The following is a 72,089-nucleotide window of genomic DNA, read 5'->3' as shown; positions in this document are numbered from 1 at the left end:
TACATAGGCTCCTAATTAAGCAGTACCATCATACTGTTCTCATATCCGCCCTTTGCGTTGCTTCATCTTTCTTTCTAAAGTCTTCCAGCTCAAATTTCTAAGAATCTTGCACTCCTCAATTTAGAGTCATAGAGTCAGAGCACAGAAAAAGTCCCTTAAGCCTGTCCAGTTCATCCTGAGCTATTATTCTCCCTAATGTTATGTACCCATGACACGTGACAGTGGTGTACTTGTCACGTGACAGGTGTTGAAGCTATACTGGACTTGAGGTAATGGTCTTGTGATGGTGGAGTGATGTCATTTTCCCGCCAGTAGAGGTCACGTGACAGGTTTTTTTTACAGGGTATAAAAGGAGGACCCCTCCCTGTGAGGAAGGGCAGTTCATGGCTGGATTTGCCATGTTGGCTTCATGCCACTGCGTGATTTAATGTTATGACGCAGTTTAGTTGAAAGATGGAGTTTTATTTAATGCCTAAAGTTTAAAAGGTCATTGCCAGCAGTTTCTTTATAATACTGCTAGTTGAGAATCAGTGGAGAGTGAAGATCGGAGTTCGGGAGTTAAAGGATCGAGGAGAATCAATTTCGACGGTGAAACAGGTTCGACCTTGTTTGATCTTTATTCGGAAGGAATTCGTTGACTGTTCTCATGTTAATCCCTGTGAATAGCAGAATTGGGATTGGGAACAGTTTTGTAAAGGAAAGGTCAGTGCCTTTAAACTGTTGCATTTCATCTTCATAAAATTCTTCGTGGGAAAAGTAGTTCGACTGGGAATTGCAACGACACGACATGAAAAAGAATTTAAATCATCTTAAAAAGTCTCTCCCTTAAATGGACTGTGAGCATTTTGAACTTTTGCAATACTACTTTGAAGAACTGTTTTTGCAACATCGCTTTAAGAACTGTTTAAGCTTCATTGCTTTAAGAACTGTTTAAGCTGCCGCACAGCAGCTTATTTCCAGTTACGTGAGTGGTTTGTTTACTTTTGGGGGTTTGTTTTTCAGTGTTTAATAAACGTGTTATTTGTTATAAAGACCCCTGCCTCACTCATATATTTATTGTTGCTGGATCCGTAACACTAATCCTACTGATCTGTACACAAACATATCTCTCCATACCCCTGCCATCCATGTACCTATCTAAATTTTTCACCAATGTTGAAATCAAACCTAAGTTCACCATTTCTACTGGCAGCATGTTCTCCATTCTCACCACCTTCTGAGTGAAGAAGTTCACCCTCTTGACCACCTTAACCTGTTCACTTTCGCCATTAACCAATGACCTCTAGCTCTAATCTCACCCACACTCAGTGGAAGAAGCCTGTTTGAATTTATCCTGTCTATATCCTTCACCATTTTTCATACATCTATCTTATAGAATAAAATCCTAACCTGTTCAACCTTTCCCTATAAGTCAGATCCTCAAGTCTGTCAACATTCTTGTAAATTTTCTCTACACTCTTTCAATCTTATTAGTATCTTTCCTGTAGGAAGATGATCAGACCTGCACACAATAGTCTAAATTCGGTCTCACCAACATCCTATACAACTTCAATAGAACAACCCGACTCTTGCACCAAATGTTTTGATTTATGGAGGCCAATATGCCAAAAGTTTCCTATACAATCCTGTCTACTGCTGGGGGACTGGGAATCGAACTGTAGAGACGTAGAAAGGAGTGGTTGGCTCACAAATACAGAAAGCCTGTCGTCAGTGTGAGAGGGAGGATAGGCAGGTGATAGAGAAGGGATGCGCTCAGACTAATGGCTTGAGATGTGTCTATTTCAATGAAAGAAGCATGAACAATGCGAATGAGCTTAGAGCGTAGATCAGTACTTGGAGCTATGATGTTGTGGTCGTTACAGAGACTTGGATGGCTCAGGGACAGGAATGGTTACTTAGAGTGCCAGGCTTTAGATGTTTCAGGAAGGACAAGGATGGAGGCAAAAGAGGTGGGGGCATTGTGCCACTGATCGAAGATAGTGTCACGGCTGCAGAAAAGGAGGAAGTCATGGAGGAATTGACTACTGAGTCTCTGTGGGTGGAAGTTGAAAACAGGAAGGGGTCAATAACTCTACTGGGTGTTTTTTTATAGCTTACCCAATAGTGAGAGGGACATCGAGGAGCAGAAAAAGAGAGATTCTGGAATGGTGCAATTATAACAGGGTTGTTGTGATGGGAGATTTTAAATTCCCCAATATTAATTGGCATCTTCTCTGAGCAACGGGTATAGATAGGGTGGAGTTTGTTAGGTGTGTTCAGGAAAGTTTCCTGGCACAATATATTGATAACCCTACAAGAGGAGAGGCTGTACTTGATCTGGTTTTGGGAAATCAACCTGGTCAGGTGTCAGGTCTCTCAGTGGGAGAGCATTTTGGAGATAGTGATCACAACTTTATCTCCTTTACCATAGCATTGGAGAGGGATAGCAACAGACAAGTTAGGAGAGTGTTTAATTGGTGTAAGGGAAATATGAAGCTATCAGGTAGGAACTTGGAAGCATAAATTGGGAACAGATGTTCTCAGGGAAATGTACAGCAGAAATGTGACAAATGTTCAGGGTGTTCTGCATAGGTACATTCCAAATAGATAGGGGAGGGAACCGTGGTGCACAAAGGCTGTTATAGATCTAGTCAAGAAGAAAAGAAGAGCTTACGGAAGGTTCAAAAAACTGGGTAATGATAGAAATCTAGAAGATTATAAGGCTAGCAGGAAGGAGCTTAAGAAAGAAATTAGAAGAGCCAGAAGGGACAATGAGAAGGCCTTGGTGAGCAGGATTAAGGAAAACCCCAAGGCATTCTACAAGTAGGTGAAGAGCAAGAGGATAAGATGTGAGTGAATAAGACCAATCAAGTGTGACAGTGGGAAAGTATGTATGGAACTGGAGGAAATAGCAGAGGTACTTAATGAGTACTTTGCTTCAGTATTCACTATGGAAAATGATCTTGGTGATTGTAGTGATGACTTACAGTGGACTGAAAAGCTTGAGCATGTAGATATTAAGGAAGAGGATGCACTAGAGCTTTTGGAAAGCATCAATTTGGATAAGTCACTGGGACCAGATGAGATGTACCCCAGGTTACTATGGGAAATGAAGGAAGAGATTTCTGAGTCTCTGGCGATGATCTTTGCATCATCAATGGAGACAGGAGAGATTCCAGACAAGTGGAGGGTTCTGGATGTTTTTCCATTATTCAAGAAAGGGAGTAGAGATAGCCCAGGAAATTATAGGCCAGTGAATCTTATTTCAGTGGTTGGTAAGTTGATGGAGAAAATCCTGAGAGGCAGGATTTATGAACATTTGGAGAGGCATAATTAGATTAGGAATAGTCAGCATGGCTTTGTCAAAGGCTGGTCGTCCCTTATGAGCCTGATTGAAATTTTTGAGGATGTGACTAAACACACTGATGAAGGTAGAGCAATAGATGTAGTGTATATGGATTTTCAGGAAGGCATTTGATAAGGTACCCCCATGCAAGGCTTATTGAGAAAGTAAGGAGGCATGGGATCCAAGGGGACATTGCTTTGTGGATCCAGAACCGGTTTGCCCACAGAAGACAAAGAGTGGTTGTAGATGGGTCATATTCTGCATGGAGGTCAGTCACCAGTGGTGTGCCTTAGGGATTTGTTCTGGGACACCTACTCTTTGTGATTTTTATAAATGACCTGGATGAAGAAGTGGAGGGATGGATTAGCAAATTTGCTGATGACACAAAGTTTGGAAGTGTCGTGGATAATGTGGAGGGCTGACAGCGGTTACAGCGGGACATTGATAGGGTGCAAAACTAGGCTGAGAAATGGCAGATGGAGTTCAACCCAGATAAGTGTGAGGTGGTTCATTTTGGTAGATTCAAATATAATGACAGAATACAGTATAGTATTAATTGTAAGACTCTTGGCAGAGTGGAGGATCAGAATCATCTTGGGGTCTGAGTCTTTCGGACACTCAAAGCTGCTGTGTAGGTTGACTCTGGTTAAGAAAGCATACGGTGCATTGGCCTTCATCAATTGTGGGATTGAGTTCAAGGGCCGAGAGGTAATGTTGCAGCTATATAGGACCCTGGTCAGACCCCACTTGAAGTACTGTGCTCAGTTCTAGTCACCTCACTACTGGAAGGATGTGGAAACTATTTAAATGGTACAGAGGAGAATTACAAGGATGTTGCCTGGATTGGGGAGCATGCCTTATGAGAATGGGTTGAGTGAACTTCGCCTTTTCTCCTTGGAGCGATGGAGGATGAGGTGACCTGATAGAGGTGTATTTGATGATGAGAGGTATTGATCCTATGGATAATCAAAGGCTTTTTTCCAGGGCTGAAAGGGCACAGTTTTTAAATTCTTGTAAGTAGATACAGAGGAGATGTCAGGGGTAAGTTTTTTTCACAGAGAGTAGTGAGTGCGTGGACTGGGTTGCCAGTGATGATGGTGGAGGCAGATATGATAGGGTGTTTTAAGAGACTCCTGGATAGGTGCTTAGAAAAATAGAGGGCTATGATTAACCCGAGGTAATTTCTAAAGGAAGTAACTGTTCAGCACAGCATTGTGGGCCAAAGGGCTTGAGGGCCTGTATTATGCTGTAGGTTTTGTTTCTTCTTGTGATGCCGCTTTCAATGAATTATGGGCCTGTACTCTCAGATTCCTCTGTTCTACCAAACTCCTCAGTGCTCCAATGCTCATCATGAAACTCCTTTCCTGGTTTGTGCTTCCAAGGAGCAACACCTCACACTTGTCTGCAGTAAATTTCATCTGCCATTTTTCAAGCTGTTTCAGATTCCTCTGCAAGCTTTGATAGTCTTCCTAACTGCCTACTACACCCCCAATCTTGCTGATCCCCTTTCAAACATTGTCATCCAAATCCCTGATATTGATGACAAACAACAACAGACCCAGCACCAGTCCCTGTGACACACCGTTATTCACAGTCCTCCAGTCAGAAAGGCAACTATCTACTACCACTCTGTGAAGTCAATGTCTATTCCAATTTAATACCTCATCCTGAATGCCGGACGACTCAACCTTCTGACCAATCTTCCATACAGAACCTTGTCAAAGGCCTTACTAAAATCCATGTAAACGATATCCACTGCCTTGCCTTCATGAACTTTCCAGGCAACTTCCTCAAAAAATACTATAAGATTGGTTATATACAACCTACCATGTTGACTATCCTTTAATCAGTCCTCGTCTATTCAAATACTTATGTAGCTAAACTCTTAGAATACCACCCAATAGCATAGCTACTGCTGATAATCGTCTCACTGACCTATAATTTTGCAACTTATTTTTAGACCCTTTCTTAAACAATGGAACATTAGCTATCCTCCAATCCTCTGACACCTTATCCAGCCTTTATGGCCTTTTAACAATTCCTAATCTTACCTTAACATACTGTGCCTTAGTGCTAATTTCTCTCATAATCTTTCCACATCTCCATTTCTCCTTTAAGTTATCCCTTCGATTCTTTGTTCTCTACCTAAACAATACACAAGGAGCACAAAGAGCATAGTTACTAGAGAAAGAATATTATTCAAGAACATAACAAAAACCTGTGGTAGATGTTGTGTCCAATTGACAAAAATATCAAGACAAGGGTCAATTACAAACAAGCCGACAAGACGATATTCCAACTACTAAATAACATTAAGAAAACCCCTTTAATTTTGCTTGCCATTTTGTTTATTGTGCTATACAAATGAAGTCATTCTGTTTATAATAATGCAGGAAATACCTGAGACAGACCACATGTGTGGAGAAGGAAATGGTTAGCATTTCTAGGTAGTGATTCTTTAATAGAACTGGAAAAGTATGAAATATACATGTTTTAAGTTGAGGAGCTGGTGAGAACAAAGGGGATATTTATGAAAGACTAGAGAACAAAATTGCCTTGCTGGCAGAAGTACTACAAAAAGAGATTGATGAATATTTGTTTGTCACTGCTGCTCTGACTGAAGAGAGAGAAACAAACAAGAACACTAGAACTAAGAATAAAAGAACTGTGAGATATGCACTCATTGGCCACTTTATTAGGTACACCTATATATTATGCAAATATCTAATCAGTCAATCATGGTCAAAAGATTTAGTTGTTGTTCAGATCAAACATCATAATGGAGAAGAAATGCAATCTAAATGACTTTGATCATGGAATGATTTTCTGTGCCAGATGAGGTGGTTTGAGTATCTCAAAAACGACTTATTTCCTGGGATTTGCATGTACATCAGTCTCCAAAATTCACAATGTTGTGAAATACAAAATAAATCACCCAATGAGTGGTAGTTCTGTGGGTGAAAGTGTCTTGTTAATGAGGGATGTCGGAGGAGAATGGTCAGATTGGTTCATCTGACAGGAAAGTAGCAGTAATTTTATTAACCATGTGTTACAAAAATAGTGTGCAGAAAAGCATCTCTGAAAGCATACCACATTGAACCTTGAAGTGGATGGACTAAGGCAGGTTCCACTCCTGTACCTAACAAAGTGCCTAATAAAAAATTGCTGGAAATACTCAACAGATCAGGTGGCATCAGTGGAGAGTGAATAACTGAGTTAATGACCCTACATCAAAAATGGCCAGCTCTGATATAGCTGTTGTTTCATTCAATACTGAATTCCAACATGTACAAATGTGTACAGATGTGGAGATGAGACATTGCTCCTCAATCTCATGTCGGGTTTCGTTGAAACAATGTAGGAGGTCAAGGACAAAAGCAGTTTAGGATTTAATCTGACAGGCAACTTCATCCAACCTGAATCAGAACTAATGGAATCTCACAGGCATAGCAGTCTTTATTTCTCTCTCTATTGCCCTCATTCATCTCCTTGTCTTTACGTTCCTGCAGACAGATCAGCTGTAGATGATAAGCAATCATCACCCTCTCCAAGATAGCACCTCCTCTATCTGAATCTTCTCGTTGTCTACCCAATCCTCTCTCTGCACCGTTACCTTACTTTTTTCACTTTTCCTGCTTTTCAGAAAAAAATCATTGATGTGAAATATGAGCTCTGTTTCTCTCCCCACAGGTGCTGCCACACTTGCCCCCTTTGCTATTTTTGTTTATATTTCCATTGTCCATCATGTGCTTTGTTTGCTTTATTTCTTGTCCATGTGGATAATCTACAGGATCTGTACAGATGTCTTCTCTGATAGACATCTTGCACAAGTGTACCTTGGCTACAGTGTAGAAAGCTACTGGATCCATTCCCATCTTCATTTCAGAGCCAGTGTCACAGTTAGCATCATACAGTACAGACACAGGTCCATCATTTCTATGCCACACTAATACACATTTATATTAATTCAATTTACGCGCATCATTTCGTGCTTCATCCTGGCATGTCTGCACCCTTCCTTATTGCCTGGCCCACTCCCAAACACACCACTTTCCCTGTTTCAACCTCTGCCTGATCACTGTTGTGCATTCATTGATTCATTAACTCTTTGCTCTGTCTACTGTGTTCACTGGGTTTTCACCCACTCAGGTCCGCTCGTTCTCTCCCCTCCCACTCCCTTTCAGGTCAGTCTGAACACCTCTCTGCCAATCTGCACCCAGTTTGCCAGATCCACTCCCAATTAGCTGGATACCTCTATGCTTGTCCCCGCTGCCTGATGCCTCTGCACTCCTGTAACTTATTCTCGCTTAGCCTTGCCTTCTTAGATTTTCCATGTTTCACCTAAATAGGTGCATGAAGTTGTCACCTGCACATCTTCACATTCCTCGCTCCACACCTGAACAACCCACTCTCCCTGCTTTAACCAGTGGCCTATCACTGTTGCACATTACTTGGTCAGCCGTCCCTTTGCTCTGTCCACCCCTTTTCCTGGTTCAGCAAGGCCAGCAGCCTTTCAAATCCGCATCCACCATAACGTTTTCCTTCCAGGTTCCCTTGTCCTATGGTTTTTTTTTCCTTTCAGCTCCATTCTAGTGTATTAATGGAAGCAGCCTTTCTGGAAAATAATGTCAGACAACTTCCCTGGTCAATTTGCAATGAACAGAAGGAACTTGTCGAACAATATTTTCTAGCTTTAAGGCTAGGAGATCCTGGATCAGTAAAGCTCATCAATGTTCTTCAAAATAAAAATTTTCTTTTCAGGTCACCATTGTCCGCCAATCACCATTTTGTTCTCAGTGAAGTCTAACTGTATATGCAGGTTGTATCGTATCAATAATCCAATCTCATTCTCCAATGTTGCACTGAGTAAGCAGAGGCATGCTTATGTCTGAGAATCCAAACACACATGTGCATTCCTCCTCCACTTTCCATGCACTAATAGTCTAACATGTTTAGGAAAGCACAGAGCAATATCTGCACCAGATTCTTTATTACGTGTAGCAGGGGTGGCCAGCCTTTTACATTCCATGTGTCAATTTTTCACGCACGAGTTCAGATACGCCATACAATTCTTGTACCCCCATTCAATTCTTGTAAAAATATGTTAATATAGACATATTTAGCATTTTTACATGATATATTGATTTAACATAAAAACAAGATAAACATTACTTACCTTAATGAGACTTAACAAATAATTTTGTCTTCTTCTGATTTCTTCCTTTTTCTTAATCACATATTCTTTCTGTAGCTCAGACCCAGGCACTAGCTTCAGTTTTCCTTCTATTTCAGTCTGATGTTGTGTTTTATACTGTCTATTAAGATCATGTCTCCTATTATGTGAGAAAGTGTTTTCACAAACAATGGACAGTGGAACCACTATAAATAAGAACTCATTTTCCCACTGTTCATTGAATTCACGCTTACTATCACTTTCTGCTTTTCTTTTGCTCATTTTCTTTTGCACTGTGATCGATAACTGAATGTAAAAACAAGGCTTAATTTTTGAAAAAGTACAAAACTGCAAATGTTCACAAAGGACAAACAAAGCACAACTCCGTAGCGCACGAGTGTCAATTGTAAACTGACTGGCAAAAACCTGCGACGCACCGCTGGTGCAGATGCCTGGTGCCTCAGGATCAAACAAGTATCAAACGTGTTTTGAACAGTTATAGAACGACTGCAAAACAAAGGTCCTTTCCTAGTTTGACTCATTGAACATTTTTTTTATTAAAAACAGATTAATATGAAAGAAGATAACATTTGCCAAAAGATGTGCACGAAATAATAAAATCGCTAAAAATATTTGCTAAGTTTTAGATTTATTCTCAGTAAAACCCTTTTCTAGCTCTAAGCTACTTGAATTCCTGTTATAATTTTTTTTCCACAAATCAGTTTTTGGTTAATACTTTTTGCATGAGTATGCTTACTTTTTTATTATTATCACTGGAGTGCAATGCGCCGCTTCTAATCATCCAATGTGCCATAGGTTGGCCATCCCTGACATGTAGGTTTCAGATTCATCCAATCTTTGATAAAATATATACGTGGATGGAACTGCATTATTCTCTTCACTGGTCAACATAGGTTGCATTGTGTACAGCAACTAGTGGTGTATAATGAAAGGTTTTACTTTCAGCGGATGGTTAAATATATTATTCTCAAATATGACATTAATTTTCATATATTGTAATAAATGAGAAAACAGAAAGAATGCCTCCTGAAATAACTGTGTAATTTATTTGCATATGTAAAATAAAGCAGCCAATCACAATTGTTTTACAATGAGTTACTTTCACACACATCATACTGCTACTTCTCTATTCATTGTCATATGTCTAATATATAGAGGTCCAGTGTAAAAAGTGTTTTTTAAACATAATATCAAAAAATTATGGTGTACCCACCATGCCCAATGAAAAGGGGCCTCCCAAACCTTTGATTCAATAAAAGCTGTTGTTGGTGGTGTTTCAATCTACCTCCCTCAATCTGCCTCTAAGAAATTCCGTTTCCTGCTTTGTGATAAATGTAATGATCAGCAAATCTGAAATCTACAGCAAAACAAAATCCATCCAGACTTAATACTTTTTCCAACATAAAGGATTACAATCTCTTTCACATTCCCTATCAGGCCAGAAGAAAAAGCTTTTCTTATAGACTGATAGTCTCCCACTGAATTATCTCTCTGTCACACTCATATTCTGTTCTAAATTATCAATCCTGTGCCGATCTTGTTCCTTCCACAACAGCTAACTATTATGCAGAACAATGAATGTAGAAAATCATTAGAGACACTTTACAGTGGCAGAAACAGCCGAAAATCGATGCTGAGCTGAAGGAGGAGTAACTAGGAGAATGTGGCTTAAAGCTTTGTCAAAGACTTTAGGTTTTAGTGCTGTACTTAAAAGAGACAGGAAAATACAAAAGGCTTAGGAAGGAAATTAACAGCATGTGGGACAGACAAATGGAAATATGGCCACTTCAGTGAGCAATTAGAATCATTTGTGTGAGGACAAGACCATTAATGATGGAATAATGGAGGAAGGAGAATGATGACGTGGGAACTGATTGATTGTCAGCTGTTGAGGTGGGGTCTGTTCAGGAGTGGGGATTGGGTGTTATGAGGAGTGACTGTAAATGTGGCTGCTAACTCTGTGGACATGAGTGTCGGGTGCCATTGACAGAGGCAATACCTTTCAGAATGTGGGGGTACAAAGGATTGTGACAGCTCGAGATGGGAGAAAGATCAGGATACTGAATGGTCATAAGAAGGGAGAAGTATCATGGGATCAGGGAGGGGTATGGTGGTTAGCAGCAGATTGGGAGCTGCTGGGACCTGGGGCAGTCAATTGTAGGGTGGGCTTGGGAGGTTGCAGACAGGTGTGAAACACTAGTGCAATATAGGGGTGTAGAATAAAGAATAAAAAGAAGTCTTTCCTTCATCTGTCTGGTATCCCAGTCTGATTCAGCACAAAAAAAAATTACAGTCTGCTCTGCACAGAATCAGACCAATGCATGATCAAACACAACTATCTTTTCGCAATATGGTCCAGGTGCCCCTGATGATGATATAGAAAAAGATTGGCACAAATAATCCATAATTAGGGCCCATCACCACCAGGGACATGCCCTCTTCTCATTGTTATTATCAGGGAGGAGGGTCAGAAGCCTGAAGACCCACACTCAATGTCTTAGGAACAGCCTCTTCCTCTATGCCACTAAATTTCTGAACAGTCCATGAACCCATGAACATTGCCTCACTTGTCCTCTTTTGCACTATTTATTTATTTGATACATTATTGTAAATAGTTTTTAATATTGTCACCATACTGCTGCCTCAAAAACAATAAATACTTCAGCTTACAGTAGTGACAATAAGCCTGATTCTGAATCTGATTTAGACATCTCTTGTGCTTATAATGACTTGTGCCGGTGCAAGCTTTGATATTATCAACCAAACTTTCATTGAAGTAAAATAGCTCAAAAATAGTCCAAATCACATTTTATTCTTGGATAGAAATTATCTTCTGTAGCCTGAAGCCAGAAACAAATAATGTCATGTGATTAAGTATCTCGGAAAATAGCGAAACAAATAAAAAATCAAGCAGCATTAATATGGCTTCTATGCAAATATTCCTTTTCCTATTTTCCATCCCACATTGTATTCTATATTATGACTTATTGAGTCTTTAATTTGCTTACTTTAGACAATAAACTGCAATGTTGGAGCTCCATTCTTGCTGGTGGTAATGAAACAGATTCTGGAAATGTTTATCAATAATGCATATTACACATCTAGAGAATCCTGACTTTGAGGGCTCCTTGAGTGAGCACCCTACCTACCTTAATTGATGATGATGGTTTTTTACATGCTCTTCCACAGACTAATTTCTGTTATCATCACATATTATCAGGACATATCTGAATTTAGGAACAGTTTAACAAACGGTGTTTCTCATGCAGAGGTCAACAAGGTATTTTCTGAAAGAAGAAACTTCATATTACCACCGTGTTGTGTTACCTAATCTTCCTTCATACCAGGAATATAGAACTCGCAGAAATTGTGCATACATGTCCATTGCAGCTGGCTAGGCTTTGAACTAAGGGGTTCTCATTTGAGTCAATGAAATGATATATTATAAAAGACAGAAGATAGAATAGTACAGCACAGATGCAATCCCTCCAGCCCATGATGTTGTACTGAGATAATTAAGTTAGAGACCTAAAGAACCAAATAATTTCTGCCTGCAGATGGTCTCTATTCCACTATACACCACTTATCCTAGATTCTCTTTAGTACTTCTGTCATATCTGCCTTCTCCACCACAACAGGCAATAACCATTCTGTGTAAAAATACTTCTCCTGCGTATCACCATTGAACTACCCTCTCACCTTAAATGCATGCCCTCTAGTATGAGGCATTCTGACCCAGTTCTCTACTCTATCTATGCCTCTCATAATTTTATAAACTTTTATCAATTCTCAACTCAGCCTCCACTGCTCCAGAGAAAACAATCCTGGTAAACCCCTTCTATACCCTCTATAAAGCCCCCATTTCCTTCATATAATAGTCTGCCAAAAGTTAATGCACTATTCCAGATGTGGTCTAACCAAAGTTTTATAAGGCTGCAATATAAATTCCTGAAGCTTGAACTCAATACTTCAACTAATAAAGGCAAGCTTGCCATACACTTTCTTTGGGGGTCTTTTCCAGTACTGTCATGTTCTATAACCAATGTTAATGTCATTTGAGGAACTTTGCAGATACAGACAATAATCTTACCACTTGAGATATGAGGATTCTGGTGCCCGATTCAGCCACAGGGATATGGTGAGCACCAGGATATTAGTCACCTGATTATGAGGCAACTGTCCTCCTGAAGTACAAGTAGGTCTGGTCACGAGTCAGAAGATCACTTGCTAAGCTGTTCAGAGGGATAGAACCTTCAGGAAGAGAGTTCCTGAATAATAGTTCATACTGCCAATAGGGTCACTAGCTAGGTAGGTTTGGAGTGATGATGATGTACTGATTGAAGACTCAGAAACATAGCATTTATTTCTACATATAACTTTGTGCTTAACATGCTGAAAGATCACAGCATAATTTCCATTCCAATGGTTACATTTTAATACAATCCAGGGCCACTATGAGTAGAAGTCAATGTCAATTTGTGTAGTATTGTCCAGACACAACATTCTGCCTTATGGAACTGAATGGACATCCAACAATAAATTTCCTTACAACTGGCAGAAGGTAAAAGTCTCACCTTATCATGTCAAGGCTGGAGTGGATACAAAGGTCCCTACATGATATTTTAAGCAACTACAGCCTATCACCTTCTGTACTTGATAGAGGCATGCACTTAACCTTGGTTGTCCTACCATGAAACTCAACAAACTATATATTTAAAAGATCATGTAAAGCAGCAGTATAAAGATTGGATTAGAAACCAGTTCAGAAATAGAAACTTATGCTGTATTGAATCATCACAAACTAAGAACATAAGGCAGCATATCCACTTGAGGTTAGTGCCAGGCCAACAATTGTTCTTAACCAACAAAAATAAACAGCCCTGACAATGGAGCAAGATGCTAGCTAATTAGATGTTCTAAAGGCTGAGAATACAACAAAGCAATAAAATCAGACCATGGTGCTAATCAGCAGATGGGCAAAGGAAAAATGCTGCGCATATTGTCAACGTAAACATGCCGTGGATCACACTGAAATAGCTAATGCTGAAGCTGGAACTGAGAGTTCAATCCTATCTTCTTCAATTACTGTATAAACAGCTTAATTATACAAAGCAACAACGTGTAGCATCTTCAGGGATGCTTAATGAATGTGTACCAAGCCAGAGAATGGAACGTTGGGGGCGGGTAATTAAAAGTTTCATCCTGTGATCTTTATCAGGAGGTAGTGATGGAGTTCTGGACCATAAAATATAGAATCAGAATTAGGTCTTTCTGCACATCTAGTCAGCTCTGCAATTTGATCGTAGCTGAGTTATTATCCCTCTCAACCCCATTCGCCTGGCTTCTCCCAGTAACCTTTGACACTCTTATTAATCAAGAATCTATCAACCTCCATTTTAAATATACCCAATGACTTGGCCTCCATAGCCATCTGTAGCAATAAATTCCATAGATTCACCATGCTTGGGCAAAAGAGATTCTTTCTCATCTCTCTTCTAAAGGGATTCTGATTCTGAGGCTGTGTCCTCACCTCCTGGGATCCTCCGTTATCGGAACATCCTCCCACATCCACTCTATCTATGCCTTTCAATATCTGATGTTTCAATGAGACTCTCCTCTCATTCTCCTAAACTTCAGTGAATATTCACGTAGAGCCATTAAGTGCTCCTCAAATATTTACACCTTTATGCCCAGGAGCATTAGTACCAGGTGATTGGACTGTCAAGCTCAGGTAATTGAAAGCAATGTTGGCAAAAGGCAAAGCAAATTGACTCAGGAGACACCAAGACCAGAACGACTAGCAATACCAACCTTCTACCTGCAGTCTACCACTGATTCCATCCTTAAGTCTATTCATGCTAAACTTGTAGGAAGGGAAAATAAATTCTCCACCTCAAAGAAATGGAATGATATGAATGGTGCTCTAGGATGCCTATCAAACAGACTAGCAATTAAGGCTTATTAAAAATCCTCTTTAAAATTTTAGCATGGTACCAGCAAATCTGTATTAGCAATGACCATTTGCTTAGGCACCAAGGTCTTCCTTAGACACAGAACAGGAGCTATGACTAGTCAACCACACCCTACTGTTTTGCCTAATATGACTATCATGAACTTCTAACTCAAAACTGCATTTTCTTCTCACAGCCCTTGGGCAATTAAGAAGAAATGTGTTGAAATGCAAGCCTGCAGTAATTTTCCCAGAAGTCCTTTGTCATAATTAGCTGAGGAGCATGGTTATGTTCAGGATTACTTAATGAGAAGGACTGAAATGAACTCTGGTATTGTTTTTTACCAAACCCTTCCCAACACTACTCCCTGTTAAAAGATTAAATAAAGCAAAAATCTTGATACAGTAATTTCAGTAAATGTCATACCAGACTGTGCTGCGGTATAAGCAGCCCTGTGGAAATAACTTCCTGACATTATTCCTGAATATCAGTAAATTGTGCAGGTACCCTGCTCAGAAGAAGAGAGAAGTCTGATGGAAAGGAACCTAATTGGAAGGAATTGCTCAACATCTTTTTTACCTCTGTTCTTGACATTGTGAAACAGTGGACCTAAAGCTACATTAAAGAAGGATGAACATCCTTTTCTTACACTTGTGTGGTCCTCATGAGTCATTTCGCGTAGTGATATTGTAAGCAAGATTCATTCCATGTGTATAAGCAGAGGAAAACACAATATGCAGGAATAATCAGACATTATGAGATTATTTTACATCATTCTAGTGACCTGCTACATAATTCAATCCTGAAACCAAGACTTCTTTAATGTAATATCTCTAATAAGTAAAAGAAATAAAATTCCTGAGCCCTGAGCCTGATAATGAATATTTTAATAAGTAATGTCCATCCCCAAATGATTTTTCATTTCCCCAAGCTCTATGTTTAAAATGTTGAATTGTATTTGAAGTTTCAATTACAGATGCAATTCATTATTTTGTACAATCAGTAATTAACTGTACTTGTTACATTTTAACTTGATACAAATATTATTAAAGGCACAAAAGAAGAGCTAATTTTCTGGTATTATATAATCACAATATTCAATATTATTCTGTAGAATAGAAACAGTATTTCTCAATTGCTTCCTAATCTATAACAGAAGCCAGCTTTACGGGGCCAGACTTGTTAAGCCATTAATAACAAGCATACAATGGTATTTCAGTGTCTACGTCCTCCATTTTTAAAGATTAATTAAAATATGTTACATTACTCTTCTCACTTCTAAAGACAGGATGTGCACCTAATCAACTGTTCTTCCTTTTTGGTCTAATTAACAGCTCCTAACAGCAAGCACCTTAATCACAAGTTTCTACACTGGACAAGAAAGCAATGATGCTGTCAGTTTACCTGAAAGGAGACATTTATAATTTGCAGTATCTTTGTCACTGAGATGTGAAAAGGCCCACTGTCTTGTTTATTTAAAATAGTGGCATTAGAATTTGTCAAAAGAAGCTAAAATTCCATCTAAAGTATTTCAGAGGCTCTGATTTCATAGGGAGCATTTTGCTAAATATTATCATTGTTATAAAGTGCTGTACCAATCATAAATATTTGAAGTTGGTACACCAACATGGAAAGAAAATGGCGATATGCATACATGGGTCATCATTAAGAAGCAATACATTTTTTAGGAACCACAGAGGCCAATTAATTATGAATTGCATAAATATGCAGAACTTTATAGCTTCAATTAAAGCAATAAATGTCATGATATAATGATGAGATTTTGATTAATCCCCATATTCAATTAGAGGGTAAATAACACATTGTCATAGGATTGTTTGCAAATAAATTTGTCTGGAAATGAAATGCAAGGAATCTGAATGAGATTCAGATTGCTTTACAAAATCAAAGTAGGACTTGGTCATATGACCTCCAGAGCTGATCTACTATTAGGTATGATCATGGATGATCCTGGTCCTCGAATTCACATTGCAACCAAATCCCTAATGTCCTGATCACCTTAGTATTCCAAAATCAATCATTTGTAGCCTTGCATTTGCATTAGAGCCAAACTCGAAAGTAAAAAATTCTAAGGATTTATAATCACCAGTGTAAAGAAATATCTTCTCATTGCCATCCTAAAAGCCATATTCTAAGACCATGGATTGATCTCTTGACTGAGAGAAGTCTTTGGGAACCTCAGTTGTGGTTAATGATGAAGCAAATATCTCCACAAGACCCTCTGCAATTTTTTCTCTAGCTTCCCACAAAGTACGAGGATGAACTTGGTCTGGACCTGGGGATTTATCCACATGTAAGACGGCAGATACCTCCTCTATGATAATGAGTATGGCCTCCAAAACATCACCACTTGTATCTCTTATCTTTTGATCAACAGTGATTTTCTCCTGAACAATACATTACTGTGAAAACACAGAGGAGAAATATTTATTAAAAACTCCATCTATCTCCTGCAGCTCGCGACATAGAAGGCCTTTCTGATCTTTAGGGGAATCTATTCTTTCCCTAGTTATCCTTTGAATATAACTATTAAACCTCTTGGGATCTTTCTTAACCTTTCTTTGCCCTTTTGATATTCCCACTGAAGTGTATTCTCAATTACTTTTTATAGTCATCAAGGGATTCACTCATCCCCAACCTGCTAAACCCAATGTATCTTTCCTTCTTTCCCTTGACCAGAGCCTCAATACCTCTTATCTGGCAAGAACCTCAAACATGCCAGGTATACCTTTCACCCTAACATGAAGATGCTGCTGCAGGACTCGTCATACCATATTCTTAAAAATCTCAAATTTGCCAGTTGTTCCTTTCACTTTCTGGGTCATTGGAGCTACGAGGCAGCCAACCGCTGTCCCACTGTGCCAAATCTCCACAATGGTATGCAAGCCGTGATCCACAATAGATATCTCAGCAAAGATCAGTCAAGTCCGATCACTGCCCTTGCACTCTTTTCTGCAATGTTTCTTGCCACAATAATGCACCTCACCTTCAAAAAAAAACTTTCATAGAAAGATGGTTACCAGCAAACAAGGTATCAAAGTAAAATTTCTCTTCCCTGGATCATTGCCAGAAGTGAAAGCTAGGTAGTGCTAGTGTAACAAATGTTATACACTAATTAAAATAAGCATTTATTGCCTTTCAGCTTGATTAACAATAGAGTATGATTGTCATGGATTGGAGTTTGTTAAGCAGTACAGTAGATAATTGCAATGTTCTTTTGCTGGCTTCTGACACTGCTAAGGATGACAGGCCAAATTCTGAATTATGTTTGCCTGACAACTCACAGTAAAGCTATGATCAGTACGTAGCTGCTGGCATTTGTAAACACAAATGCAATATTCAACGTAAAACGGTTTTAATCTCCCATGTCTCCTGCATCCACTTTGCCACATCCAGCAGCCAACATGGGCCTGATTCTGTCATCCACAAAGCCAATCTACAGTGAATGCCAATAAACAGAACACTTGAAGAACTCAAGGAACCAAACAGCATCTGTGAAAGAAAAGGTGTAAATCAAAGTTTTAGGTCAAGATCTGGCATTTGGCATATATACATAATCAGTCTATGTATATAGTATAAGATAATCTTATGAAAATACAGTCACACTCAGCTGCATCATCCATAGAGCGAATTTGGCAATGTGAAGGCAGCTGCAGGGATTTTGCAAATCACTGGAATTTCCCATGGACACAGTCCCCAACTCTGTGAGCCACGACTCTCAATGTGAACCACTCAGTGGAACTGGATGCTGTTGTGACTAAGGGAACTGCTGTGTGAAATGTGCATTGGAGTTGAAAGCAGTTCAGGGAACCAGAGCATTATACTAGCAAAAGATAGCCCAGAGGCCAGAACCACTTGTTTAACTTGTAAGCATAGGATGCACACTGTGAAGCAGCTTTTATATGACTACAAACTATGAGAGGCAATATAGAACTGTGATGTTCACAACACTGAGATTAACTGAGAAAGCAGGAAGTTAGCAAGTAAGCAGGAAGCAGAGAGGATGCAAATGCAGGGTAGAGATTCAGTGTCCTAAATTCACAGATGCTTCAAATGTATATTGAGGGTTCACAGTCAAGAAATACCCTAGTAAAGAACTTGGAGTGACAGTTTACATAACTGATAAATGGCCAATGAGATCCAAGTTTAAATAAATGCTGATTAATGGTACAAAAGGGCACAAGATGCACTCTTCTTCTGGGCCAAATTAGTAATCAGGCAGAGTCAACTGGATCACTATCCTGTATTAGTGAAGTTAAATTGAGTATATATTATAAATGGGGGAATCTTGCAGGTTGTGCCAATTATAAGGAAGGCAAAGGCAATGTTAGCATTCATTTCAAGAGGACCAGAATATAAAAGCAAAGATGTAATGCTGAGGGTTTATAAGATATTGGTCAGACTACCCTTGGAGCTTTTTTGGGCCCCTTATCTAAGAAACAGTGTGCTGGCAATGGAGATGGCCCAGAGGCGGTTCACAAGAATGATACCAGGAATGAAATGGTTAATATAGCCTTTGATGGCTGGGGGCCTGTACTCACTGATATTTTGAAGAATGAGTGGAGGATCTCATTGAAACTATAGAATATTGAATGACCTAGAGAGAATGAACCTGGAGGTGATGAAAGGACCAGAGGGCACAGCCTCAGAATGCAAGGACATAACTATAGAGCAGAGATGGGGAGGAATTTATTTAACCAGTGGGTGATGAACCTGTGGAATCCATTGCCACAAATAGCTGTGGAGGCCAAGTCTTTGAATATATTTAAAGCGGTGGTTGATTGGTTCTTAATTAAGAAGGATGTAAAGGTTTAAGGGGAGAAGACAGGAGAATAGAGCAGAGAGGGATAATGAACTAATAGCTGCACTTACCCAATGGGCTGATGGCCTGACTTTGCTTATTTCTTATTATCTTATGTTATTGCAGAATGATCCACTCTACCAAAGTGAAGTCTCATTTGCTGTTAGTACACAGCAAGTGGAATTGTTTTAATAATGAGATAACATAAAATAGTACAGCAATGAAACAGACTCCTTGGCCCACAATGTTGTGCCAAACCAATTAAATGGCTAACTAATCTAATTTCTTCTGTCTATATAATATCCATATCATTCCATTTTCCTCACACTAGTCTGCATATCTAAGCATCTCTTAAAAGACCCTAATATTTCGACCTCTCCCGCCACCCCAGGCAGTTTAATGCAGGCACCCACCACTCTCTACGTAAAAAAAAATGACCCTCATAACTCCTTTGAAATTATCCTCTCTCACGTTAAATGCATTCCCTCTGGTATTAGACATGTAAACGCTGGGAAAAAGATACTGTCTGTCTATTCTATCTATGCCCCTTAAGATCCTCTTATGCAATCTTATAAACCTCTATTAGCCCCCACAGCTCCAGAGAAAGCAGCCCAAGTTTGTCCAGCCTCTTGTTATAGTAGGTACAGAGGAGATGTCACAGGGGTAAGTTTTTTACTCAGAGAATGGTGAGTGCGTGGAATGGGCTGCCAGCAACAGTGATTGAAGGTGGATACGATAGGGTCTTTTAAGAGACTTTTAGAAAGGTACATGGAGATTAATAAAATAGAGGGCTACGTATAAGCCTAGTAATTTCTAAGGTAGGGACATGTTCAGCACAACTGTGGGCCAAAGGGCCTGTATTGTGCTGTAGATTTTCTATGTTTCTGTTTCTATATAGCACATGTCCTCTATCCTAGTCAACCTTCTGGTAAATCTCTTCTGAACCCTCTTCAAAGTCTTGACATCCATCCTATAGCAGGGTGACCAGATCTATGTGTATATGCAATACTCCTGATGCAACCTAACTAGAGTTTTATAAAGCTGCAACATAACTTCCTTGCTTTGAATTCAGTGCCTTGACTAATAAAGGGGAGCATGCCATGTGGCATCTTGACCACCTTATGAATCTATGTAGCACTTTCAAGGAGCTATGAACTCAGAACACAAGATCCCTCTATTCATCAATACTGTTAAAGGTCTTGCTCTTAACAGTATACTGTCTCTTTACACTTGACCTATCAAGGTGCAACACTTCAGATTTAGCCAGCTTAAACTCCATCTGCCATTTCTCTGCTCAAATTTGCAAATGATCTATATCTCATTGTATTTTTTGCCAGTCTTCTATACTAAACACAATACCAATAATCCTTGTATCATCTGCAAACTTACTTCAAAGGAATTACAGTGAAGGATTTTAAACTTTACACTTTCAATCTGTAGATAGGATTTCAAGCAGTTGATTTAATTATGCAGCCAGTCGTTATGATCTGGAAAGCATGCTGAAAGAACAGTGGAAACAGTCAAAGTAGTTGCAATTGAACATGAACTTAATAACAATTGAGAAAATCTACAGATGCTAGAAATCCAAGCAACACACATACAGACACAATGCTGAAGGAACTCAGCAGATCAGGTAGCATCTATGGAAAAGAGTACAGTTGACATTTTGAGCTGAGAGTCTTAATCATGTCTGGAGAATAAAAGATGAGAAGTCAGAGTAAGAAGGTGGGCAAAGGGAGGCAGAAACACAAGGTGATAGGTGTAATCTGGGGGGGGGGGAGAAGGTGAAGTAAAGAGCTGGGAAGTTGGTTTGTGAAAGAGATAAAGGGATGGAGAAGGGGAAATCTAACAGGGGAGGACAGAAGGCCATGGAAGAAAGGAAAGTCGGGAGGAGCACCAGAGGAGGGTGCTGGGCAGGTAAGGAGTTAAGGTGAGAGAAAGAAATGGGAATGGGAAATGGTGAAGTAGTGTGGGGGGGGGGGGGGCTCGAGAAACTGAATAATGAGTAAGAGGGAGATAATTGCGGGGCTATGGAGAAAGAGCTGGTAAGTGGCAGTAACTTGCTCTACCAAAAAACCTGCAAAGGTACAAAGGATTGAAAGGTGTCATTATTTGCTCTATGCTGACACACAACAGATGTTTATGGCAATAGAGCCCTGTTGCAGAAGATACAATGAGCATCACAGGCATGCTGAGCTGCTGCTGAATTTACCTTTCTTCTCTCCTGTCTTTCTGGTCAGAGTGTAAACAAGGAATGGAACATCATACCCATGGACCTGGACACATGAGCAGAAAGGATTACTTTAAACAGATGTTCAGAATATCTAAGAATGATCAATTACAGGAAAAAGGAGAGATAAGACAAAGGACCACACAGAGGAGTGCCAGTACATGAGGTGACTGACAGGAAATAATAAAGTAGTGGTGTTTGGAGATGGGGGTATGGAAGTGTTGATCAGCCTTACTGTTTGGGGAAAGTGACCATTCTTGAGTCTGATGGTCCTGGCTTGAATGTTACATAGTTTCCTCCTTTTTGGGAGTGCGACAATTTGCTTTAAATATATCCAATGACTTGGCCTCCACATCGATCTCTGGCAATGATTCCCACAGACTCACTATCCACTGGCTAAAGAAATTCTTCCTCATCTCTGCTCTAAATGAACATCTCTCTATTCTAAGGCTGTGCTCTCTGGTCCTAGCCTCCCCCAGTGTAGGAATCATCCTCTCTGCATCCGTTCTGTTGTAGGTCTTTCAATAGTCGATAGTTCTCAATGAGATCCCCCCTCATTCTTCTAAACTCTAGCATGTACAGGCCCAGAGACATCAAACACTCCTCATATATTATCCCTTTGTTTCTGGAAATCATTCGCAAAACCTCCTCTGGACATTCTTCAATGCCAGAGGCCATTTTTAAGGGGCAGAATTTCAGAACCCAAAAGACAGCAGGTCAAAAGGAGCCACGTAAAAAGTATCGGAAGCTCTTTGTAGGTGCACTGTATTCTGCAAGTTTGATTTCTAAATTAAGATTTTATCTATACTTTTGTCAGTATTAGTGCCACAAGACTCTTATTCATTTAGGCAAGAAATATAGATGAGATCAGGATCAGAATCAGCATCAGGTTTATTATGTGTTTTATATGATGTGAAATTTCTTATTTTTCAGCCACAGTACAGTGCAAGACATAAAATGACTATAAATTACAAAATAAATAAATAGTGCAGAAAAACAAATACTGAAGTAATGTTCTGAGGTTCACTGGCATTCAGAAATCTGATTACAGAAGTGAAGAATTTGTTCCTGAATCATTGAGTGTAGTTATCTAGGTGCCTGGACCACCTCCTTGATGGTAGAAACAAGAAGAGGCATCTCCTGGATGGTGAGGATGAAGAATGTTGTCTTCTTAGGGCACTCACTCTTTTAAGATGTCCTCCATGGTGGATTGAGTCCATGATGGAGCTGTTCACAATTAGAAATTTATACTGAATCAATAATGATGCATCAATTTAAATATTGATATTTATTGACATTTCTAACTTAGTTGACATACATGTTGTCAGCATGGCTGACAGTATTAATGTTTTGCTTTAGAAAATTATGTGAAAATTATATAACTTCCCTCCACAGGTTACTGCCAACACATAAACTAACCAGTATTGGACTGATAATCTTCCATGAAAATATTAGTTAGTTTTAATCTTCTGTAGCATTCCAAAGAAAAAGATGGGTTTGCATTTACACCCTGCAATGTAAACACAGAAACATAAATTTCATGAGATATTTCCATAAGATATAGGAGCAGAATTAGACCATTTGGCCCATCGAATCTGCCTCACCATTTCATTATTTCTGATCCATTTTCCCTCTCAGCCCCAATCTCCTGCCTTCTCCCCATATCCCTTCATGCCCTGACCAATCAAGAATTTTTCAACCTCTGCCTTAAGTATACATAAAGACCTGGCCTCCACAGTTGCATGGTAATGAATTCCATGGTTTCACTAGTCCTGGTTAAAGAAATTCCTCCTCATCTAAAAGGATTCCCCTATATTCTGAGGCTGTGTCCTCTGGTTTTAGACAGTCCCATGATAGGAAATACCTTCTCACCACACCCATTCTGTCAAGGCCATTCACCATTTGATAGGTTTCAATTAGGTCACCCCTCATTCTGAAACCCAATGACTTACAGGCCCAGAGCCATTAAATGCTCTTAATATGACAAACTGTTTAATTCTGGAATTGTCTTCGTGAACTTCCTCTGAATCTTCTCCAGTTTCAGCACGTCCTTTCTAAGATAAGTGGCCCCAAGCAGCTCACAATACTCCAAGTGAGGCCTCACCAGTGCTTTATAAAACCTTAACTCATCCTGCAAATTAACCTTTAGGGAATCCTGCACAATTATGCCCAAATCCCTTTGTTTCTCAATTTTTGTATTTTCTCTCCATTTAGAAAATAGTCAACCCTTTCATTTCTTCTACCAAATTGCATGACCAGAATCTTCCCGATATTACATTTCACCTGCCTCTTCATTCCCATTTTTATCCTAATCTGTTTGTCCTTATGTTCCTCTCTACTTTCTCAAAACTATCTGCTCCTCTATCTATCTTTATATTGTCTTTAAATTCTGCAACGAAGCCATCAATTCCATCATCCATTTAGTGTGAAAAGAATCTTTCCCAACACAGAACCCTGTGGAACACCACGTCACCGGCAACCAACCAGAAAAGGCACCTTTTATTCCCATTCTTTTCCTCCTGGCAATAGCCACTGCTTTATCCATGCTAGAATCTTTCCTGTAATACCATGGGCTCATAGCTTGTTAAGCAGCCTCAAATGTTGCACCTTGTCAAAGGCCTTCAGAAAATCCAAGTACATATTAATCGATTCTCCTTTGTCTATTCTAATTGTTAGTTCTTCTAAGAGTTCCAACAGAGATTTTTCAGGCAAGATTTTCCCTTGAGGAAACCATGCTGACTATCACTTTTTTTATCTTGTGCCTCCAAATACCTCAAAACCATATCTTTAACAATCGTCTCCAACATCTTCCTGACAACTGAGGTCAGACTAATTGGCCTATAATTTCCTTTTTTCTGCCTCTCTCCCTTCTTGAAGAGTGGAGTGACATTTGCAATTTGACAGTCTTCCAGAACTATATGAGAATCTAGTGATTCTTGAAATCACTATCTATACTCCACAATCTCTTCAGCCACCTCTTTCAGAACCCAGATCTAGGTGACTTATCTAACTTCAGACCTTTCAGTTTCCCAAGAATCTTCTCCCTAGTAATGGTACCTTCACACAGTTCATGACTCCTGACACTGGGAACTTCCACCATACTGCTAAAGTCTTCAACAGTGAAGATTGATGCAAAACGCTTCTTCAGATCATCCACTATTTCTTTGTTCCCATTACTATTGCCCCAGCATTGTTTCCAGCAGTTCAACATCCACTCTCACCTCTCTTTTACACTTTATGTATCTGAAGAAACCTCAGTTAAATCTAAATTTCACCTCACATTGCTGTCCATTAGATACAGTTGTTACATGTATTTTCATCAGCTATCTTTACTCTAATTAAGAAAACAATTCATGACAAGGTTTTTATTGATACAATATTTACCTTAAAACTAAATGTTTGAGTGAAATAACATTTATTGAGTCCATCTTTTTATCTTATTTTAAACTTGTTGAGTAGTTGCTTACCATTGTTCTCCTCACTTAAGGTAATTGGGTGTATAATTTTTTAATACTCAGGAATGAAAAATTAGCCTGAATGTCCTCAGTTATGCCCTTTTGCCCTATAACAGTGCCCAATTCAGTGTTAACATAACAGCTTCTTCGACTGAATTATACTTTATCGAATGATTTCATTGAGAGCCACTAGCTATCTGCTGCTTGATGTTCAGTTCATTTCTGATCTCTGCCCTAGAAAAGTGTTATGTGGAAAGTCGAGGCTGAAGGTTCAGATATAGATTCTTCTGACTTTCCGATCTGCTGCCAGCTTTAACTCTGAGTCACAGAGTGGAGCACAGACAAACTGAAGACAGGGGTCAGATGTGGTGCATCTAATCCCTCAGCCTTATATCAATGAAGTTGGATTAAGAAACAACTGAGTAAAAAGTTAAGTGCTGCCAAGTGTTCCTTATGTTTATCTCCACTTATTTCTAATCCTTTAAAATAATTTTCATTTGATTTTAAAATCAATTCATTTTTATATAATTTAAAAATAGATGTTAGCTCGATCCAGAATGATCCTGTTTGTCTATCTGAGCAGTATCGGAGGTGTATTTAAAAACAGTTCCAAGACCTTGACATCACAAACTGCTAAATGACTACAATATCCTGGGTGAGGTCATTTCCCAAAGATCTGGTACCCAAGACATAGTCACCACCTGCAGCACACTCTGCCTCCTCACCCATTTCTATTAAGAATGGCATTCTTTTTTTAAAACTTTTTTTATTGCATTTTCAGATAATTACAGAATGAAAGAATGTGAAAAAAAAGTATATTACCCTTCCCCCCTCCCCTTAAACCCTCCCCCCTAACATCCCTATAGAAAAAAAGAAGAAAGAAAGAAAGAAAAAAAAGAGAGTGCCTGGATATTGGAAAATCCCCACATGCTCCATGGAGTTCTTAATAACTTTAGTATATATAATCATTTCTTTCCCCAAGTAACCAATTATTTCATCTTCAGAGCAGCTATATATTTAATCCTGTCTTTTGTAAATAAGGGTGCCAAATTTTCAAAAATGTTTCATATTTATCTCTTAAATTATAAGTAATTTTTTCAAGTGGAATACAGCTATAAATTTCTTTCTTCCAACAATCTATACTTAAATATGTATCCGATTTCCAGGTAACTGCAATAGCTTTTTTGGCTACTGCCAATGCAATTTTTATAAATTCTTTCTGATACTTATTCAATTTGGGTTTCGGTTTTATCCCTTCAATATCACCTAGTAAAAATCTTGACATTACAATGTTAAACAAACACGTACCATATAACCTACTCTTCAGAAAGCACTGTTAGCTGACTTGAGTAACTATTTATTGAAAACACTGATATTCAAATCACAAGCAATTTTTTTGTGATGTGCAAATCAGTCAGGGCAACAAGTTTAGGAACTAGGACATATTGCAGTCTTTGTTGACGCCACAAATGTGTACAGTTTTGGTCACTCTCTTATAGAATAGACCTGGTTAAAACAGTAAGTCATGTCAAGTCGCTTTTTATTGTCATTTCAACCATAAACTGCTGGTACAGTACACAGTAAAAATGAAATAACATTCCTCCAGGACCATGGTGCTACATGAAACAACACAAAACTACACTAGACTATGTGAGACAAATGAAGGATACACTAGACTACATAAAACAACACAAAAACTACACTAGACTACAGACCTACACAGGACTACCTAAAGTGCACAAAAACAGTGCAGGGCAGTACAGTAATTAATAAATAAATAATAAACAAGGCAAGGAACAAATAAACAAGTAAAGGAACAGAAAAGATTTACAAGGGTGCAGCCAGGACTTGAGGGTGATGATTTACAGGGAGAAGTTGGACAGACTGGGACCATATTCCTTGGAACATAAGAAATTGAGGGGTGACCTTATGGAAGTGTAAAAAAAATCATGAGAGGTACAGATAGGATGAATGCACATTGTCTTTTCCCTTGGGAAGGTGAACTAAAAACTAGAAGGTGAATGATTTATAAAGGAACTGAGAAACAATGACACAGATGGTGATGTCTATATGGAATGAAATACTAGAGGAAGTTGTTGAGGCAGGTACAACAATAACATTTGAAATACAATAGCATTGTATCATTTTTAATGCATGTATGCATTTCTAAATGACAATAAACAAGGACTGATTGTCCTCATAATCTAACAAAAAAGTTATTTAGATAAGGATCTGGATAGGAGGCCTGTAGAGAGATATGGGCCAAACAGAAGCGAATTGAACCAGCTCAGTGGCACCATGGTCAACAATGATGGGTTGGGCAAAGGGCCGGTTCCATGATGTTTTACTCTATGACTCTATCTAACTACTACATGAGTGTATGGAGGAATCTTAGTAGCTAAGACATTAGCTAAGACATTGAGTCCTCATTGGACTCAAATAGAAACAAAGCGCTTCAAAAAACATAAAATGTATTCTATCAGGCCAGTGGCTTTTTTTCCCTATCTATACTATTTCTGTCTTCAGTTGAACTAATCTGGGGTGCCAATTCACTAATGCTCACTTCCAGTTTCACCCCCAACTAGTCCATGAAAAAATTACCAAATCCCCTTGAATAACTTTTGTCAGCAGAACAGATTAATTTTCGATAGCATAATAGACCTATCAGCAAGTTGAATGCAAATATTCAGATCACAAGACATACTATTCAATAAGTTCTTGCCCAAGCCAATCAACAAGGCCTTTCTGAACTTCGGGTTATATAGTACTGAGCAAGAGTCTTAGGCATAGGGTGCCTAAGACTTTTTGCTCGGTACTGTATTTGCCAACGTGGAGCACAAAGGGAGTCTGTAAATCTGACAGGATCAAAAGGTGTTGGGAATGGCAAGGGTTGAGCACCGCAGGAGGGTTGTGGGTTTGGTGGCCAAAGGCAGAGTGTGGCATGGGTGCAGACAGACCCAGCTCTGAGACACCAGGCAAGTTCTTTTGATTCCAGACAGTTGGTTATTGGTCATTACAGAGTATCTTTCTGGTGCTTCCCACTTCCTCCCCTCTCCTTTCCTCTTTTCCCAGCCATGATTCCCCTCTTCCTGCCCTGTTCCCACTTTCAGTCCATATAGACTGAATATAGACTGATATAGAGACCCATATCAGAATTAGGTTTATCGTCACTAACATATGTCATGAAATTTAGTTTCCTTTTGTGGTATCAGTACAGTTCAATATATAAAATTACCCCAGTAGTGTAAGCGTTAGGAACTCCAGCAACAGTATATATGTGCCTAAGATTTTTACACAGTACTACACATGTTTGTTGAACATTGTAAGGTCAAAATAGCATTCTTAATAGAAATGGGTGTCTCAGAATGGAGCTCAGGATTTTTTTGATTCCTTGTTGATCAACCAAGTTAGCAGTGAAAGACAGACTTTCATGAAATGCTTGATTAAGTAACTTTATTTGTCTTCGTTAAAAAAATAAATCAGTAACTCAAGTTTTTTTTAACTCTTGACTAGAGGTCTAGTTCAACTTCTAACTACAACTACAAATCTATTCTAACTCATCTAAAAGAACAAAATTCCTTATTTGAATCTTCACTAACAAAGCAAGCTCAAGGCTGCATGCAATTCATTGTGATACTTATCATCAGCAATAAACAATTAGTAATGCTGCTTGCATATTTTTACTGTTCAGTCTTCAGCCACCAGGCAGCCACAACACTTGACGATACATGGAGAGGCATCAAAGTCACCAGGTATTCACCGTGAACCAGTCCGTGAAGAAGCTCCAAGGATACCTTGAAACAAACTACCATACTACAAAGATGCAAAAATCTGCAGATGCTGGAAATCCAAGCAACACACACAAAATGCTGGATGAACTCAGCAGTCCAGACAGCATCTATGGAACAGAGTAAACGGTCGACATTCCAGGCCAAGACCCTTCATCAGGACTGTCCTGTTGAAGGGTCTTGACTCAAAGTATGGACTTTTCTGTCTTTTTCATAGATACTCCCTAGCTTTCTGAACTCCTCCAGAATTTTGAGTACATTGCAAACAATCATACTGTTCAGGATCTCCCTTCTCACCATTAGAAGTGACTAACAACTCCATATAAGGCAAGACCACTGATATGCAATTGATTGGAAACTACCACATGATTTCCAGTAAACTGTCTCTGACAGGCTTTCCTGTGTAACCAAAGCTCAAAATCAAACTTGAGTAAATTAGCATGTCAACATATTCAGCCAGTTTATAGCTGTTGCAACATAGATAATACTAATGCTCTTTCAACTTACTACAATATATAAAGGATAAAGGGAGTGTTGAATGTTGTTGTTAAGAGATGGTGAGATGAACTTCTCTTTGAGTCAATTACAAAATCATTAAATATCATTTCTAAGGCAGTGGATGTTGTATACATGGACTTCAGTAAGGCCTTTGACAAGGTCCTGCATGGGAGGTTAGTTAGGAAGATTCAGTCGCAAGGTATACATGGAGAGGTAGTAAATTGGATTAGACACTGGCTCAAATGGAAGAAGCCAGAGAGTGGGAGTGGAGGATTGCTACTCTGAGTGGAGGCCTGTGACTAGTGGTGTGCCACAGGGATCAGTGCTGGGTCCATTGTTATTTGTCATCTATATCAATGATCTGGATAGTAATGTGGCAAATTGGATCAGTAAATTTGCTGATGATACAAAGATTGGAGGTGTAGTTGACAGTGAGGAAGGTTTTCAAAGCTTGCAGAGGGATTTGGACCAGTTGGAGGAATAGGCTGAAAAATGGCAGATGGAGTTTAATGTGGACAAGTGTGAGGTATTGCACTTTGGAAGGTCAAACCAAGGGAGAATGTACAAGGTAAGTGGTAGGACACTGAGGAGTGCAGTAGAACCAAGGGATCTGGGAGTACAGATACATAATTCCATAAAAGTGGTGTCACAAGTAGATAGGGTTATAAAGAGAGCTTTTGGTACATTGGCCTTTATAAATCAAAGTATTGAGTATAAGAGTTGAAATGTAATGGTGAGGTTGTATAAGACATTGGTGGCACCAAATTTGGAGTATTGTGTGCAGTATTGGTCACCTAATTACAGGAAGGATATTAATAAGGTTAAAAGAGTGCAGAGAAGGTTTACAATGATGTGGCCAGGACTTGAGAAACTGAGTTACAGAGAAAGGTTGAATAGGTTAGGACTTTATTCCCTGGAGCGTAGAAAAATGAGGGGTGATTTGATAGAGGTGTATAAAATTATGATGGGTATAGATAGAGTGAATGCAAGCAGACTTTTTCCACTGAGGCCAGGGGAGAATAAAAAAAGAGGTCATGGGTTAAGGGTGAAGGGGGAAAAGTTTAAAGGGCGCATTGGGGGGGGTTTCTTCACGCAGAGAGTGGTGGGAGTGTGGAATGAGCTGCCAGATGAAGTGGTGAATGCAGGCTTACTTTTGACATTTAAGAAAAACTTGGACAGGTATATGGATGAGAGGGGTTTGGAGGGATATGGCCCAGGTGCAGGTTAGTGGGACTAGGCAGAAAAATCATTCCGCACAGCCAAGAAGGGCCAAAGGCCTGTTTCTGTGCTGTAATGTTCTATGGTTCTATGGTTAATTGAACACCAGCCCCAATGGTGCTATCAGCGCCTGTAATGAAGCCTGAGCTTGCAAGACAATTGGATACCTTGTGGCGAAGATGAACTCCTTCCTTGTTATTTTCAATCACTGCCTCTAAAGAGGCCTCTCAGGAGTAAAAAGAGATGGAGCAATGGAAGCCGTGGCTCATCTCTATTTATCTTCCGCATTCTCTCTCACTCTCCCTCAAGTATTGTTTTATTAAACTACTCCATCAATGAGGCTGCAAAAGAAGTAGGCTTCCATAACAATGTCAGAGTCATAAATAAATCAATTGTTCTTATGTGAATTGCAAGAATTTATTGAATCATTCTGGGATTGTTGAGAGGGATAGATAGAGTTGACGTGAATAGGCTGTTTCCATTGAGAGTAGGGGAGATTCAAACGAGAGGACATGATTTGAGAGTTAGGGGGCAAAAGTTTAAGGGAAACACGAGGGGGTATTTCTTTACTCAGAGAGTGATAGCTGTGTGGAATGAGCTTCCTGTAGAAGTAGTAGAGGCCAGATCAGTTGTGTCATTTAAGGTAAAATTGGATAGGTATATGGATAGGAAAGGAGTGGAGGGTTATGGGCTGAGTGCGGGTAGGTGGGACTAGGTGAGATTAAGAGTTCGGCACGGACTAGGAGGGCCGGAATGGCCTGTTTCCGTGCTGTGATTGTTATATGGTTATATGGTTATATATGGATTGAGAAAGCATTGTATCGTGACATCTGGGTGTTATAGTGATCAAGAGTCATTCCATTAAATTAATGTCCTTGACATTCGTATTAGATTAAAAATAGGTTCAATATAAACCCTGACAACTAGTCAAGTAACTCTTGAATTTTGGGTAATGCAAGTTCATAAGAAATGGAAGCAGGTGCAGCCAATTGGATGCTGGTGCCTTCTCTTTTATACAATAAGATCATGACTGATCTTTTTATCTCAATACCATTTTTCAGAACTAGCCACAATGAAATGATGGGAGCTGACTCGATGGGCCAAATAGCCTAATTCCGCTTGTATATCTTTGGTAGTGTGGTCTTAAAACATGGAGAAACCTTCACGGACTCCCACAGACCCCAATGCTCCTGTGATTACAGTCTCTGAGGCTAATGAGACAGCATCCTTTAGGAGGGTGAACCCATGGTAAACATCTAGCCAATACAGGGTACCTGGCCAAGTACTACAGACCTGTGCCAATCAACTGGCTGGAGTTTTCACCATTATCTTTAACGTCTCGCATCAGCAGTCTGTGGTATCCACCTGCTTTAAGCAAGCTTAAAATACACTGGTGCCTAAGAAAGACATGGTAACCTGCCACAATTATTATTGTCCAGTAACACTTAAATCCACTGTGCTGAAGTGCTTTGAGAAGTTGCTGATGAAACGTATCAATTCCTGACTGAGGAGCACTTGGATCCACTCCAATTTGCTTACCATCAGAACTGGTCATTGGCTCTTCACTCAACCGCGAAACATCTTGACAGGTAAGATCTTCATTATTTACATCTCTGGCATTCAATACTATCATCCTATCAAAGCTAATCAATAAATTTCAATACCTCCTTGTGCAATTAGATCCTTTATTTCCCCAATCAGTCCAGACTGGCCACAACATCTCCACCACAATCTTCATCAGCACAGGTCCACCACAAGGCTGTGTGCTTAGCACTATGTTCTACTCATTTTATACTTATGACTGAGGTTAAGCTTAACTCCAATACTTTCTTTATTTTTGATAATGACACCACTGTCACTGGCCAAATCAAAGATGGTGACAACTCAGCATATAGGAGGGAGGATGAAAATCTGGCTGAGTGGTGCCATAAAAACAATCTCTCACTTCATGTCAGCAAGACCAAGGAGCTGGTTATTGACTTCAGGAGAGGAAATCAGGGGTCCTTGAGCCAGTCCTCAAAGGGGATCAGAGGTGGAAAGGATCAGCAACTTTAAATTACTTGGTGTTATAATTTCGGAGGAACATAAGCTCATGAGCCATTACAAAGAAACCACAGCAGCACCTCTACTTGTTTAGAAGTTTGCAAAGATCTAGCGTATCATATAAAACTTTGAGAAACCTCTACAGATGTGTGGTGGAGAGTATATTTTGACTCGCAGCCTGGTAAGGAAACACTGATGCCCTTGAATGAAACAGCCTGGAAAAAGTAGTGGATACACCCAGTTGATCATGGGTAAAGTAATCCCCAGCGCTGAGCACATCTACATGGATCACTGTCGCAGGAAAGCAGCATCTAACATCAAGAATCCCCACCATCCATTTCGTGCTCACTTCTCACTATTGCCATCAGGAAGAAGGTACAGGAGCCTTAGGGCTCACACTATCACGTTCAGAAACAGTTATTACTCCTCACCCATCAGGCATTTGAACCAGAAGGGATAATTTCTCTGAACTTCACTTGTCCCATCGCTGAACTGTTCCCATAACCTATGGTCTCACTTTTAAAGGACTCTTCATCTCAAATTGCGTTTATGTATTTGTTCACTTACTGAGATGCAGTGTGTAATAGGCCTTTCTGGCCATTTGAGCTTCACAGCCCAGCAACCCCTGATTTAATTCTATCCTAATATGGGACAATTTATAGTGACCACTTAACCTACCAACCGGTATTTCTTTGGAATGCAGGAAGAAACTGGAGCACCCAGCGGAGAATGTATATATTCCCAGCAGCGGGAATTGAACCCCAGTCACTGGTACTATAAAGCGATGTGCTAACCACAATGCTACTGCGCCACCCATAGTTTCAATATTTTCTGCTTGCTTGCTTATTTACCTATCTACCTATTTAACTATCTATTTTTTCTTATTTCCTTATTTATTATTTTTTTCTTTTGTATTTGCACAGTTTATTGACTTTTGCACATTGGTTGTTTGTCTGTCCTGCTGGATACTGTTATATTTCTTGGATTTACTGGGAATGCTCACAAGAATGTGAGCATTTAAATGAAACTCAGGGTTGTATATGGTGATGACGCATGTACTTTGACAATAAATTTAGTTTGAACTTTGAAACTTCTTCACATCTTATCCAATTCCATCTCGTTTCTGGCAACACATTCCTAAGACCTATTTCTCTCTGAATAAACAATGTTTGCTTCATAAAACTCCTTTAAACTACCTCTCCCACTCCATACCTTAAACCTGTGTGCTCTAATGATTGATATTTCAACCCCAAGATTAAAGACCTACTGTCCACCAGATCTATGTATCTGAGTTTTATACAATATATTCAGTAACTGAGCATCACAGCCTTCTTAGATGGGAGCTTAGAAAATAAATACTCGTCACTGGATGAACACATGCTAACAAAATCAAGTAACACAACGGTGTATAAACATCATCTGACATTTGTTACCAATGCATATACTATGAGTATAGAAATCAAGTTTCTATACCTTTGCCATCAGATTTCATTGGTCCATGAAATCATAAACACTGCCTCACTATTCCTCCTTTTGCACTATCTATATATTTAAACTTATAGTTGTTCTGCTATGCAAAACAACATATTTTATGACATATGTCTGTGATAATAAATCTGATTTTGTTTCTGATTCTGAACATGAAACATTGGTTTTATTTACGGTAAAATAGTAATATTCTCTGCCACAGTTCAAAACAGATCATTTCACATTGAGAAACAGATCTTATTAAAACTCTGGATTGAATTCTTCTTTTTGTTGAACAAGCCATTTTAGGTCACAGAATGAAAACTCAACAGCTTTAAGAGCAGATTCAACATACATAGGTTTTTAATGTGAAGTACAGGTACATGTTTTTCGATTTGGTACTTTCTAAACACATTTTCTCAAAATACACATACTACCATTACTGGATAGATATAACATTATCAATTTAGGCTCACATTGCAGTGTAAACTTAGTCATATTGATGTGTTTTCAATTGCTCACATTCAACACAGATGTCCTTAAATTTATCTTGCCCTTAAGGTGGGATAGAATACAGTACTTCTGCTGAAAATTGTAATTTTTTGCTGCCTGTTTCACTGGAAGTAATAAGCATACTCGGTTCTATACATGGCTGTGGACTTACAATTTTGTCTCCTCATATTATTGGAATATTTCCATCTCCAAGGAATCTCAGCAAGAGAGATGCACTGAAATGAAAATTGAGAACACAATCGACTGTCACCGTTCTGATGAAGAACCATCTGATAATATTAAATCTTCTTTCATTTATTGATATCAATGGAAATAAATATCAGCAGCTGATGCTCACAACTTGCAGTTGGGATATTTTAGGTCTAAATATAAACCAAGGCGACAAGCAGTATGGTGTGAGTAAATAATCACATAGTATGTACTTAAATTGTTGACTTGTTGCATTTTATGTGCATGGAAAAGGTCAAAGATTTCAGATTGAATGCATGCAGTAAGTGATTATAACTTACAGCTTCCTGCTTTCATCTCTGCATTTCATTCTATTTGTGACTGAACATTCATCTGGAGTCAGTGAATGCAATGCCAGTTAATGACGAGAAAAGGCCAGCCACTCAAAATAATGCTACTTCTCCAGTCCTCTTAAAATTCATTGTCTTGCTTCTGATTTCATTGCTTTTAATGCCACTTGATTGAAGTTGTCCTATTTGCTATTTTAACATGGTCGCCTAGAAACCAGATCCCGTGGTCCCTTGTTCTTTATACAATAATTGATTCAATTGCAGTAAAAAAAATCAATTGCATAAGGAAAAATGATAAAATAATCAAAAAGCTGCAGAGGTGTGAAATTCAAAATAACTGAAAATGCTGGAAATATTCCGTATAGCAAGCTTTTGATCAGAAATATTAACTCTTTCTCCACATTTGCTGGCTGACCTGTAAACTGTTTCCTGCATTTCCTGCGGAGGGTATCAGGATCTTCACTGTTCAGGCGATGCTTCTCTTTCATTATAAGAGGTCTCAAGTTGTGAGGTATGGTGCAAGAAGTTATTTCTGGTAGGTCCTCCATAAGTAACATATTTGCACTTAGTCATGGTCTTAGGCCACCTTCTGTCACCTGTCCAGGCCTTATGCTTCTGGTGCTCAGCTTTGAGGCTCTCCTCCACTTTGAAGATTTGTGGACCAGAGGTTCCTGAGAGTCAATCCTCTTGTCATTTACTCTCCACCCAGCTGCTCCATAATCTCCTGCCCTTTCCCATTCCCACTGCTTACCCTCCAATCATCGCCTAATTCTTATCCTGACCTGACACCTCCCCACAGTCTCACGCCAAGGTAACACCTGAATGGTTGCAATCTCTGATCTAAAAACAAACTTCCCCCTCCCACTGATCCCACTTCAGGTTTTTGCCAATTTCTTTACTTTCCAATGAGTTTATCCATCCAATCAGCTTCAATTTCTCCTACCATTTATGGTCTAACCTCATCCCATGTTCTCTGTTCCCATACTCCACCATGACAATCTATTTACCAAGGTTTGAACTGCCTTTATCTGCTCAATGTTTGTGTACTCCAACAAGGCAGAATACTCTAAAAATCTGTAGCAGCCAGCCTTTGACAATATTTATCAAATCCGTGTGCATCTCCTAGTTAGAATTTGCATGGAACTTGCAAAGGTATTTTAAGACATCGTTCATTTTCTTAGGCACTCCCTTGAACAGAGAATGGTTTTATTTCCACTCCATTTTGGTGATTTCTGAGGTGACAGATGAGGCCAATGTGGTCTCACATGGCCAACCACACACTATCACAGAGGAAGTCCAGGCTCCTTCTGACACTCATCCAGTATTGTGTGCTCCTGATGCACAGCATTGAGGCGGTTCTCCATGATGAATGGTTGTGGAGCAGAGGTTCCCGAGAGTCAGCATGGCTCCAATCCTTCCAGGAAACTTTCCTCCATCTTTGAATCTTTTCCTCCATCAACATGGCAACCTCTTCTCATGATGGAGTTTGAAGAACATGTTTCAGGAGTCTCGTGTTAGATATGCAAAGTATATGGTCTGCACAAAGGAGTTGGCTGAGTATAACTAGAATTTGGATGCCTGAGAGAAGACACTCGGGCCTTGGATCTCTTTTCCTTCCAGTTTAGGAGGATTCTGTTGAGACAGAATTGTTGATATCTTTCCAGTGCCTCAGGATACTTGCTGTCAGAAATCAAGATCTCAGAAACATATAGGAGGGATCAATGTTGCCACTCAACTACAAGCTTTGTGCAAGATCTGCAGTCATGATTTTTAAACAACTTTCCCCCTAATCAACTGAAAGCATGTTGAAGATGGTGGTAAATTTCCTCACTGATATATGCCTTCCCTGACAGATGGTTTCCAATAAATAAAAAAAAAACCTCGTTTACAGCAATGAACTTTTATTTTCGGAGTTGGACTGCACAGCAGAGGCAGTATCTTAGAGAATTTTAGTCATGCAGATTTTGAATGTTAGCTTTATCTTCAAGTGTGCTTCACTGAACAAGTCGACAATGTGTTACAGCTCATCCTCTGAACACATTCAACCCAAATAATGTATGCATTCTGCACCTCAACCACCTTGGTTCTGGAATGTAACTGCCATAGATAGAATAGTTTCCCATAAGTACTAAAGATAAGCTTCACTCTCAAGAGAAGTTTGTTGGAGAGATGTGTACCAATGTGACAAGTGAGACTGAAAAAGTTTCAAAGACAATGATTTAGCCTTGTTTCCATCAACATTAGTGCTATTACAGATTGATTAGAGCCATCATGAAGGAAATGTAAGGAAAGAAGTTTTTTGGGCAGCCAAATTTGGGCAGCATCGGTGCTCTATTTGAAAGGGTCAAGAGCTTTAGGAGGCCACAGAATCCCATGTGTAGATGTCAGTGCTGCTCCCTGCATTTCCCATGGAGATGTCATGCTGTTAAAATCATTTTCACTGCATACATGGAGTTCATTCATACTGCATTTCATAGAGCAGCTCTTTGACCACTGGAAAAAGATGGTTGAAGAAAAGCTGGGAAGTGACTTTCCTTGTGGTGACAGCCAGCCCTTGAACAAAATCATTGACACCCAATACATAATGTATCTTTATAATTACCATATATTTTCGAGGTCATCATGAATTAACTGTTAACCACCTCTTCTAATGGCAGCTAACCTCAAATTATTTTTTGGTCTAACACAGTTTACGACATGGTGAAGAGGGGTGTGAAGTTAGTACGGAATTACACGTCTTTCTTTTAGTTAACAATACAGGAAAATTTATGTGATGTTCATTCAAATAGCAGCAGTGAAATTTCCACTTAAACTAAAATAAATTTATTATGAACCACAGGCAACACAGTTTTTAAATCACATTGCTGGAAGTTTTACTCTAATTCCTTTGTTTCCTTCTTGCCATGTCATTGCCTAAGAGTAATTTTTCAATTTTTCCTTTTCATTTTTGTTCTTAATTGTTAATAATTACTTCACATCTAAGAGATGCCCCAGGAACTACCTTCACTAAAGAATGGGTGAAAAAAAGTTGAATCTTTAGAGATGTCTTAAATCAAAACATAACAGTGATTACCATAGTGGGCACAAAGAAATAATTACACAGTGACGCAATGAAAGAATTGACTTACTGTGTTTGTTGTTTTTAAGTGAGGTAAAGGCCAACCATTCAAGATTAGATGCTTTCAGAATGATGTGTATGCAGCCTATAATTTCCATAACTGTAGGAAACCTTGAGTTTGTTGTAGTATTTTCTCTTACAGTAAAATTAGTGGCCATGGGATAAAGATGATTTCATGACATTTTCAGCAACATCTAATTTGCATAATAATAAGTTATACTACAATTTGACCTTCTTAAATAATGTTAGTTATCAAGAAATGGTTGATCATTAGACCCATTGCATTACTTTCCATTTTGCAATCAACAGTAGCTTCTGTCATATTTCAATGGAGTTTCCTAAAATTATCCTACTTTTGAAACTAGCAGTTCACAAATAACTTTCCACTACTTTTTGCTTCCCATGTTTTTACCTTGCTTCTTCAATGCCACTAAATTCTGAAGAAAAAGTATTAATGCAGTCACTAAAAATGGAGGATCTTAAAATATACTGCACACAAAGGGACAATAAGGACCAAGACATTCAGGACATAGCTTTGCTTCTCCTGGTACTAGACACTAGACACTAGAATACTTCAGCGCAGTACAGGCCCTTCAGCCCTCGATGTTGTGCCTACCCAAATATTCCTTTAAAAAAGTACTAAACCCACACTATCCCGTAACCCTCTATTTTTCTTTTATCCATGTGCATGTCCAAGAGGCTTTTAAATACCCTTAATGTTTTAGACTCCACCACCATCCCTGGCAAGTCATTTCAGGCACCCACAACCCTCTGTGTAAAAAACTTACCCCTGATGTCTCCCCTAAACTTCTCTCCCTTAATTTTGTACATATGCCCTCTGGTGTTTGCTATTCATGCCCTGGGAAACAGGTAGTGACTATTCACCCTATCTTCGACGTCAGTGGTGGGAAAGATGCTGGAGTCAATTATAAAAGAGGAAATTACGACACATTTGGATAGCAGTAGAAGGATCAGTCCGAATCAGTATGGATTTATGAAGGGAAAATCATGCTTGACTAATCTTCTGGAGTTTTTTGAGGATGTAACTATGAAAATGGACAAGGGAGAGCCAGTGGATGTAGTGTACCTCGACTTCCAGAAAGCTTTTGATAAAGTCCCACATAGGAGATTAGTGGGCAAAATTAGGGCACATGGTATTGGGGGCAGAGTACTGACATGGATTGAAAATTGGCTGGCTGACAGGAAACAAAGAGTAGTGATTAACGGATCCCTTTTGGAATGGCAGGCTATGACCAGTGGGGTACCGCAAGGTTCAGTGCTGGGACTGCAGCTGTTTACAATATGCATTAATGATTTAGATGAAGGGATTAAAAGTAACATTAGCAAATTTGCTGATGACACAAAGCTGGGTGGCAGTGTGAAATGTCAGGAGGATGTTATGAGAATGCAGAGTGACTTGGACAGTTTGCGTGAGTGGGCAAATGTATGGCAGATGCAGTTTAATGTGGATAAATGTGAGGTTATCCACTTTGGTGGCAAGAACAGGAAGGCAGATTACTATCTAAATGGAGTCAAGTTAGGAAAAGGGGAAGTACAACGAGATCTAGGTGTTCTTGTACATCAGTCAATGAAAGCAAGCATGCAGGTACAGCAGGCAGTGAAGAAAGCTAATGGCATGCTGGCCTTTATAACAAGAGGAATTGAGTTTAGGAGTAAAGAGGTCCTTCTGCAGCTGTACAGGGCCCTGGTGAGACCACACCTGGAGTATTGTGTGCAGTTTTGGTCTCCAAATTTGAGGAAGGACATTCTTGCTATTGAGGGAGTGAGTGCAGCGTAGGTTCACAAGGTTAATTCCCGGAATGGTGGGACTGTCATATGTTGAAAGATTGGAGCGACTGGGCTTGTATACACTGGAATTTAGAAGGATGAGAGGGAATCTGATTGAAACATATAAGATTATTAAGGGATTGGACACACTGGAGGCAGGAAGCATGTTCCTGCTGATGGGTGAATCCAGAACTAGAGGCCACAGTTTAAGAATAAGGGGTAGGCCATTTAGAACAGAGATGCGGAAAAACTTTTTCACCCAGAGAGTGGTGGATATGTGGAATGCTCTGTGCCAGACGGCAGTGGAGGCCAAGTCTCTGGATGCATTCAAGAGAGAGTTAGATAGAGCTCTTATAGATAGCGGGGTCAAGGGATATGGGGAGAGGGCAGGAACGGGGTACTGATTGTGTATGATCAGCCATGATCACAGTGAATGGCGGTGCTGGCTAGAAGGGCCGAATGGCCTACTCCTGCACCTACTGTCTATTGTCTATTATCTATGCCTCTCATAATCTTGTAGACCTCTATCAAGTCTCTGCTCATCCTTCTACGCTCCAAAGAGAGAAGTCCCAGCTCTGCTATGCTTGCCTCATAAGCCTTGTTTTCCAATGCAGGCAACATCCTGGTAAATCTCTTCTGCACCCTCTCCATAGCTTCCACATCCTTCCTGTAATGAGGTGACCAGAACTGAACACAATACTCTAAGTGTGGTCTCACCAGAGATTTGTAGAGTTGCAACATAACCTCTCTATTCTTGAACTCAATCCCCCTGTTAATGAAGCCTAGCATCCCATAGGCCTTCTTAACTATCCTATCAACCTGTGCAGCGACCTTGAGGGATGTATGGATTTGAACCCCAAGGTCCCTCCGTTCATCCACACTTTTAAGTAACCAACCATTAACCCTGTACTCAGCCTTCTGCTTTGTCCTTCCAAAAAGCATCACCTCACACTTATCCGGATTGAACTCCATCTGCTACTTTTCTACCCAACTCTGCATCCTATCTATATCCTCTTTGAACCTTCGGCAACCTGCAGCTCCATCCACAACTCCTCCATTCATCATGTCCTGCACAAATTTACTCACCCATCTTTCCGCCTCTTCATCCAAGTCATTTATAAAAATCACAAAGAGCAGGGGTCCCAGGGGTACTTGCGACACTCCACTAGTCACCGACCTCCAGGCAGAATAACTTCTTTCCACTACTATCCCTCTGCTTTCTTCCTGTAAGCTAATATTTTATCCAAACAGCCAAGGTTCCACTGATCCCATGTCTCATGACTTTCTGGATGAGTCTCTCATGGGGGACCTCGTCAAATGCCTTGCTAAAATCCATGTAGACCATATCTACCGCCCTACCCGCATCAATTTCTTTTGTTACCTCTTCAAAACACTCAATTAGGCTCATGAGGCATGACTTTCCCTTCACAAACTCATGTTGACTATCCTTGAGTAGACTGTACTTCTCCAAATGCTCGTAGATCCTATTCTTAAGAATCCTTTCCAATAGTTTGCAGACCACCGACGTAAGATTCACCGGTCTATAGTTCCCAGGATTCTCCCATTACTTTTTTTAAACAAGGGAACCACAGTTGCCATTCTCCAATCCTCCAGTACCTCCCCTGCAACCAAAGAGGATTCAAAGATCATAGCTACTGTTCCAGTGATCTCTTCTCTCACTTCCCACAGCAATCTGGGGTATATCACATCCAGCCCTGGGGACTTATCAATCTTGATGTTTTTAAGAAGATCTAACACTTCTTCCTTAATCTCCACATTGTCCAGCATACAAGCCTGTTCTATTTCGACCTCACCCTGATCAAGGTCCTTTTCACTTGTGAATACTGAAGAAAAGTATTCATTTAGAACCTCCCCAACCTCCTCCGCCTCCAGGCACATATTGCCTTCTTTATCCTTTAGCGGCCCCACCTTAATTCTTGGCATCCTTCTGCTCTTCACATACGCATAGAACGCCTTGGGGTTCTCCGTAATCCTACATGCCAAGGCCTTCTTATGCCCCCTTTGAGCTCTCCTAAGTCCTTTCTTAAGCTCCTTCCTGGCTACCCTATATTTCTCATGAGCCCCTCAAGCTTCCTACTTCTTATATCTAACATATACTTCCTTCTTTCTCTTGACATGTTGCCTCACATGTTTCGTCAGCCATGGTTCAATTTTCCTACAAATTTTTCCATGTCTCAGTAGGACGAACCTATCCTGAACCCAGCACAAGTAGTCCCTAAAAGTGTTTCATACTTAAGCTCCCTGAAAATCCATTTTCTGATTTCATCTGGGCTGATGATAAACACTTTTACCTGTCCCCTCCAATTATTTAGAATTTTCATGTTTCTCAATTGTTTTACTACTGGATAATTAGAAATGATCACAATTAACTGGAGAGTACAAACCATTGGTTCAGATATTGTTGGTAGTTGCCAGAATTCCAGAACTTCCATGCATGTGTTTCAAATGTAGAAGTCATAAATTTATATTAGATAGTGCAGTGTTTCCACATCACTGAGACTCTCCAAATCTTAACCATTATGGTAGGGGAGGCAGGGACTAAATGGAGGAAGTCATTTCTTAGCAGGTTAGACTGGAAGCAAAAATAAATAAATAAATGCAATGCAAAGAAACATCTAATAACATCTAATAATGCAATAGTTACTCCTTCTCATAGTGTCCTGTTGTGATGCTTGGTTCATTGGGCCCACCTTGTTCCCCAACCAGCTGAATTGCAAATCACTACATACAGTGCCTATAAAAAGTATTTACCCCCTTGTGAGTTTTCATGCTATATTGTTTTACAGCATTGAATCACAGTGGATTTAATTTGGATTTTTTGACACTGATCAACAGAAAAAGACCTTTTCCTATCAAAGTGAAAACAGATCTCTACAAAGTGATCTAAATTAATTACAAATATAAAACACAAAATAATTAATTGCATAAGTATTCACCCCCTTCAAGTCAGTATTTAGTAGATACACCTTCGGCAGCAATTGCAGCCTTGAGTCTGTTTGGATAGGTTTCTATCAGCTTTGCATATCTGGCCACTGCAATATTTCCCCATTCTTCTTTTATACAAAACTGCTCAAACTTTGTCAGATTGCATGGGAGTCATGAGTGAACAGTCCTTTCCAAGTCCAACCACAAATTCTCAATTGGATTGAGGTCTGGACTCCAACTTGAGCACACCAGGACATTAATTTTGTTGCTTTAGCTTTATGCTTGGAATCATTGTCTTGTTGGAAGACAAATCTTCTCCCAAGTCACAGTTCTCTTGCAGACTGCATTAGGTCTTCCTAAAGGATTTTTCTGTATTTTACTACATTCATTTTACCCTCTGCCACCACAAGCCTTCACCACATGCAATCACCACCATACTTAACAGTAGGGATGATGTGTTTTTGATGATGTGCAGTGTTTGACTTAAGCCATAAATAGTGTTTAGTCCGATCGCCAAAAAGCTCAATTTTGGTTTCATCAGACCATAGAAACTTCTTCCAGCTGACTTCAGATTCTCCCATGTGCCCTCTGACAAACTCTAGCTGAGATTTCATGTGAGCTTTTTTCAACAGTAGCTATCTATTTGCCACTCTCTCATAAAGCTGCAACTGGTGAAGCACCTGCACAACAATTGTATGCAGTCTCTTCCATCTCAGCCACTGAAGCTCATAACTCCTCTAGAGATATCAGCGGTCTCTTGGTGGCCTCCTTCACTAGTCCCCTTCTTGCACAGTCACTCAGTTTTCAAGGATGGCCTGCTCTAGGCAGAGCAGATTTATATCTCTACCAAATTATTTCCATTTCTTAACAGTTGACTTAACTCTGATAGGTATCCGTTAGTCTCGTGAGACCATGGATTTGCACTTTGGAAGGTTTCCAGGGCACAGGCCTGGGCAGGGTTGTATGGGAGACCAGCAGTTGCAAGCCTTCCACGCCACGCCACTGATGTTGTCCAAGGGAAGGGCACTAGGACCCAAGCAGCTTGGCACCGGTGTCAACACAGAGCAATGTGTTGTTAAGTGCCTTGCTCAAGGACACAACACGCTACCTCAGCTGAGGCTCGAACCAGTGACCTTCAGATCAACAGACCGATGCCTTATCCACTAGGCCACGCGCCAACACTACTTAACTCTACTCCAAGGGATATTCAGCGATTTGGAAATTCTTTTGTATCCATCTTGTGCTTTTCAATAGCCATTTTGTGGATTTGCTTGGAGTGTTCTTTTGTCTTCATTGTGTAGTTTTTGCCAGGATACTGACTCACTAGCAATTGCACCTTTCGGATATAGGTGTATTTTTTTCTACTATCAACTGAAACACGTTGACTGTGCAGAGGTGATCTCTATTTAACTAATTATGTGACTTCTACAACCATATGCCTGCACCAGTGATGATTTGGTAAGTCATATTTAAAGAGACCTGTCCACACAGAGTCAAGGCTGTAATTGCTGCCAAAGGTGCATTTACTAAATACTGACTTGAAGGGGGTAAATACTTATGCAATCAATTATTTTGTTTTTATATTTGTAATTAATTTGGATCACTTTGTAGAGATCTGTTTTCACTTTGACACGAAGAAGTCTTTTGCTGTTGATAAGTATAAGAAAAAGCCGAATTAAATTACTGCGATTCAATGCTGTAAAACAGTAAGACATGAATATTTACGGGGAGGGGAGGTGAATACTTATTATAGGCACTGCATGCTGGAGGTCTGAAATAAGAATATTAAATGCTGTAAACCATATATGTCAAACTCAAGGCCCGCGGGCCAAATCCGGCCCGCGGTGGAATTATCTTTGGCCCACGAGATAATATCTAATTACTATTAAAGCTGGCCCCAGTAATCGAAGCGCCTATGGCGTATGATATGGCTAATGCTGAGTTTATTCAGGTACCAGGTTTTCAGGGTTTTTAGTGTTTATTCGGCAGTCTTGCTCGGCAGTCTTCTTCATAAGAAACGGAATTTGTAAAGTGAAACACTTTGTAGTTATAGCAGAGACTGAGACACATGAGAGCAGGCTGAAAAAACGGAGGCAACGAAAGCTGCGTTCGCACGCGTCCGACTGATCCGGCCCGCATGAAGCTGCATTTTGCTCAATCCGGCCCGTGACCTAAAATGAGTTTGACACCCCTGCTTCGAGTCCAAGTCCCTTCTTTAGAACTGAGAAGGAGACAAAATAAGTTAATTTAGGGCAATTGGCAAAAAAGTTGACACAAATGACACAATTCGCTACATGTTTTGATATTTTGATGTACATCTGACAAATAGGTAAAGGACAAAGTTTTTTCTTAAACTCATCTAATGGGATTTGAATGCATGCCCTGAACAGAGTGGTAAAACCAGACATAACTGTAACCTTCAACAAAAAGTTGGATAAAAATATAAAGGCAAAGCAGGAGAGCATAATTATATGGCTTGTTGTACTAAAGAGTTAGCACTAGCATAAATAGGTTGAATGGACTTCTGCAGTGAATCATTTTATAATGTTTTGATTTCAATTCAGCACAAGGAAACAATCTCAGTAGCAGAGTCCAACCATGACTCTATAAAAAGGTTACATGTGAATCCTCTTTTTGCCCTTTAGCTATACTTCCAATCAATTTCCAGTGAGCTGACTACTTCCAGCCTGTTCACTGGCCTGTGGAAAACATAATCCCATGGGTCTTCCTGTAAGCTGCAAGAAACCAAATACCACCCATAATGAACAATACAGCAACACGCTCTATCTGGATTTGAGCAAAACAATAACTACTTGGAGACTAATGCAAGCAATTTAATGAAATAGTCCCAGCCTATGACATTGTTGCATTCAGGGGAAAACAATCTTGAATGGAAAGTAAAACATAGGTAAAGCCCTGATTACTTGCATAAAAGTGCAATCTCAAAACTTAATAAAAGGGTTCTGAAATGGATATTAACAGAAAAAGGCACTATAATTTTGCTGTAGAGAATGAGGCAGATTGACTTGTTTGCACTTCCATCATTTTGTTACATTAAGAGAGAAGATTATACATTATGTTACGCTCCAGTCAGTCACAGCACAATGGCAATCTAGACTGGTCTACTATATTCTTTACTTTCTGCAGCAGTTGTCCATAGCACAGCTGAAATTTGGATCTTGCTGCATGATGGCTTCATTATTATGGTCCTAGCTTGATGGAGCAGTAGGCCTGTGCCCATTCTCAGAAGATTCCCTAAATGTAAACATCACTTCTGTTTATGTAGAGCACAGTGATACTTGCAAATTCAAAAATCTTTGTTTTAACTTTACCTTTTAATGCTCATCAAATTGAAACTGAAACGTGCCAAATTTATAAAACTCTGGAAAATATCTTACCTGGTAAAATTCATGCTGAGGCAGACATTCAATATTTTTTTGCCTTACTTAAATAACTACGTAACATGCTCTAATTGTGAATTTGCTTTGTGACATTGAAGACCACAGTCCTGACATTCAGCTATCTCCTGATAAAGGTCTGGCCTGATAACAATGAGGCCAGTTCTAATATGGAGGTGATTGAGTTTGGTCTCTGCCAATTTTGATGTCCCATGTTCTTTTAAGGGTAAGAATCTCTATCCACCTCCTATTCCACACATATCAATAGCAGACAAAGGTGCTCCTTATAATTTTAGTTCAAGATGCATTACTTGAATGCATTCCAACAAAGTATAGAAAGAAAATGTTATAATGTGGAGATGTAATCCTAATGGCAAGATGCTAGTCAGAGATTCTATTTGTCCCCTCTGGTTAATGTTAGTTTCTTTTCTCTGGAAGCTAGCCAATGTGTTTGCTGACCAATATGTCCCTTAATGCTTCACGTAGACACTTTCCGTGCCCAGCTCTTTGGCATATTTCTGGCTCTCTAACAATGTATGGAATTATGTGTGATAATCAGAATCCTTTTCCAAGACTGAGAATCAACATGACTTGATAACTTGAAGAGCTGGGAGATGTCTTCAATCACTTTATCTTTGCTGTTCAAATCCCAACTGGCCACCAGATGAAGTGGAACAACTAGACTGTAATTAAAAGCTGTTTCGCTAATATGGCCAAAGTTTCACACAAACAGCAGGAAGACAGAGCTTAAAACTACATGCAGAGGTACAATTGTAGAATGAATACAGAAGCATTTAATGAGCCTACAACTTTAATGATTTAATGATCGAGGTACCATTAATCATGAATTATCTCATTGAGGTCGTTTTGTCAACAGCAAATGAAATTCACTATTTAAGAGTAAATGCTTTCTTCAAAAAGTATTTGTCAAAGATGTCATTCCACAATGAGAATGAATGAGACAAAGTATTTGTCTTTTTATCATAATAATTTCAATTGCATGCGACATAATGGTGCAATTTAAAACCAGTTGTATCTTCTTAGGTGCAGAAACGTGGATATTGGCAATCACTCTTCCCAGGAAATTGTTCTTTAAATTGGGCAGATTCCTTGACAGGAGTTTTCTATTTCCAAATCTAAATGAAGTAAGCAATATAGACCGATGCTTAATCTGCGGTCAGCATGTAAACGTGGAGACCAAAAGTGATTTCCTCCAGTCTCAACAATTACCCATTATCATCCTGAAAGTAATCAGGCAACATATAATCTATCTGCCATAAATCAAAGAAGATGCATTTCAATAAGTGGTTGCAGTGGCAGATGGAAAATAAGGAGGAAGAATATCATCCTAAAATCATCACAAAGTTGCTGTGAGGTTCTGGCTAATGAGCATTAGAATTTTGGTCTAAATTGTGTTCCAGAGATATAAGCAGGCAAGAAAAATACATAGGTATTCAAATTGCTGTTCAATTGTCTAATTATACTTTTCAATCTAAAAAGCTAATAATGTAAATACATAAAGTGAGTTTATGTTACAGATGTAGCAGACAATGTATCAACTTTCAGACAAAGACTGATACGCAGCAAGTAAATTTTTGGGCACAAGAGTACCAGCCAATGATTAACAAGAGACAGGATAACCTGGGACTCCTGACATTTAAAGGTATTACTGACCCCCATCATCAACATTCTAAGTTTCGCCAATGCCCAGGATTTCAGCTGCTTTAGTTGCATAAATATTATGTTGAAGGAGGCTGGATATCCCATGGCAAGGGTCACACCTCCAGACACCCCCAGGCCTTTCCATTATCTAGAAGGTACAAATCAAGAGTGTGGCTGAGTACTCTTCACTACCCTAGATGAGTACAGAGTCAACAGCCTTTAGGAAGCTTGATCCCGTCCAGGACAAAGCAGCCCATTGACCAACCCTGCTCCCCCCCCCAATATTAATTCCTTCCACACTCAGTCCGCAATGGCTACAAAATGCACTGTAGTCACTTACCTGACCATACCCCTTAAGTCTCCAACCTCTTCTGCCAAAATAGACAGAAGATTCATGGGAATATCACAAACTACAGGGTTCCTTCTAAGTCTGAAGAAGTGATTGAGGTAAGTATATTGACACTATTTAAAATAAGCTTGGAAATATCCTTGGATGGGAATGGTTTAGAAGGTTACAGGCCAAAATTGGGACTTAAATGGGCATTTTGGTCAGCATGGACCAGTATGGCCAAAGAGCCTATTCCTATGCTGTGTTGCTCGATCACTCTAAGTCAAATGCCATTCTAAACTGCAAACATATCACCATTCATTCATCAATGCTAGGTCTAATCCTGAAACTTACTGAAAAAATACAGAGGAAGGAGCATGGTCCAAGAAGGGGGTTCAACACAACCTGCTGAAGTAAGTTAAGAATGAGGAATAGATGTGGGTTGACAGGTCTGCAGAGGTACCACAAATGATTGAAGAAGAAAAGTTGAAGTTATATACAGTGCCAGTGAAAGTTTTTACTATAGTCAGGAAAAACTAGCTGGTAAATATTATAAAATTCCTTTTGAATTAAGAGCTAAATTAAGTTAAAAAAAAATAGAGCCCTGTACTAAATTATTAATTGAAACAAAATAGAGATTCTAAAAAAGGAGTAGACTTTAAGTAATGGATGAGCAGCTGAGGCTTTGACTGCAATTCCTGCAGCATATAGAGACTCTCAGTACCCTCAGGATCTATAGCTTGCCTTCAGTTGCTTGGTGTCATGTTCAGGATTTTCAAGCTTGAGGGGCAATTAAACACACAGTGGTTCATTAGAGACGCTGTGAGTTTCTAGAAACTGACCATGCAGAGAGAGTACAAGGATAGTAAGTGGGTCATGACATTTATTTTTAAATGTGTGTCATGAATTGTATATTAGACAATGTATTTTAATGACTATAATTGCAAACATGGAAGTGTGAAAAATGTCTTAACAGATGGAATTTAATGTAGGCAAATCTGCATCGATGCATTTTGTCAGAAAGGATGGGAAGAGATCCTACACTTAAGGAGTTTACAAAAGCAGAGGGGCCTCTGCATTCTTGTCCAATAATCATCGCTAGGAAGCCATATTGAAAGAGTCATAAGCAAAGAGGTGAGGCCTGTTGGAGCATAGAATGAGGAAGGGAGACTTTTCTTTTCAAGCTGGTGCCCAGCTGCAATGTCTGTGGGTTTGTGGCTCAGACTTAGCTTTTTAGTTTTGTAGGGATGGATTTTGGGGACAGCATAGGATGTTCAATTTCAGGTTAGGGGCTATGGGTGGTGACTAGGGAAGTGAGCTGTCAGAGGCAGTAAACAAAGAGTTAGGAAAAGGAGACAAATGTTGGAATTCATAGTGAAGCGCTCCGAGGTAAGTGGGCTGCAATTCCCAAGGACAGAGATCCAAGGTTTGCAGGCCCCAAAAATGAGGCTCGGAGAACCTTGAGGTCAGTGAATACTGGAGCCGGAGATGCAGGGGCAGCGAGTCTTAGGGTTGCAGGTCCAAGGTCAGTTAGCAAATCCTGAGGTTGGAGGCCTGTGATTGGTGACACCTGGGGTTGAAGGCCAGAGGTTGGCAAGTCCAAAGGTCAAAGCCCAAATGTCCGAGCCCTCAGTTGATGAGACTTAAGATCAATGGCCGGAAGTCTGTGAGTCCAGGTCCACAGTCTAGAGATTGGAGGCCTTGGTGGTGACCTGTCCTGGTGTTGGAGACACATCTGTGTGTGTAGCTGTAGTGTGAGGAAGGGTTTGTTCAGCTTTTGTTACTTGTTTTATGTTGGCTGTGTGATGTTCTGCTGAATTTTCTGGGCATGCCATGTTGGCACTAGAATGTGTGATGACACTTGTGGGTCAGAGGCCAGCATTGATGCTACCCTCACTCGCACGATCACTGATGTTGCCCGCACACACATCTCCACTTCCCAGACATCCACGCTCACCCACGTTTCCACTGCCTTAACATGATAGAGTTCCACTTGTCCTTATCTACCAGCTCATGAACCTCTATATCTGACACATTATTCTCTGCAAATTCTGGCATCTCTAAAGGGATCCTACCACCAAAGACATCTTTACCTCATTCCCTTACTCTCTGCTTTCTGCAGGGATTGCTCCTGTGTGATTCCCTTGTCTATTCATCCATCCCCTTTAATCTTTCTCCCACCAATTATCCCTGCAAGTAGTACACCTGCCCATTTACCTCACCTCACCTCTCTTCAGGACCCTAAACAATCCTTCAAGTGAGGCAACACTTTGTCTGTGAATCTGCTGGAGTTGTCTATTAGATCTGGTGCTCCGGATATGGCCTTGCTACATTGACAAGACGCACCATAAACTGGGGGATCGCTTCATTGAGCACCTCCACTCCATCCACCAATTCTGATTCCCATTCCCGTTCTGACTTGTCAGTCCATGGCCACCTCTTGTGCCATGATGAGGCCACCCTCAGGATGAAGGAACAACACTTTGTATTCTGTCTGGTAAACTCCAACCTGATGGCATGAATATTGACTTCTCCTTTCAGTTAAAAAACATTCCCATCCCCTCCCCTCTTTATCTATTCCACACCCTGGATTTTTACCTCTTCTCGCCTGCCTATCACCTCCTTCTGGTACCTCTCTTCCTTCCCTTTCTCCTACCATCCTTTCTGCTGTTGTATCAGATTCCTTCCTCTCCAGTCCTTTACCTTTCCCATCCACTTGGCTTCACTATCACCTTCCCGCTATCCTTCTTCCTCTCCCCCCACCTTTTTATCTCGATGGGAGTAGGTAGTTTAAATGGTTTTGGCATGGACTAGTTGGGACAAAAGGCCTGATTCTGTGCTGTACTTCTTTATGACTGTATGACCAAGTATTAATGTGACTACAGCTGGAATGCTCCCCACACTATAAAGAGCGTACACTGGAGCGGATGCATATTATATGGACCAGGATGTTGTCAGACTTGGTATACTTCAGCCATGATGAACTAGGGGACAGCCTGACATCTGTTCTTTGGAGCAGAGAAATAATGATTTGACTGAGATACTTAAAGTTGCAAGTGTTAAAGATAGTGAGAAATTAGACTGAAGTGTAAAAGACTATGACTGGTTTAAACAAAAAAGAGAAAGGCTTGTTTTTATGGAATCAATCACTTCAGAATACAGATATAATGTTTTGAGCAAGAGAGATAGAGGAAATCCCATGTTATGCAGAGAATAGTGATGACCAGATATTCTCTGCCTAAATGCTGGTGGAAGCAACGATGATCAATGATATCAAAAGCAAATTGGACAGGCATGAGGGAAATTAATTTTTAAGATCTAATGTGGATCAAACAGGAAATGTGACTCACTGGATCATTCTACAAAGTTGGCAAGGACTTGTTAGACTGAAAGGTTTCTCTCTGTAGTGTTATGACTCTGACTGACTAAGACTAAAGAATTAACTGTACTTTGCTCAGCAGTTAAATAGGATGGAGCTACTTCAGGAACTGAGTCACAGTTGTTTTCTTACGAGTATAAAGAATAAATTAGAGCTTAGCATACACACATTGGGAGGGTAGAAAGTCACCACTGAATACACTCATAAATTTGTCAGTGGCTGATTGTGTAGTGCTTTTGGCATGAGGCTAGGAATATTTGCTTCTAAGTGATGATCCATATCAAGGTGTAACTTTCCAATGTCAGCAATACTTTACAGATAAAAGGGAATAAAAAAGGAGACAAATAAAATTTGAAGTGCAGAAGCTGAAGCAAACAATCCTCAGTGGAAATATAAGAAGCTTTCAAATCACTTGGTGAGCAAGTCAAAACCTTGGAAGGAGGAAAAGAAAAAAAAAATTGCCTCACAGATATAGTGAGCTGTATAGAATATTAAGCTGTCTAGAGGTCATCTGTCCTCCCACTCACCTTAGCTCTGTCATATTTCCTTTTTTTTAATGCTATGCAGTCTCTGACTTCCTTTGTCAACCACTGAGGCCCCTTTCCCCCCTTTGAATCCTTCCTTCTCTGGGGGATGAACTGATTTTGCACCTTGTGCATTATTCCCAAGAATACCTGCCATTGCTGTTCCACTGTCTTTTCTGCTAGGCTATCCGTCCAGTCAACTTTGGCCAGCTCCTCCCTCATGGCTCCATAGTTTCCGCTGTTCATCTGCAACACTAACACCTCCGAGCTGCCCTTATCCTTCTCAAATTGCAGATAAAAGCTTATCATATTGTGATCACTACCTCCTAATGGCTCCTTTACTGCGAGATCGCTTATCAAATCCTGTTCATTACATAACACTAAATCCAGAATAGTCTTGTCCCTGGTTGGCTCTCATACAAGTTGTTCCAAGAATGCATCCCGTAGGCACTCTACAAACTCCCTATCCTGTGGTCCAGCACCAACCTGATTCTCCCAGTTCACCTGCATGTTGAAATCCCCCATAACTACTGCGACATTACCTTTGCCACATGCCAATGTTAACTCCCTATTCAACTTGCACCCAATATCCATGCTACTGTTTGGTGGCCTGTCGACAACACCCATTTGGGTCCTTTTGCCCTTACTGTTCCTCAGTTCTATCCACACAGACTCTACTTCTCCTGACCCTATGTCCCCCCTTGCAAAGGACTGAATCTCATTCCTCACCAACAGGGCCACCCCACCCCCTCTGCTCACATTTCTGTCCCTATGATAGCACGTATACCCTTGTACATTCATTTCCCAGGTCTGATCTCCCTGCAGCCATGTCTCCGTTATCCCAACAACATCATAGTTACCCATTCGCACCTGGGCTTCCAGCTCATCCACCTTATTCCTGACACTTCGTGCATTCAGATATAGAATTTTTAACCCATTTCTCCTCTCTCTGTTTGAATCGCTGCCTATTGTGCTTAACCCAGCTCCCCGAACTCCCATCGGGCTATACGCCCCTAGAATTTTGTTGTCCTTCCTACATTTACTTATTCTTTCAACACATTTAACTCCATGTTCCGTCAGACCATCCCTCTGTACACAAGTCCTCCTTATCACTTGTTCTGCCCCACCTTCCTCTACTACACACTTAATATTCCGGAACCGTGTAGTCCCCACCTGTCCTTTATTCTTCCTCTCGCTATCCTCTCTCACATTCTGGATCCCCGCCCCCTGCAAATTTAGTTTAAACCCCCCCCAAGAAGCTCTAGCAAACTTCCCTGCAAGAATGTTAGTACCGCTCCAGTTCAGGTGTAAACCGTCCCTTCGGAACAGATCCCACCTTCCCTGGAACAAGGCCCAATTATCTACAAACCTGAAGCCCTCCCTCCTGCACCATCCTCTCAGCCATGTATTAATCTTTATAATCCTCCTGTTCCTTGCCTCACTCGCACGTGGCACAGGTAGCAATCCTGAGATTGTTACCCTGGAGGTCCTGCTCTTCAGCTTCACACCTAACTCCCTGAACTCCCTACGCAGGACACCCTCACTCATCCTACCCACGTCATTGGTCCCTACATGGACCACAACATCTGGATTCTTGCCCTCCCTCTCGAGAATAACCTGCACCCGATCTGAGATGTTTCGGACCCCGGCACCAGGGAAGCAACATACCATTCGAGACTCCCGATCTTCCCCACAAAATCTCCTATCCGCCCCCCTGACTATAGAATCCCCTATCACTACCGCTCTCTTCTCTTCCCTCCTCCCCTTCCTAGTCGCGGGTCCAACCTCAGTGCCAGAGACAGGACCACTGCAGCTTGTTCCTGGTAGGTCATCCCCACCAACAGTATCCAAAACGGTATACTTATTTTTGATGGGAACGGCCACAGGGGTGCTCTTCTCTCTCTGTCTGCTCCCCCTGCCTCTCTTGACTGTCACCCATTTGCCTACCTCCTGTCTTTTCGGTGTGACTGCCTCCCGATAACTCTTATCTATCTCTGCCTCTGCCTCCCGAATGATCCGTAGTTCATCCAGCTCCTGCTCCAATTCCCTAACTCGGTCTGATAGGAGCTGCAGCTGGATGCACCTATTGCAGGTGTAGTCATCAGGGACAACTGTGTTGACCCTGACCTCCCACATACTGCATACGGAGCACACCACTGCTCTAACCCCATTACCTGATCCCAGATTAGTCAGAATAAATGAAAAGCAGGCTTCTTGCCGAAGTCCTCTTGCGCCGAAGCCCGCTGAGCCAAAGCCCAGCACTCTGCTCCTGCGCACTCCGCTGCCCACACCGACACTGCCCGCTCCTTAAAGTTAAGGAAGGACATCCTGGCTGTAGAGGAAGTGCAGCATAGATTCACGAGGTTAATTCCTGGGATGTCTGGACTGTCTTACGCAGAGAGGTTAGAGAGACTGGGCTTGTACACGCTGGAAAGAGGGGATCTGATTGAAACATATAAGATTATTAAGGGATTGGACAAGATAGAGGCAGGAAATATGTTCCAGATGCTGGGAGAGTCCAGTACCAGAGGGCATGGTTTGAGAATAAGGGGTAGGTCATTTAGGACAGAGTTAAGGAAAAACTTCTTCTCCCAGAGAGTTGTGGGTGTCTGGAATGCACTGCCTCAGAAGGTAGTGGAGGCCAATTCTCTGGATGCTTTCAAGAAGGAGCTAGATAGGTATCTTATGGATAGGGGAATCAAGGGATATGGGGACAAGGCAGGAACCGGGAATTGATAGGAATTGATCAGCCATGATCTCAAAATGGCGGTGCAGGCTCGAAGGGCCGAATGGTCTACTTCTGCACCTATTGTCTATTTTCTATTGTCTATTGTCTATTAATTTCTTGACTCCAGCTATTAAAATTTAATGAAGATTGCAAAAGCCCTCATCGGGTCAGTTAGGGCCAACAGCGGAAGCTAAGGCTGCTGAGTAAATGGACTTCTGAAACAGTTCTGTCCTTCAATAATCAGATGTGCTGGATGATGTACTGTTTCTTTGTAGTTGATGGAAAGTTCTAGCTAGGATGATCAAGAATGGATGCTTGAAGATCTCATGTGGCCAATGGTAGTTGTTGCATGATTTTGCACACCAATGCAGGATCAGATTCCATGACCTAATCAGGTTCAGGAAAGTGAGAGTCCTTAGATGTGTCCCTTCAACCCCGTCTACCTACTGTACTTTCTATAACACATCATTCCTGTTGTCATTCCTTATAAGTTCCTCTCTACCCATTTGTCTGTGCTGTCCTCTCATTCCCATCTATCTTTTCCCCACTAAATTCTGCCTTCATCCTAATGCAATATTTTGCCTCTCCCTCATATTCACCCTCAGTGAATCTTCTCCAAGCAATAGGTCAACACCATCATTACTCTCACCTTATTAGTCTCTTTCTTTCTTTTCTTGCAAGAGCAAACTGAATACAATGACACAATAACCCTTCCATTGACTCTGTCTGCACTTCCCACTGACACGGGAAAGCAGCCAATGTAGTCAAGGTCCCTTGAACTCCATCATTCTCTTGTCTGCCTTCTTTTGTTGAGCAGAAGATACAAAAACTTAAGAACACATACCACCTGACTCAGGGACAGCTTCTATCCCACTGTTATCAGCATCTTGAACAGACTTCTCATACATTAAAAGATGACCCCTCAATCTCACATGTCATAGCCCTTTGCACATCTACCTGCACTGCCCTTTCTCCAAAAAAGTAACATTATGTTATGTGTTCTTTTTTTTTCTTACTATTTTGATGCACTTACGTATGCCATGACCTGATTAGATGGCCCACAGACATTTCAGTGTATCTCGGTACATGTGACTGTAATGAACCAAAATCATTACGGGAAATGAGTAGTCTCAACATGACTGATCTCTGGAAATGGGAAGAAGGGTGAATCTCAGCTTCCCAGAACATAAAAAATAGGAATAGAAGGCCATTCAATCCCTCAAACCTTTTGTATCATTTAAAAACTCATAGTGGCATAGTGTACATTTATACCATTTTCTACACACTCTCCATGTCTTTTCTTTTTATTAGTTTTCAAAACATTTTACAAATTAAAAACCCCAAATCCCAATGAGGAGCATTAATACAGTGCAAAATTAAGCATACAATAACAATATGCTACAAAGGAAGAGAATTTAACAAAAAAGCACCTAAATTAAAGACAAGTAAGCTTAGAGTCCTCCCCAAGCCCCACAACACAAGAAAAAAACAACAACTCCAGACCGACCACAACACAATATAGAGAGTATAAGTCAGGACAGTCAAACTCCCAGACTGTGAATACACTTAGCAACAGAGGATAATAATGCCTACTACCAGAAAAAAAAAGGGAGCTGAAAGCAAGGGACCGAAAAGAAGAAAAAAAAAAAAAAAAATCCTAGTCAAGAGGAAGGTTATGAAAGTACTCGATAAAAGGTCCCCAGACCTTATGGAACTTTAGATCCGAATTAAGAACTGAATAATGAATTTTTTCAAGGTCCAAGCAGGCCATAATGTCGTTAAGCCATTGCGCATGAGTGGGCGGGGCAACATCTCTCCATCTAAGGAGGATCAAGTGTCTAGCCAGGAGAGAGGCAAAGGATAGTATTCGGCATTTGGTCGGACCCAGACATTGGTCTCGCCCCAAAAACCGAACAGAGCAATTAAGGGGTTTGGTTCTAGGTGCTGATTCAGAATACCCGATAATATAGTGAAGACATCTTTCCAGAATTTCTCCAAGCTAGGACAGAACCAGTAAATATGGATGAGAGAGGCCACGCCCCTCTTGCATTTATCACAGATCGGACTAATGCCAGGGTAGAATCGAGATAGTTTAGATTTAGACATATGGGCTCTATGAACAATCTTAAACTGTAAAAGGCAATGGCGAGCACAAAGAGAGATTGAGTTAACCGATTTGAGATCTGAGTCCCAGCTCTCCTCGGATAAGAAGATATTTAAATCCTGCTCCCAGGCCATTTTAATTTTATCCACAGGGGCCCGTCATAAGGCTGCTAGTTTATCTCGGATAATTGATATTAAACCTTTACCTAGTGGATTAATGGAAAGAAATAGGTCCATAGCATTTTTCGCAGGCATTTCAGGAAAGTTAGGAATTAAAGGAGCAATAAAGTGTCGGATTTGGAGATATCTGAAAAAATGAGCGTTAGGCAGGTTGAACTTAACAGAGAGCTGCTGAAAAGAAGCGAAGCAATTATCAATGAAAAGATCTTCAAAATGTCTAATGCCCTTCCTATACCAAACATGGAATGCTGAATCATACGTAGTAGGTAAAAAAAGGTGATTATGTGCGACAGGGCTAGAAACGGAAAACCCCTGGAAACCATAGCATTTCCTGAACTGAGCCTATATACGCAAAGTATGTCTAACAAGAGGATTAGCTATTGATCTGGGCAGACTGCTAGGGAGTGCAGAGCCAAGAAGTGCAGAGATAGATAATTCTTTAGTGGAGCTCAACTCCATTGCCACCCAGTTAGGGCACTCGGGTTGGCCGTGGAAGAAAGACCAGAAGGTAGCACAACGTATATTAGCTGCCCAATAATATAAGCGAAAGTTAGATAAAGCCATGCCACCCTCTTTTTTAGATTTTTGGAGGTGGATTTTATTAATTCTGGAGCGCTTATTCTGCCACAGATATGACAAAATAATAGAGTCTAAGGAATCAAAAAAAGATTTAGGAATAAAAATTGGGATAGATTGAAATAAGTATAAAAATTTGGGGAGAACATACATTTTAACAACATTAATACGACCTACCAAAGACATAGATAGAGGTGACCATTGTACCAGACTCTGTTTTATAGCATATGAAAGATTGACAAAGTTTTCATGTAAGAGATCTTTAAACTTCCTTGTGACTGTAATTCCAAGATAAGTAAATTGATTATGGACTACTTTAAAAGGGAGATCACGAAATATTAGTTCTTGTGCTTCTTTATTAATTGGGAAAAGTTCACTCTTATGTAAATTAAGTTTATAGCCAGAGATCTGGCTAAACTGGGCAAGAAGTGAAAATATTAGAGGTAAGGATGTAGATGGATTTGAGAGAAAGAGTAATAAGTCATCAGCATAGAGAGAAACTTTATGCTCAACACCCCCTCTCCAAATCCCGGTCAATTCAGGACAGTTTTGAAATGCTATCGCCAGAGGTTCTATAGCCAAATCAAAGAGAAAGGGACTTAAGGGGCATCCCTGATGGGTGCCACGTTTGAGATTAAATACTTGGGATTTCTGAAAATTAGTTAAAACAGAAGCAGTAGGACACAGGTACAGCAATTGGATCCAAGAGATGAAACTTTGGCCGAGGTCAAATTTTTCTAAGACTGCAAAAAGGTAGTTCCACTCTATACGATCAAATGCTTTCTCCGCATCAAGGGAAATAACACATTCAGGAGTCCCAGTTGGAGCTGAGTGTAAGATATTAAATAGACGCCGAATGTTAAAAAAGGGAGACGGTTTTTAATAAAGCCTGTTTGGTCATCAGAGATAATGGAGGGAATAACGGTTTCTAATCTATGAGCCAACACTTTAGCTAAGATCTTTACATCAACATTGAGCAGAGAGATCGGCCTGTACGAGGAACACTCTGTTGGGTCTTTGCCCTTTTTTAAAAGAAGAATAATAGATGCCTCATTGAAAGAGGGTGGCAATTTGCTGTAATTAAACGAGTCAGATAATACTGAAAGTAACTGAGGAGAAAGAAGTGAAGAGAATGATTTATAAAATTCTATAGGGAACCCATCAGGTCCAGGAGATTTCCCTGAGGACAGTGCAGAAATTGCAAAAGATATTTTTTCTGATGATATAGGCGCATTGAGTTTGGCTTTGAAATCAGATGAAAGTGAGGGGATATTCAGATTCTGTAAAAATTGATCAACAGAGATATTGTCATTCAGAGATTCAGAGGAATAAAGCCGAGAATAAAAAATTTTAAATGCGTCATTAATTTCTAAATGATCCGATGTAAAGTCTCCGTTCTCCTTCCGGATCTTTGTAATATGTTGTTTGGCTTTGGAACACCTCAGCTGATTGGCTAGGAATTTACCAGACTTATCCCCATGAATGTAAAAATGACTCTTGCTTTCGAGAAGTTGGCGTTCGACAGGTTGAGTGGACAGAAGGTTAAATTTAGTTTGGAGTTCAACGTGCTTCTTGTATAATTCAGGGTTCTTAGTTTGGGCATATATTTGATCCAAATCTTTAATCTGGTTAATGAGGTCTGATCGATCTGCACGGGATCTTCTGTTGAGATTTGCTGTGTAAGAGATTATTTGACCCCTCAGATATGCTTTCATGGCATCCCAGACAATCTGGGATGGCACTTCAGGTGATGTATTAGTGTTAAAATAAAAGGTTATCTGATCCTTAATAAATTTTACAAAATCATCATCCGATAATAAAGTTGAATCAAACCGCCAGTGTTTATTCCTCTGAGGGAGACCAGGAAAGTTCAGAGAGAGGGTAATTGGGGCATGGTCAGAAATCAGTATACTCTGATAGTCACAAGAGTGGGCAAATGGGATAAGTTGGTTATCGAGTAAGAAATAGTCAATTCTAGTGAAGGTATGGTGAACATGTGAGAAAAAAGAATAATCTCTCTCCGTAGGATGGAGGAAACACCATATATCAGAGATACCAAAATTAGAGAGAAACGATTGGATAGCTAAAGCAGATTTAGTAGGTGATCTGGTAACAGAGGACGATCGATCCAGTTTAGGATCCAACCAACAGTTGAAGTCACCACCCAGTATAAGAGAATATGAGTTTAAGTCTGGTAGTGAGGAAAAAAACCATTCAAAAAAGTTAACATCATCAAAGTTGGGGGCATACAGGTTTGCTAGTGCAACTTTAGTGTTATATAGTTTACCAGAAACAATAATAAAATGGCCATTTGTATCAGATATTTTATTATGGAGTTCAAAAGGAATATTTGAGTTAATAAGAATGGAGACTCCCCTAGCTTTAGCGGCAAAGGATGAATGAAAATGCTGACCCGCCCACTTTGACAGAAGCCGGGAGTTATCAAAACAACGAATATGAGTTTCTTGAAGGAAAGCAATGTCAGCTTTGAGTTATTTGATATGTGAGAATACCTTCCTCCTTTTAACAGGGTGATTCAATCCCTTTACATTCCAGCTCATGAATTTAAGTGCACTAGCCATTATCAATTACTAATGCATAAAAGGCAGCAGGCATATAAAAAGTAAAGCAGTACAATAGCAGTCTGGGAGCAGAAATGTAAACATAGATGCGTAAAATCAAAACATATACATGTCCTGAGCAATAAAGAGAAACAATAAATACAGTGAGTGATGTTGGAACTGGAAAATCCATCCCACCCACACAAACCAAAACTAGACGGCTACCAAAACAAGTAGCTAGCTCTACCAAAAAAATTAACCCAAATACAACTTCCAGATCTGTGTCATTAACAACAGTTCCATATAAATACTATAGCAAATAGTAACTAGTTTATGCACTAGAAAACATAACTACAGATTAGAACACCTTCTGCAGAAATATAAAACTTATTACAGAGAAAATCGGAAGAAAACCAAAATTAACCTACCCGCGAAAAATTATAGAAGAATAAAGTAAGAGAAAGGGAAAAAAAGGTAAAAAAAAACAGAGGAAGGGGAAAATTATAAATTCAAGACAAGTATTTATCAACCATTTACAGAGAGGAGAGAAAAAAATTCAGAGATTAGAAAGAAGGGGTGAAGAAAAGAAAAGAAAATAAATAAATAAATATTTTAAAAAGGGAAAAATAAATCAGCAATTAAACTGTGAACCAACAAACAGGGAGGCCTTCACTAAAGACTTCGAACCTCCAAAACAAGTTAGAGTCAGTTGTAGAACTCTGTAGATAAAGTTATACAAGAATAAAAATATATTACACACACACCAAATCCCAGGAGAGATTGTCAACAGCCCTCAGAGTTTCAATGAATAATGTCTGAGTGATTCAAGTAAAGTCTGAGTCCAGAAAAAGTAATTTTACTACGAGGAGTACTTATCCACCATTTTAGGAGGTCCGATCAAATTCCAAAGATGACTGGATAGCCGGAAGACTTACCACAAATGCTTCAGCTTCCTTCACTGATTTGAACCACTTGTATTTTCCAGTATTAAGCTTGATTCGTAGATCGGCAGGATTGCGAACAGAGGGTTTGAAACCACGTTCAAAAAGCACTTTAATTGCACCTTTAAACTCAGCGTGCTTCTTTAAGGTCTGGGGTGCAAAATCTTCCACAAAGCGAATGGTTGTATCCTGGAAAGTAAAAGACCCCCTGCGACGTGCCTCTACAATCAGACTGTGTTTTACCTAGTATTGATGGAAGCACAAGATTACTGGTCGCGGACGGGAGCCCAGAATTCTGGGGGGAACATAGACTCTGTGTGCCCGTTCGAGCTCAGGTGGGTTCGGAAGCAAATCTTTCCCGAATATCTCACAGAGAAACTTGGCGAAGAACTTCACTGTTGATCCCTGTTCGGTCGTCTCTGGCAATCCAAGAATTCTAAGATTGCAGCGTCTGCTGCGATTTTCGAGATCCACCATTTTGGAAAGGAGTTTGTTACATTTTTCCTCTAAGCTGGAACAGAGAGTCTCCAAGTATCGAACACGACTTTCTAAATCTTCAGAAGTCGAATCGATGCGAGATAGGTGTTCGGCATGCTTGTCCACTTTATCGTTGATCTGATCCAGTTTGTCTTCCAACTGTTTGAAAGCGGTTTTAAATCCCTTTAAAATTCCGTCTCGGAGCTTTCCGAGCGCAGCCAGGGTCTCGTCTGAAAGAGCCAGAACTTCCTTTCTCCCGGATTTAGAACTCTTGCTAGACATTGTAAGTTAGATATGTTCACAGGCAAGTAAGAGATACTGAAAAAATTCCTAACTAAGGTTTAAAAAATGGAGACATTTAGTGCAAAGATAGCGACAGTAACGGAACAAAAGTTCGGAGCAGCTAAACAATCGCCATCTTACCGGAAGTCTGCACACTCTCCATGTCTGATGATTACTTTAATACCTAAAACCCAATCAGAGTGATCCAGTATGCAGCACAGAAACAGGTCACTCAGCTATCTATCCAGCCATGCTGAATTTTTACTCACCTATCTAGTTCTGAAATGGATTCTATATTCTTGCTTTGCTTTCCAGTGATAAATCTTTTTATCAGGAAACTTGGTAAATCCATGCCTCAAGTTAAGCAAAAAGTCTATAGCAATGTTCCTTCAACGGAGCAATTAGTAAATTAACATCGACAGCTTCCCTCTCCTGGGGAGTTGCTTGCTCACTGATTAATATGGAAATTGTGAAATTTAGCTATTGGGCACATAATGCTTTTTCTTACTTTATCTTCCATCCAGACCTAAAACTATATGAACCATTTATGCATTATTTTGAGGCAGGAGATTGTTATTTTTATCCTTTGTGATATACAACAGACTGCATTTCAAATGTAGGCCATGAAATCACAATTGTGAGCATTTGCAACGTGGACATTGTGCGTATATTGGTAATAATCTGCCATCTTGTTATGGTATGCTAAAACTGGTTGCTCTTTCCACCATTAAAATAGTGATTGCCTTCCAGTCATACTTGTAGGCTATAGACAGCTTTAAGGTTTCTTGAGATGATCCAAAAGGTGCTATTTAGATTTAAATCCTATTCTAAAACCATGTAGTTCTATCAACTACCTGCTGAAGGGTTTCAGCCCAAAATGTTGACTGTGCTTTTTTCCATGGATGCTGCCTGGCCTGCTGAGTTCTTTTAGCACTTTGTGCGTGTTGCTCGGATTTCTAGCATCTGCAGATTTTCTCTTGTTTGTTGTTTGACTAACAGCTAACTTGGTGATTTATTAATTAATTACATTAAAGCCCAAGGCTAAATTCTGCTCCAATCTGCTTTATCTTTATCTAAGCTTTCTGATGAAGTACCTCACAGCAATGAAGCATTGACCACAGAAGAGGTTAAACTGGTCCACTGGGGTCTGCCTTAGAATTCAAACTTAAGTCTTACATGTGAGATTTTTTGAGTCACTTACAGTACGGGAACAGATTAGGTAATCTCTCCTACCCTTCCAAAAAGAGCTTGACAGGGTGGATGCAGAGGGCATTATTCCCTGATTGAGGAACCTAGAATTAAGGGTCATTCCAACAAACTAACAGGTAAGCCATTTTACAATACTGCTGAGAAGGAACCTTTTCACCTAGAGAGTGAAATTTGTGGAATTCTTCACCTTGGTAGAGTGTAAGTGTTAGACACTGACATGATTGTAAACAAAGATTATGTATTTCTGGAACTTAATCAAGAACATGGGGATAGAACTAACAATTAGCACTAGGCAATCTATGATCCTGGATAATGGGGAATGTTTAAAAAACCATTCTTATGTTTATCAATTTTTATTTGAAACTAAGGCTGAGACGCATGCAATTAGAATGGAGGGATCTAAGGTAATCTGCACTCTTTTGGCACATGGCCAGAATTATCACTTGCCAGGATTGAACTCAAATCTACTGACTTGGAGACAGAAATATTATGTCAGGTCATTCTGAACAGCCAATCTTCATGTTCCCCCTCCTTCTTTATGGGGTCTCACCCGAAACCTCACCTTACACCTTTTGACTCTATAGATGTTGCTTGACCTGCTGATTTCTTCCAGCACTCTGTTGCATGAGAAAACAAAAAGATACCACTGTTGGAGACATTCAGAATAAAACAAATTTCAGCTACATAATTTCACACAATCAAAGATCTTTCTTTCCCTACAACAGAGCATAGACAAGAAGTCATGTATTGGCGACACCAAATAGAAAGACTTTCCAGGTAATTATTATACTTATTTTCTTTTGTTGTCTACTGAAGGAATTGAAAGCTTGCAGAGAATCATTGATATTTCTTCTGTGCAATCATGCATATGACTGCATAATATTAGTAGACTGTTGGATCATGAAGCAATCAAATTTTAACAGTCTTTATCTCTCCATGTCATTGAGTCATGAAATTGTAAAATGTCTATATCTTTTTTCCATCCAGTCATCGTTTATGCGGAAATTAATGCATTAACAGAACTAATGTACAGAAAGCAGTAGTTATATCTCCACACATTTTATTGTTCCTTTCCCATGATGCCAGTACCAAGATCAAAGTTCATGACCCTAGTAAAGATGAAAACCTAGCATCTTTCTGATAAATGTGCCTCACTGGTCATTGTGGTCACTTGATAGACCAATAGCTTATCATAAAACAGAGAATAAAATATAATGTGGTAGTGAGAGATCAATTACACTTAGTACCACTGATTTCATGAAGAGATATCTTCAATAGATCATTGTTATTTAACTGAGTGTCATTGCTGAACACAAATCTGTTTAACCAGTGGTCCCTATGAATATTGCTGAGTCTGGAATATCCAAATGTTTTCAGCATATAAATTAATGTTGATGTGTAGTGATAATCATGTGGAGAGGTCCCAAAATCAAACAAATCATAACAGATATTAATTACTCATATAACAATAGTCCAAGTAATTTAGTAAAACAGAAAGCAGATGAGACTTTAGAGAAACAAGAGATTCTGAAGCTGCAGGAAATCATAAGTAGTGCATATAAAATGTTGAGCAAACTCAACAGGTCAGGCAGCATATATTACGATCGTCTTGGGTTCACTGTCCACAAAGCCCTAAATTCAAAGAAGTTGTTAGGTCCTATCTGATATAGGTATCTGCGAGTACCCTCGCTATAAAGAATTTGTAGTGTAGCCCCCCACTCTTCAAGGACTAGTTTATTTTCCTATCTATTCTTTGTTACCAATACCCACTGCTTGAGGAGGAGATACTTCCAGCTAACAAAGCAGTTTAAACACAGTTTAATTTATTTTTAATGATACACAATTAAATTTAGACATGTAGTTCTTAACACACATTTAAGATTCGAGTATTTCTGATTTATAAAAGATTTCTGAATTACAATAGGTAATTAAAACATAGGTACAACTTTTAATAATTAAAAGAACATACCAACAAGTTGCTGACGAACAAGTTGTCTGTCACAGAAACTGAAAGCTGAGGAATGAATTCTAGTTTTTCTTTCTGTCACTCTCCTTGTCATTCCTCACAATGGCCAATGCTCTGTATTATTCATACTGTTTTGCTACTAGTTGACATTATTTGCATGTGATATTTCTCTGATACCTTTGACAGACAGAGAGACAGACATACTTTATTGATCCCGAGGGAAATTGGGTTTCGTTACAGCCGCACCAACCAAGAATAGTGTAGAAATATAGCAATATAAAACCATAAATAATTAAATAATAATAAGTTAATCATGCCAAGTGGAAATAAGTCCAGGATCAGCCTATTGGCTCAGGGTGTCTGACACTTCGAGGGAGGAGTTGTAAAGTTTGATGGCCACAGTCAAGAATGACTTCCTATGATGCTCAGTGTTACATCTCGGTGGAAAGACTCTCTGGCTGAATGTACTCCTGTGCCTAACCAGTACATTATGGAGTGGATGGGAGTCATTGTCCAAGATGGCATGCAACTTGGACATCATCCTCTTTTCAGACACCATCGTCAGAGAGTCCAGTTCCACCCCCACAACACCACTGGCCTTACAAATGAGTTTGTTGATTCTGTTGGTGTCTGCTACCCTCAGCCTGCTGCCCCAGCACACAGCAGCAAACATGATAGCACTGGCCACCACAGCCTCGTAGAACATCCTCAGCATTTCGGCAGATGTTAAAGGACCTCAGTCTCCTCAGGAAATAGAGACAGCTCTGACCCTTCTTGTAGACAGCCTCAGTGTTCTTTGACCAGTCCAGTTTATTGTCAATTCGTATCCCCAGGTATCTGTAATCCTCCACCATGTCCACACTGACCCCTCGGAAGAAATTGGTACCTTAGCCCTCCTCAGGTCCACCACCAGCTCCTTAGTCTTTTTCACATTAAGCTGCAGATGATTCTGCTCACACCATATGACAAAGTTTCCCAACATAGCCCTGTACTCAGCCTCATCTCCCTTGCTGATGCATCCAACTATGGCAGAGTCATCAGCAAACTTCTGAAGATGGCAAGACTCTGTGCAGTAGTTGAAGTCCAAGGTGTAGATGGTGAAGAGAAAGGGAGACAGGACAGTCCCCTGTTGAGCCCCAGTGCTGCTGACCACTCTGTTTGATACACAGTGTTGCAAGTGCACGTACTGTGGTCTGCCAGTCAGGTAATCAATAATCCATGACACCAGGGAAGCATCCACCTGCATCACTGTCAGCTTCTCACCCAGCAGAGAAGGGCGGATGGTGTTGAACACACTGGAGAAGTCAAAAAACATGACCCTCACAGTGCTCGCCGGCTTGTCCAGGTGGGCGTAGACACGGTTCAGCAGGTAGATGATGGCATCCTCAACTCCTAGGCGGGGCTGATAGGCAGACTAGAGGAGGTCTAAGTGTGGCCTAACCATAGGCCGGAGCTGCTCTAGAACAAGTCTGTCCAGGGTCTTCATGATGTGGGAGGTCAATGCCACCTGTCTGTAGTCATTGGAGCCACTGGTGCGTGACGTCTTTGGTACAGGGACGAGGCAGGTCATCTTCCACAGCACAGGAACCCTCTGGAGACTCAGGCTCAGGTTGAAGACATGGTGAAGTACTCCACATAGCTGGGGAGCACAGGCTTTGAGCACCCTGGGGCTGACACCATCTGGGCCTGCAGCCTTGCTTGGGTGGAGACGTTTCAGCTGTCTTCTCACCTGTTCAGCTGTGAAACCCACCGTGGTGGTTTCAGGTGTGGGAGAGGTGTAGTTACGAGAGCAGTTTGGGGGGCTGTGAGGAGGGGTAGGAGGGGAGAGTGAAGTATGTGTTGGTTGGGGGCCGACAACAGATGAATCATGTGGGGGATGGGCAGGGGCCACAGTGTCAAATCTGTTGAAGATGTCATCAAAACATTACTTTGCTGGGACAAAGTAATACACACAGATGGTCTAAAAACTTCTTTGACAGAGATCCCAGACACTCAACATTAATGCTGTGAGAGCTAATGCTCTGAGTACACAAATATCCCAACTAATGATTCATCATACTGTGACCATGTTTGGTGTATTAATTGACATAACCCCATTGACTTGCATTTAGCTAATACAGGCAAGAAGTCTTGTGGTCTCTTCACTCTGCAAACCATATCCCTAGAGCAGCCAACCTCTCCTGTGGACCAACACATCCTGTACTTGTAAGCAATGCTGTTTTCAAAGCTGGGCTTTTGACTTCAATCTGATTTCTGCTTGTAATTTACATTAACAGCTGAAGACTAGTTCTTGTTTACAACAGGTAGCTGAGCAAGGAATAAAAGTTCAACCACGATAATTCATCCTGATGAACGGTCTCAGCCCAAAATGTCGACTGTTTACTCTTTTCTGTAGATGCCACCTGGCCTGATGAGTTCCTCCAGCATCTGGTATGTGTTGCAAGGAATAATGGTTAGAAGTTTAACCTTGTCACAAACAACTCTTGGAAAAGTCATGCTACTATGCTAGAAAGCTGTGGTTGGCATTAAGTCTTTTGACCTGAAAAGTGAAAAGCCATCACACTATAGAAGAAAATAAACAGTCAGCACTTCAGGCCGAGATCTTTCATTACAACATGAGGCTTTGGTTTGGTATTTTGCCTAAAAAAAATCTCATCTAATGCAGTACCTTTACTAGAGTATCAGCCTATATACTTTGTTTTCTCTTTGCTTCAGAGACCTGTGTGCTCACGGTCCAGCAGTAGAGCCTTTACCATAATATGGGCCGAGATTCATTCATTTTCAGCACTTTCAGGGAAAAGAATTTTCTCTTTTTTTGTTTTAATTTTCCAGCAAGAATATATATTTTTTAAAGTTTCTGCAAAAGTCTTTGGACTATCTAAATCAAATTAACCCACTGAAACATTATAATCTACAATCCTGCACATCACCCTTTAAATCAGTACTATTGGAACAGTTGTTTTGCATTTTCTTACAGCAATGCAGACTTCCAAACTCAGGGCCTTTACTTGTTTTTTTAAAGAATGCAGCAGGATTCAGTTTTGTCTAAATATGCAGAAGGCATTTTGCCAGTATCATACCAGCAATTTAGCATCAAGAGCAGCTTGAGTGTTGACAGAATTTAAAAGAGAATTTTCCATTAATATTTGCTGAAAAGTACAACTTGATTGTCCGTTTCACAGCAGGAATTTGTTATTTTTTGTGGAATTTTCCTTTGGCTTTGATGCTGTCTACTGGCTGAACGAATTGACTGCATAGAAGACTTAGCAATTTAATTATGCACCTCTAGATCAGTCATTTATTTGAGATGTGGATCAGTGATACCACAACGTTTTTAGCTTGTCAGCTAATAATTACTGGCTAGGATTGGTGAGATGGGGAAGGACTGAGGATTCTTTCTGGAGCTCTAAATTCCATAACCATTCATCCTAATACCCAATATGATGGAATCCCAAGAAAGACTAACACATATGGATGAATACACACTGAGAACTGCTGGCAAGGTGCCCTTCATGAGTCACCTTGTCTCTGTGCCCTGTGCCTGCAACACAGGAGTCAGTAGAATGTCAGGAATGGAGCACATGTAAACACAAATGAACATCTGGATACATTTCAACCCCACCTCCTGCATCATCTGCAGGTTAAATACCTGATGCAGCCCCAATCATTTTGGTGTAGTCATCAGTCTCCTTTGAGTAATTAAATACAGATTAATGTTATTCTCTAAATCATTTCTTTTGGTAAATATTAATATTTTATGTTAATATGTTTTATCTTTTAAATGAGCTTTGAAGCAAATACATATACCTGTTCAGAAGACCACTGGGAATCAGTCCTTAAGATTCAACATCTGAGGTTGAGCTGCTGACCTTTCCATTTTATGGGGCCATTACAGACTGAAAAAATGTTTGAAACTGTGCAGCCAATGGACTACCAAGGGCAGTGAGAGAGAAGGCTTGGCTTTTTAACTACAACAAGACTTCTTTATCGCTTGTGTCATTCACCAGCAGCTGCCTGATTTCACTGGTAATTTTGACATTAATGGAGGTTAGAGAGCTTGGAATGCCTCTTCATTAGCTCTCAAATTAAGCTTCAAGCCACCTGCAATGGACACTTGGTTGATACTAGAGTTGCCAGATGGGACTGATGAGGCCTTGGGCTGATAAGCCATTGTTTCCATTGAATGACTCTTGGGAGTGATTAGAAGTGACCTATGTAAAATGACTCACACTACTCAACGTGACCCAAAGTAATGCATGAAGATTTAATAAGCTCAGGTAAACTCTATTGCTCTGCTTTCATTTACAGAAAACAATAACATCTGCTGAATAGAAACCTAAAGGGAGTTTCTTGCCCTTCAGTCACTAGTGAAAGTTTTCCTTTCATTGTAAGTGAAGAAATGATTCCTATCTTGAATCTTATTAATTTATGTTGCTTAAGGGAATATCTTCATTACAGATCTCCTGCTGCCATCAATGAGATTTGGTTAAAACAAGGGCTATATTCACGTTGTTAATTTTGAGATCTTTCACTATATTATGTCAGGTCATGGTCAGTAACAGGATATTGACCAACAGAGAATTATCCATGATGATATCCCGCAGCAGGAAAATGGCAGGATCAGATTATCCTTAGCTTCTTGGAAGTAAACTGATTGTGACATACATCGAGAAGCACAGCATGGTGTTCTACAAACAGAAATGTTCCATACTACTCTCTTTAGAGAAATATCTCAGTCTGCTAAGCCTGAAGCCAATAAAAAAATGTAAACACTCTTAAACTAGGTATCCTACATATCAGCTTGAAAAATAATTCTCTTTAACTCATGCAGAGTTAAATTGGGTAAAAGAAAACATTGACCTTTTTATAGTGGGGTATATTCAACTCTTGGTTTTAATGGAATGAATGAAACTGCATTTAATGGTGTTACAATTTTGATGTGGGTTATAGATGTTGATAAAACAGAAAATGATAGAAATACTCAGCAGGCCTGACAGGAGCTTTGGAGAGAGAAACATTAACAGCATTTTCAGTTTTATTACAAATTTCCAGTATTGCCAGTATTTAAGATGCTAATGTTGCTTCAGCTATTTTAGTTCTGTACATTTTCCTTTGCTCTCAGACTGCGATATGGTGGAAGACCTGTACAAAGGAGATTTATATAATTAATCAAGAATTGTTCCGAAAATTGCTTTGGAAAGCTTTGACAAGATTGTAATTTTATTTCTGAATGAAGAGTGCCATTCAACTCATCGTAACTCAAACATCCTGAAAAACTTATGACTAATTCATCAAATAATTCCAGAGCTGTATTTTCCTCAGTCTCCTCAGAAGTTTATTTTAAATGTTGCCCTCTCTCTGTTGAACCTCCTGATATCAGTTCCTTTCAATAGTTTTAACTGTTCTTTTTAGCCTACAACTTTAAATGAGCTGGCCTTTTCCTCAACCAGATTAGTTTTTCCTAAAACACTTATTATCATATATCTGTACCATATAACCCTATGACTTTACACATCTACTTGATTTGATCTTGTGTCTCCATTAACTTAAGGCTGTTTAATAATTAGTTTTAGCTTTATTGTACATTAAAGCATATAGTGAAATGCATATATTACGTTAACAACCAGACTGAGGGTTGTGTTGGTGCAGCCCATTGGCGTCACCATGCTTCCAGCAGCAACATAGCTTGCCCATAACTCACTAACCCTAACCATACACCTTTTGAATGTGGGAGGAAACCAGGGAACCTGGAGGAAATGCATACTTGGTCATGGAGATAATGTACCAGCTCCTTACAGATAACGGCGGGAATTGAACGTCAGAGATTGCTGGTGCTGTAAAGCAATTGTGGTAACTGCTATGTTACCATCCTGTCACTGATTATTAAGGTTACTGGAGCTTCAGGAATTTAGGACCAAAATGTTGGTATCCTACTTAGGAGCCCCTGCTCCCCATCACACCCTTACCTTCTTACTCCCATTGTGCACCTTAAACAAGTGCTGAGTCTACACATTTAGTGTTGAGCCCAGAGGTTGTAGTGCCAACTAACTCCAAAGTTTGTGAGTCTTCTTGAATTCCATACTGCCAAGCCAAAGCGTAGTGAGCCTTCTCAATGAACCAGTGTTATAGCACAAAGTTCAATCAACTCTATTAACCCTATGCCAGTCCCATGCAAAATCAGTCCAGCTCACTCACCAACCATTCCCACATAGTTCTGCAAATGTTCTATTTTTTTAGACATTTATCAGTTCTCTTTCTTCTATCACAATGAAATCTGCCTTTATACTCAATACTCCAGCCGAGGCCGAAAGAATGTTCCATAAAGATTCATCATTACTTCCACAATTTTATCTCTGAGCTTATAATGTCAACATGTTTCTTTAGCCTACAATCTTCAATTCACTATGTATGAATAGCATGCCTCCACATGTCTGTTCTTCATACCTGGTCAAGGATCATTGTGTAATGACCAGGTGGGCTAGTTCTCTGCTATTTTGTCGTGTTTTTTGGCTTGGAATATTACAGACACGGCTCTTGCATCATCTTCTCTCACTCCCTTTAGCTATCTGAGATGCATTACATTTGAACCTGGGCTTTTGCCCAATATAAGTACAGCCAGCCAGCCTTACTATAACCTCCTCTTTAGCAGGTTTTACCCCATGTTGAATTGTAGCTTCTTGTCCCTTTGTTAGGATTCTAACAGCATCATCAATGCTGTTTGGCCTGACTCTGTGAGTACTATATTATGCTTGCTCTGCCCTATATCTCTTCATACATTTTCCCTTTTTAAACATCTCTAAAATGGAATCAGAATCAGGTTTATTATCACCGGCATGTGATGTTAACTTAGTAGCAGCAATCCAATGCAATACATAATCTAGCAGAAAGAGAAAAAAAATAA

General features: G+C 40.0%; 1 long non-coding RNA gene across 1 annotated transcript; it reads right to left on the bottom strand.

The window, feature by feature from the left end:
• Nucleotides 1-22,395: 22,395 nt before the first annotated feature.
• On the bottom strand, nt 22,396-69,114 carry LOC140732807 (uncharacterized). The gene is made up of 2 exons (XR_012100146.1): nt 68,996-69,114; nt 22,396-22,749 (listed from the first exon to the last, which is right to left on the bottom strand). It is a non-coding gene; the product is annotated as an uncharacterized lncRNA (long non-coding RNA).
• Between the last annotated feature and the right edge of the window lie 2,975 nt (nt 69,115-72,089).

Source organism: Hemitrygon akajei, chromosome 9 (genome assembly GCF_048418815.1).
Source record: "Hemitrygon akajei chromosome 9, sHemAka1.3, whole genome shotgun sequence".
NCBI classification, from domain to species: domain Eukaryota; kingdom Metazoa; phylum Chordata; class Chondrichthyes; order Myliobatiformes; family Dasyatidae; genus Hemitrygon; species Hemitrygon akajei.
Note: the sequence above shows the minus strand (reverse complement) of the source record. Positions and strands in the feature narration are given on the sequence as shown.